At 26.6% G+C, this 72,089-nt stretch overlaps 15 protein-coding genes across 15 annotated transcripts; 7 read left to right on the top strand and 8 right to left on the bottom strand.

The window, feature by feature from the left end:
• Positions 1–10,383: 10,383 nt before the first annotated feature.
• OCT59_024642 (uncharacterized protein) lies at positions 10,384–10,707 on the bottom strand (the record flags this gene model as incomplete). The annotated part of the gene is made up of 1 exon (XM_025326300.2): positions 10,384–10,707. One exon carries the CDS (start codon positions 10,705–10,707, stop codon positions 10,384–10,386), a length of 324 nt encoding a protein of 107 aa, XP_025176795.2.
• A 2,733-nt stretch (positions 10,708–13,440) lies between these two features.
• OCT59_024641 (uncharacterized protein) lies at positions 13,441–15,246 on the top strand (the record flags this gene model as incomplete). Its single annotated transcript, XM_025318181.2, has 8 exons — positions 13,441–13,552; positions 13,629–13,777; positions 13,901–13,994; positions 14,100–14,188; positions 14,260–14,355; positions 14,457–14,587; positions 14,665–14,696; positions 14,772–15,246. The coding sequence occupies 8 exons, from the start codon at positions 13,441–13,443 to the stop codon at positions 15,056–15,058; spliced, it is 990 nt and encodes a 329-aa protein (XP_025176794.1). The 3' UTR covers positions 15,059–15,246.
• A 938-nt stretch (positions 15,247–16,184) lies between these two features.
• OCT59_024640 (uncharacterized protein) lies at positions 16,185–18,500 on the bottom strand. The gene is made up of 6 exons (XM_025323525.2): positions 18,225–18,500; positions 18,096–18,159; positions 17,858–18,033; positions 17,215–17,782; positions 16,477–17,147; positions 16,185–16,395 (listed from the first exon to the last, which is right to left on the bottom strand). The coding sequence occupies exons 1-6, from the start codon at positions 18,441–18,443 to the stop codon at positions 16,381–16,383; spliced, it is 1,713 nt and encodes a 570-aa protein (XP_025176793.1). The 5' UTR covers positions 18,444–18,500; the 3' UTR covers positions 16,185–16,380.
• A 3,373-nt stretch (positions 18,501–21,873) lies between these two features.
• Positions 21,874–23,264, bottom strand: OCT59_024639 (uncharacterized protein; the record flags this gene model as incomplete). Its single annotated transcript, XM_066132947.1, has 4 exons — positions 21,874–21,884; positions 21,970–22,837; positions 22,916–23,120; positions 23,197–23,264. 4 exons carry the CDS (start codon positions 23,262–23,264, stop codon positions 21,874–21,876), a joined length of 1,152 nt encoding a protein of 383 aa, XP_065991573.1.
• Positions 23,265–29,072: 5,808 nt separating this feature from the next.
• OCT59_024638 (uncharacterized protein) lies at positions 29,073–33,087 on the top strand (the record flags this gene model as incomplete). The annotated part of the gene is made up of 11 exons (XM_025318179.2): positions 29,073–29,340; positions 29,419–29,774; positions 29,852–29,972; positions 30,050–31,387; positions 31,465–31,573; positions 31,850–31,878; positions 31,953–31,979; positions 32,274–32,408; positions 32,480–32,655; positions 32,726–32,799; positions 32,880–33,087. 11 exons carry the CDS (start codon positions 29,073–29,075, stop codon positions 33,085–33,087), a joined length of 2,841 nt encoding a protein of 946 aa, XP_025176790.2.
• A 4,380-nt stretch (positions 33,088–37,467) lies between these two features.
• OCT59_024637 (uncharacterized protein) lies at positions 37,468–38,366 on the bottom strand. The gene has a single exon (XM_025318178.2). It carries the CDS (start codon positions 38,343–38,345, stop codon positions 37,665–37,667), a length of 681 nt encoding a protein of 226 aa, XP_025176788.1. The 5' UTR covers positions 38,346–38,366; the 3' UTR covers positions 37,468–37,664.
• A 281-nt stretch (positions 38,367–38,647) lies between these two features.
• OCT59_024636 (uncharacterized protein) lies at positions 38,648–39,341 on the top strand. The gene has a single exon (XM_025326299.2). It carries the CDS (start codon positions 38,774–38,776, stop codon positions 39,050–39,052), a length of 279 nt encoding a protein of 92 aa, XP_025176787.2. The 5' UTR covers positions 38,648–38,773; the 3' UTR covers positions 39,053–39,341.
• Positions 39,342–44,469: 5,128 nt separating this feature from the next.
• OCT59_024635 (uncharacterized protein) lies at positions 44,470–45,684 on the bottom strand (the record flags this gene model as incomplete). The annotated part of the gene is made up of 2 exons (XM_066132926.1): positions 44,470–45,528; positions 45,607–45,684. 2 exons carry the CDS (start codon positions 45,682–45,684, stop codon positions 44,470–44,472), a joined length of 1,137 nt encoding a protein of 378 aa, XP_065991572.1.
• Positions 45,685–48,059: 2,375 nt separating this feature from the next.
• OCT59_024634 (uncharacterized protein) lies at positions 48,060–50,129 on the top strand (the record flags this gene model as incomplete). The annotated part of the gene is made up of 6 exons (XM_066132920.1): positions 48,060–48,154; positions 48,262–48,349; positions 48,560–48,977; positions 49,807–49,848; positions 49,923–49,973; positions 50,068–50,129. 6 exons carry the CDS (start codon positions 48,060–48,062, stop codon positions 50,127–50,129), a joined length of 756 nt encoding a protein of 251 aa, XP_065991571.1.
• A 1,835-nt stretch (positions 50,130–51,964) lies between these two features.
• On the bottom strand, positions 51,965–52,252 carry OCT59_024633 (uncharacterized protein; the record flags this gene model as incomplete). Its single annotated transcript, XM_066132916.1, has 1 exon — positions 51,965–52,252. The coding sequence occupies one exon, from the start codon at positions 52,250–52,252 to the stop codon at positions 51,965–51,967; it is 288 nt and encodes a 95-aa protein (XP_065991570.1).
• Positions 52,253–55,566: 3,314 nt separating this feature from the next.
• On the bottom strand, positions 55,567–57,082 carry OCT59_024632 (uncharacterized protein; the record flags this gene model as incomplete). The annotated part of the gene is made up of 2 exons (XM_066132907.1): positions 55,567–56,449; positions 56,829–57,082. The coding sequence occupies 2 exons, from the start codon at positions 57,080–57,082 to the stop codon at positions 55,567–55,569; spliced, it is 1,137 nt and encodes a 378-aa protein (XP_065991569.1).
• A 4,150-nt stretch (positions 57,083–61,232) lies between these two features.
• Positions 61,233–62,636, bottom strand: OCT59_024631 (uncharacterized protein; the record flags this gene model as incomplete). The annotated part of the gene is made up of 3 exons (XM_066132902.1): positions 61,233–62,032; positions 62,411–62,424; positions 62,506–62,636. 3 exons carry the CDS (start codon positions 62,634–62,636, stop codon positions 61,233–61,235), a joined length of 945 nt encoding a protein of 314 aa, XP_065991568.1.
• Positions 62,637–63,988: 1,352 nt separating this feature from the next.
• OCT59_024630 (uncharacterized protein) lies at positions 63,989–64,623 on the top strand (the record flags this gene model as incomplete). The annotated part of the gene is made up of 2 exons (XM_066132896.1): positions 63,989–64,067; positions 64,154–64,623. 2 exons carry the CDS (start codon positions 63,989–63,991, stop codon positions 64,621–64,623), a joined length of 549 nt encoding a protein of 182 aa, XP_065991567.1.
• A 1,833-nt stretch (positions 64,624–66,456) lies between these two features.
• On the top strand, positions 66,457–66,738 carry OCT59_024629 (uncharacterized protein; the record flags this gene model as incomplete). The annotated part of the gene is made up of 1 exon (XM_066132891.1): positions 66,457–66,738. The coding sequence occupies one exon, from the start codon at positions 66,457–66,459 to the stop codon at positions 66,736–66,738; it is 282 nt and encodes a 93-aa protein (XP_065991566.1).
• Positions 66,739–69,206: 2,468 nt separating this feature from the next.
• Positions 69,207–69,779, top strand: OCT59_024628 (uncharacterized protein; the record flags this gene model as incomplete). Its single annotated transcript, XM_025329181.2, has 1 exon — positions 69,207–69,779. The coding sequence occupies one exon, from the start codon at positions 69,207–69,209 to the stop codon at positions 69,777–69,779; it is 573 nt and encodes a 190-aa protein (XP_025176777.2).
• Positions 69,780–72,089: the final 2,310 nt, after the last annotated feature.

Here is a 72,089-nt window from a genome sequence, read left to right as displayed (position 1 = left end):
TTTAAAAAAAGAAATGTAAATCCATATCCAGAATGTAGCATCGTATTTTTATACAAGGATATAGAAAAAAAATATTGGATCGCGTTTAACTAACCGATAATTACTTTACCGCAATCATTCAATCATTTCACAGACCAACGTTCACCGACATACATATAAAATTAAATATAAAAATTTTATAAATATTTTTATATATATCTTCATATAAAATAGGGAATTTTTTTGTTAGTAACACGTATTTCTTGAAAGTATTGCAGTGTTTTTATTAATAGTGGCCTCATAATTTTTTTTCGAATGAATTCAATAAAATATAAAATTTTGTTAATTATCCATTAATGAATTTTCTACATTTGATTTTTATTTATTAATTACTTGAAATACTTCATAATATTCTACTTTGAAATTATTTTCTGGAATTCCTATATTAGGATAACGATCTCCATCACCCCGATTAACATTAGACCAACCATTCAGGTTGCAGTGCAAATTGCCCATGGTTGGTCCATAAGTATCATGACAAAAAACAGCATACTCCCGATTATTAACATAGCTTACTTTTGAAGTAGATATATTTTTTCCATCAGTAAAATTAAAAATAAAGCTATCTCCTGTAGTTTTCCAATATGAAACTTCATCCCAATCAAGTGGATTATACCCTCCAATTATTTGTGTAGAATCTTTAATTTTTGCTACCCAAATAGTAGCTCCTTTATTGTCACAATTTATATGAAAAGTTTTAGTGTCAGTTCCATCCCGATCTGAACGATATAATAATTTCAAATCATATGGAATATTTTTCATATTATAATGTGAAGAATTTTTTCTCTCAACCCATGAAGCAAAAATAGGAATATGTTTTGATTCAATCAAGGTTGAATCAAGATGATACTTTAAATTTGGTTTTCTTGAAGGTGGTAAATTAGTTTTAGGTTTTATGTTAGGAACAATGTGGTATTCCAAAAGATCATGAATTAAATCTTGCGGTAAGACGTCTTTGTAGCAATAAACTTTGTAAAAGAAATCTGCAGGTTCAATATCATAAAATCGAATTAAAGGAATAAATCTGTATAATTCTCTTTCAACTCTAATAATATCTTCTTTACTCCATTTTGTTGAATCAACCTTAATATTTTGTTGAGCAAAACACCATTTTAATAAATTCTCCCAAATTTCAATTTCATCCATATATAAGTCATCTCTTTTTAGTAATAATTCTAATAAAGGAGCTTTTAAATTAATAAATTTATCAGAGCTGAATAAAATTTTAGGTTCTTCACAAATTTTTTCAAGACAAAAATTCCATAAATCCGTAAATGTTTCATGTTGATAAATTGTTTCAAGAATTCCAGTTGGATTTTGTTGTAAAAATTCAGTTTTATGTTCAATCAAAAATTCTTGAATGTGGGAAACTAACGAATTGATATTTAGCTCATCCACAGCTATCAACAACTCCAATACATCAGGACCTTGTAAATTCTTTAATTCAATATTTCCACAATAAATGAACCTAATAAATATAACAATTAGAAAGATTTGAATCATGAGAATAAAAAAAATTTATCATAAATTATTAAAATTATTATCATACCTAAGAATAATATTAAATAATTGAGGTGAAATATTTGGTTTTTTAAAAATAAATTTTCCATCTCTTTTCTCAGCCCATTCATTAGAAAATGCAGAACGGAAATATTGAGACCTAATACACAAAATATTTGAATGAGCATGAATTTCCTTCGAATTTTGTCCTTCTCCAGCATGAATAATAACATCATATCCAATTTCAGTTTCAAAAAGTTTTTCGTAGTCGCTAGATAATTCTGCCAAAAATTTTGAAGACATGTTATTTTTAATATAAAAATAAAAAAAAAGGAAAAAATTTTAAGTTTGAAAGGAATGAAACCCGTAGCTTTATTTAAATAATTTCATGTCGATTGTGTAGTTTGTGTACCATGAATTTCTAGAAACAGTTACTGTAGATTTGTCATTCATTTTTTTTAAAGTCATGTGACAAATTACGAATATCCTGCGGATTTTTAAATTTTATTATACAAAGTATTATAATAATTCAAGGACATAATTTATAATTGTCTTAAGAATACACATGAAAAAAAATGCGATTGAAATTTCAATTTTGGCCAGAATTAAACATAATTCCGGCCAAATTTATATATTTATAACAATTGGTGTATTAGAATAACGGCCAATCACAAAAGGTTTTACAATAAAAAATGTGATCCCCTGAACAACCTGACGTCCTGACGCGCGTCATTTGTCACATAACATTAAGTTATAACCAAACAATTAACACACGGGTATCCTTTTTAGAAGCTTCCGGTTCGACTCAGTCCGTTCTTCAGAAATTTGTTCAACATCAAAAGTCTTATGACCAGATTCGGGCATCAAATAATCTTTTTTTAATGTCAATTCCAACCCATTTCATGAGCCTTTGTGCTTATTGTAATAAATTAATTACCTAAATATTAGATTGATTAGACTCAAACTCATGAAAAACACTTCATTAAAATTATTTAGAAATTACAAGTATTTCAAGTAGATTTACAATATATAATTTTACAAATAAGTATAAAATTTTATAATATGTGTAATTCATTGTGATATATACAGTAAGTTTACTTATAGAATATTAAAGAAGTAATTTCATTAATAAAATAAGTGTTTACTATAGAAACTTTATTGTGCGATAAGGTGACGCGCGTCAGATATCAGACGTGACTCGAAAAATCGCAAATAAATGAATTAATCCAATAATTTGGAGATGTGTACTTGAAATTGAAATACGAAATACTTTTGCAACAAGTTTAGGGAATTATTAATATTATAATTGGAATCGGAATTAGAAATTAGAGAATTAACGTTAAGAGAATTATATAGATGCGTTGCAAAATAAACTAAAAATAATCTCTTGATTATTATTTAATAAGCTTGCTTATCAATATGTTGATTATTTTATTACTAATTAATTTTTTCTTGTTATTAAGTACTATACTACTAATATTTTTGAAAGACCAAATAGGATCGTGCTTTTTCATCATGCTGATATTTTTTTATTAAGCTATAAATAAACTATAATTGCATAATTATTATTGATATTTCTTCAGATACTAAAGATACTAAATAACATATAAAAGGTAAAAGGACACGTCACGTTAAACCGGAAATAATTATAAGTATAATCATCGGCAGCTGCAAGTTTTGACAAAGGTTTATTCAATTTGTAATTTATTAGGTTAGGTATGAAAATTCAGAAATAATTTTCAATCAAATTCTTTAATTTGTACGAATATACTATTCTCGCACAATGAGTGTACTGTATATACGAGAAATTTATTCCAGATGAACTAATGAAGTTATAAATAATTTATTATGAAAATATGAGTGAAAAGAAACTACCTGTTAGTCATATTGGTAGTTTCAGGTATATTCGACTAAGAATTTTGGTGTGTAGTGAATTCGTCTTTTATTTTTATTAAACGCGTAAATTTTACTTGAAATAATCTATCTAAAGTTTTTTTTGCCAATGTGAACTTAAATTTGATAGCAGTTTATTTTTTAATAAATTATTTAGCAATGAACGGTTAATTTTAGACATTAATTTTCTTTAATATTGGATTGTTGTCAAATATTTTGTCATCATATTTATATTATACAGTATATTTTTCATTTTTAAATATTTAATATACAAAAACTTTTAATAAACAATTAGAATTATTTATAACATCTTATTTGGAATTAAGGAATTCTTGTAAATACTATAACGATACATTTTATTTTATTGTATACTACTTTGTTATTTTTGAATTAAAAAAAAAGTCAAATTCGACGTTTACTAAAACATTAATTTCGACGTTTTTAATTAAATAAACATTCTTTTTTGTTATTTTTAAATTAAAAAATTTTTTTTCATCACCTGACCCCTATATATATATTTCTGATTGTTTAGTCGCAATTGAGAATTAATAAAGTCCGATGTGTGGCTTGCGCCATTGATCCGGTTGTCGAAAATATCAATAAAGATGATCAATATCAAGATCATGCATGTTTATCTCAGTATACATATAATAGTTTAATAGTTTAATTGAAACTCAATAATTAATTTATCTATCCATCCATCTTTTTCTTCATAATGACTCATCCAAAGCTTGCCATAAAGAGGTAGATTGCAATCACAATACTGGTTATTATTTTTTTTTTGCATAAACCTTTACTGATACTGGTTTTTTTTTACTTTTTTTTATAGTACTACGCTGATAAATCTCAAAAGATATAAATATACCTCAAAAGCTCTCTCAAACTTCAAACTTCTTTTTAAAAATACACTTACTTATTTACTTCTTTTCAATATTTACGAACACCCCTCTCAAAACCTTTGATATTTTCGCTAAAAAAAAAAAGTATCATGGTATAAAGTGCCTTTTGGTTTATTCTATTTACTTCCTTTTAATATTTACGATCACCTCTATCAAAACTTTTGATATTTTCGCTAAAAAAAAAAAGTATTATGATATAAGGTGTCTTTTAGTTTATTCTATTTACTTCCTTTTAATATTTACGATCACCTCTCCTAAAATTTTGATATTTTCGCTAAAAAACAAAAATATCATGGTATAAAGTGTCTTTTAGTTTATTCTTATTTACTTCTTATTTACTTCTTTTTAATATTTATGATCGGGAAGGGAAAGAGCAAGGAAATACAAAAACATACACCACCTACGCACAAACCCACACACAAACCTACACACAACAACCCACATACCTAAAGGAAGACGTAAAGAAAAGGGCTTAAGACCTTTCCTAAAATTTTTGATATTTCGCTAAAAAAAATAAGTATCATGGTATGAAGTGTTTTCTAGTTTATTTTTTATATATTGATAATAATGTCATATATTCTGATAATGAAATATAAATTTTTTTGGATATTTTCTGACGGTTTATTTAGACTTTACATTCAGCGTATAACGTATTTAAAAATTGAAAATAAATTTGAACGGATATTGATAATATTGAATTTCTTCGCTATAGTGGTAAGTTGACAACCAGCAACTTACTTTCTATGATAATTGTCGCCTTACTAGGGGTACCACAGATTATCCATTATATGAATATATGTTGTATTTTTGTTGTATTTTATTTTTGTTATTTGTCGTTATTTGTATTTTTTCTTTGTTTTTTATTTAGTTTAGTATAGGTTATTTGTCATTATTTGTATTTTTTTTTGTCTTTTATTTAGTTTAGTATAGTAATAATGGATAGTAACGGACTAGTAAGGAACATTAAGGAGAAACTGGCTTTCCTTGAGGAGGGTTAGCTTACCTTTCTCCTATCATAGGAATTATTAGTATGATTTTTAACCATACTAAGACCACTTTTTTTTTGCAGCTTCTCTCATGTTACCCTTGAAATTTTCCTAGAAATGGTTCGGTATTTGACTAAAGTAAGTATAGATTACATTCAGCATATAACGAACTGAGGAGTTTCTTTTTTTCAAACTTCTTAAACTTAAAATTCTTTTTTCATGTTAGATTATTATCATGCCATTATGGAATTTCATTATCTAAAGAAAAAAAAATCAGATTTTACGAATATAGACGTAATTTTATGGATCACTGTGAATTATATATGAAAAAAAACATATTATTTTGCATTTTATTATATAATTCCGGCCACGCAAACAAGATTCTCATATTGGGCGCTTAATTTTGTAAAAAAAAAAAAATATTCATGAAATATAAATTATTTGATTTTCAGATAATCATTTTTTTTTATTGTCATACTAGGTGTAACCCGTCGCGCTGCGCCGGGGATAAAACTTGTCAAGAAAAGTAACAATGGTATAGCTATATTTTAGAAATAGGCTTAGTATTTTAATAATATTATTTACAGTATGATAAAAATAATCTAATAAATTTATATAATTTACATATTTATACTAATAAAAGTGAATTGTGTATGAATGTTATATATAAAATATTACATATGAAATATTGTTATACATACAAAATGTTATTTTTAAATGTGAAATCTATTTATAGAATGAAATATTTCACAGTATTCAATGTTTCTTGTCTTGCAGTTCTCACCATTATCTATAAAAACCTTAACATATAATTGCTCATGTGTAAAGACAGGTTCAGGTAGGTAAACACCAACCCTGCTCAGAGTTTGCCCTTGTGATTTATTAATTGTTATTGAGAATGCAACACATACTGGAAATTGACATTGATTCAAAGTAAAGTCTCATTATTTTTCACCTCATATTACTTCTCATTATTCGTCTCCCATTATTTTCTATTACATCTTTTCATTTTCCATTATTTCTTTTTTCCTCCTGTTTACTTCCTATCATTTCTTTTTGTCTCTCATCGCTCCTTTTCATCTCTCACCACTCCTCTTCGTTTCCCATCACTCCTTTTTGTCTCCAATCACTCTCTTCGTCTCCTTTTCGTCTCTCATCACTCCTCTTTATCTTCCCATTACTTCTTTTCATCTCTCATCACTCTTTTTCATCATCCATCATGTCCTATTTTTCCTTTTTGTTTCCTATCATTTCTCATTACTCTTTTTTACTCCCTTTCTTCTTCTATTACTTTCCATTACTCCATTGTTACTTCATTTTTTATTAGCATCTTTCTTCTTGATCATTGTAATTTACTTAACTTTTTTATTTATTGTTATTGTTTTTTTATTTGTATCACTTCATTAAAAATAAATACAGTGATTTTTTCTTTAAAATCGAAAATGTGAGGCTTAAATTTTAATATTTGCTTCATTAAATAAGATTATTTTGAATAAATATATTTACAAAAATTTTTTCTATATGTTATAATGAAAAAAAGTATAAGAAAAATTTTAAATCAACTAAAAAAAAATATATAATCTCGCAAAAATCTGTAAACTTCAATTTAACCAAATAATAATAATTGTACTGAAAAAATAACAAATGAGATAAATATTAATTGATTAAAAAAGTGAGATTAATACTAATTAGTATTAGCAAAACGCCAGTAATAGGGAACTAAAATTATTTTTTTTATACTTTAGTAATTAGCATTTGCTGATCAAATCATCTTAAAATAAAAATAAAAATAATACCTTGAACGCACACTGCACCCTATCACGTGATTTATAATATTTTAAATTTGATTGGCTGATCAGTGTTATCGTTTATTTATTCATCAAATAATCTTATTCATTATTTAATTTTTTTAAATGAAAAGGCTTTTTTAAAGTTTTTTTTGAAACAGTTAATAAACTGATATAACTATATAAGTCTTATTGTTTTCTATTACCTTTTTCTGTTGTTAAAATTTATTAATTGTTTCCAGGAGTCCATTTCATCTCCAGGTGGTGTTCCTATAAAACCATCAAAAGAATGTTAGGAAACATTCTTAAACAAAATTAGCAAAAGAATACAAAAAATCTTTTGTCTCCAAGAGTCTCTGGGAGGCATTCCTATAAAAAAATTATTAAAAGAACATTAATAGAACATTCTTGAATGAAATTAACAAAAGAAATGAAAAGAAATTTACTTTTCGTCTCCAAGAGTTTCCAGGAGACATTTCTATAAAAAAAAAATATTGAAAGAATATTGGAAACATTCTTAAACGGAATTAACAAAAGAGACGAAAAAATAAAACTTATCTTTCATCTAGGGGATGTTCCTACAAAAAAAATTATTGAAAGAACGTTAGGAACGTCCTTGAATGAAATTAACAAAAGAAACAAAAGAAACTTACTTTTCGTCTCCAAGAGTCACCAGGGGCGTTCCTATAAAAAAAATTATTGAAAGAACATTAGAAACATTCTTAAATGGAATTAACAAAAGAGACGAAAAAAGAAAACTTATCTTTTATCTAGGGGACGTTCCTACAAAAAAAATTATTGAAAGAATGTTAGGAACATCCTTAGTTGAATGAAATTAACAAAAGAAACAAAAAGAAACTTACTTTTCGCCTCCAAGAGTCACCAGGGGCGTTCCTATAAAAAAAATTATTCAAAGAATGTTAGGAAATGTTCTTAAATGAAATTAATAAAAGAAACAAAAAAAGAAAACTTACCTTTCATCTCCAAGAGTCACCAGGAGGTGTTCCTATAAAAAAAATTATTGAAGAATGTTAGGAATGTTCTTAAACGAAATTAACAAATATAAATGAAAAAGAATTTTACCTTTTGTCTTTAAGAGTCTCCAGGGAGTGTTCCTATAAAAAAAAAATTACGAAAGAATGTTAGGGACGTTGTTCTTGAACGAAATGAATGGGAAAAAAAATTGAAAAAAACACACCTTTTATTTTTAGGGGTCCATTTCATCTTCAGGGTATTCCTACAAAAAAAGAGTAATTAAAAAACGTTCCTAAACAAAGTAAAAAATAAAAAATAGATTGATTATCACCAATAAAATTTTAAAATCATGTCACGTGAGTGGGTGCAGGTGCATTCAAATTTTAAACCCTTTTATCTATTATTTAAAAAAAATGGGTCATATTTAGATTAGTCATATAAAAAATTTTAAAATTGTATAATGATATAATGTTTATTTGTCTGTATTATTGATTTATTATCTGTTTAAATTTTTGGATCGGTAAACCAATATCATGAATACCGATCATTACCATTTATTTATATCATCATTTTATCATTAGTACTATGAATGCCGATCATTTTATTATATAATAAATCATTAAATCGTACTATGAATGTTAATCATTTGAAATTATCGTAACTTTATTATCAAATTACCAAAAAAAAATATTTTAAAAAAGCTATTATAAAATTAAAATTATCTATAATATTATAATTTCGTATGATTTTACAATTTTATTTGTAATCTGTAATAAAATTAGTAGACACACATAATAAAATATATTTTTGATCTCTGTTTCATATGATATATCATATAATTTTTTCATTATATAGCACATATTAAAGTAAGTTAAATTAATATCATAAATACATAAATACTGTTCATCTATATAATTAAAAAAATTCTGTAACATTTAGATTATCTTGTATAAATAATTTGAATTGTGTAATGGGTGGTCTGTCTGCTCCTGAAATATTTGATCTATATTATTATGGTTAAAATTCATTAATCAGTAAATTATAGCATTAATACAAATTGCTAATCATTGCTATTTTATTACTGAAATTAAAAAAATTAATTAGCCCATTTATTGATTACAAATACTTATTATAACTATGTACTCTTTTCATAAGTATTCATGTCAGATATTTACTAATTACTCTAATGCACTATAATTATATCATTCTAAATATAATTTATATCATTCTACTAATCAAAAAACTGTAACCATTTTTAATTTACTTAGTATTACATTATACAGTCTAACCTCGATATACCGATATTCGATATATCGATATACTATTAAAAACTTGATATACCGATAAAATTTTATTTTCCCACTATATGTGAGGACATATAAATATCGGTATACCATTGATATAACGATATTTTCTAAAAATTTCATATATGTCCCGACATATCATTATATAAAGGTTTGACTGTAATACCAAATTGTTCTTGGCCTATTTAAACAAACTCATTAGTCCCAGTGCGAAGCAACGGGTAACTGCTAGTATATAATTAGTAGTACTGTTAGGCGCAGATGAATCATGCATTACACAATTCAAAGATGATTTATACAGGCTAATCTAAACGTTAGAAGATCGACATGAATTTTTTTATTATATTATATAGATTCAGCATTGGAAAACTTTAGTATTGAACATAAATTTCTCCAAAATTATTAATTTTATAGGCAATATCATGATAATTTGCGAAGTTTGCTATTTTTAACATATTTACTATTTTTACTTTTCACAAGCTTGGGCATGAGCAACTTATTATGTATAAAATCTTGGTATACAGTACTTGCTTATACTGTTGTATCACAGCGAAGCGGATTTATATGAGATTATAAATGGCTTTAGTTATATTTAAGCGCGAGATCAAAAAAAAATTAGACAAAACATCAAAAATTTCTTTGTAAGCAAGGATATTGCAAATAGATATTGTAAACTACTCCATTCACGTATTAAAACAATAAAGTTAAATTATCAATCATACAATATTTATTAATCACACTATATAGCTGAAATTTGAATAATTTTATATTTTACATATTTTTTTTTTTTACAAAAGTATACAAGTATATATAATTATTAACAATGATACATTAGTTTTGATTTAGAAACACTAAAATCATAGAATTTTAAAAAATTTTCATTTAACAACTTCAGAAACATTGAAATATTAGGAGTTCGTTATAAAAGAATCACTTTCATCCCGCCATAAACAGAATAAAGCCGTAAACATTCTGGAATTTCTCTATCAACAAGTAATTATCAAAAATCAATAATTTCTGCTATACTCTTGTCGGTTGAAGTTTTCTTACGATAAGCAATTTTTGAAATCATTGATTCTTCGGCTATAACTGTATTTTTACTTTCGCAAATTTTACAAGTGAATTTACGTTTCAAAATTTTAAGAGACTTGGAGAAGACCTTTTTGACCTTATTAGGTGATTTATATTGTTTAGGCCAAAATTCGTTACCATCTAGTTTCTGGCCAATGTCAACAGTATGAGAATGTTCATTTTGTGTAATAAATTCAGGGATAAATTTTTTATCGAAGATCGAAAAGTTGATGTTGAAAATAGTAGTTTGCATATTAATTAGAATTATTAAAAAAAAAAAATTTTTTTTTTATTGTAAAAAACAGATTTTCTTTTATAACTCTTGAGCTTCTAATGATTAATTTTGTTCTCAGAATATTTGGTTCCGAGCTAATCAAGAAGCTATTATTATTTTTGAACAAAAGTACAAAGAAAAGTTCTTGTGAGAGCTGCAAGCTGTAGTATTACAAAAGTATACTATACATTATTAAAGATTTAAAGTTACTCATTATTAAATAATTGGGAGGTTCGCCAGAATTATCATGTAAATTTTCTTTTTTTTGAATAATTCTGACCAGAATTATGCATTGCTGGCCCTGAATGTTGCCGATCTGCTCGGGTCCCGATCAATACGCAAGCGTTTTGAGACAATTAATAAAATTACCAGATAAAGCGAATAAAGATGGATAAATTGATCAATTATATCAATTATATCGTTAATCGCATTTTCAACCTTATTCTTGTTATTATACTTTTGGTTTAATATTTCTCATTTTGTATCCAAAAATATGACTCTATTTTTTGCAAATATGACCCTAAAAAAATTTTATCCGTCATTTTTGTAAAAACTCCAGCCTTTCACGGATTCATTCACGGAGAATGAAAATAATTCGATAAATTCCGTGATGTAAGTTTAGAAATATGAGTATTTTACGGAAAAAAAGATGGAATATAAAAAACGGATCAACTTTTTTTACTGGGTGATAAATAGGAAGAGAATGAACATAGTTATGTTCTTTTATAAGTAAATTTTTTTCTTTATTTAGAATAAAATTGATGTCATTCCCTGTGCTTAATTTTTTTATTGGATAAGAAATTTTGATCGCACTCGATTAAAATATTATAATAACTCAACTAATTTCATGATTTAGTTAATTCTACGCTCAAAAATATCTTTATAAAAATTTATTCAAATTAGGTTATAGAAAGCTTGGAATTATATTTATTTTATTTGGTTTCTATATTTTAAATTTATATGAAAAATATATTAAAGTACTATTATTCTTTTTAAATATATTATAAGAGAAAAACTATTTTATTAGTGAAATCTTTAATAATTATAAGGAACAAGAGGTCATTTTCATGGGGGAGCTTAACATGCTTTTAAAGATTTTTTAAATGAAAGTTATTGAACACTGCCATTAGAACTTCAAATTGACATATCTCAGCCAATAAGGATTCAAATTTTATGATATCATATTAATTATTAATTCTAATTATTATTATAGGATAACTCTAGCAAAATTTTATGAAATATTGCAAACCATTTTTTATATTAAAACACATAAAAAAAATGGTTCGCTATGTTTATTTATCAACAATAATATAAGAAATGTTGCAAGACATTTTTTTATATAAAATCTTATAGAAAAACATTTTGAAACATTTTTTTTTAATAACGCCAATAGATATAATTAATATTTCAAAGAAAATCAAAATTTTTTTGTATAAATTACTTAATCAAAAAAAAAAAATTCCCCGCTTGCTACACAAACAACACATGGCCAATTACCTTCGCCATAAGCAACAACTATTATATAATCCAGCCAACAAAAATATTACGGAATGAAAATTACAAATTAGAAATTTTTTTTTTAAAATTTTTTTTTTTCTAATAATAGGTATAGTACATAAGACAGATATAGTATAAATAAAATTTTCTAATAATGCCAATAGATCTTTATAGATATAACAAAATCTTTCAGAAATTTTTTCTAAATTTTTTTTCTAATAATAACAATAGATCGTATAATAAAATACATAAGGCAGATATTGTATCGACAGATCATTTCGCCGTAACCTCAAATTTTTTAAATTTTTATTAATTATTATCACATACTATCAGTCATTTTAGCTTGTGATGAGCAAAAATAAATAATTTAAATCTTTTTAAAATAGTTTTACACTGCTGTCAAAATAAACTCAGGTGAAATGGCTGTCGGCGAAATGACTATCGGTGAATGTTTGTCGACAAAATAAACTTGTCGGTAAAACGTTTGTCGGTAGTAAATGTTGATTAAACGAATCAGACTCTTACATAGAAATGGGTTGATTACGAACCGATCAACTAGAAATGAGTAGATCTAATTTTTACGTATTAAGAACATTGCTTTCATTATACTAGAAAGCTCTTGACTCTTTTACATACGATTTTTTATAAACTTTCTATTATAATTCTCATTTAACATTTATTAATTTTATCACCACTATTTATTTCATCGAATTTAATCCAATTCATTACTTTACAACTGCCTCTCGCTTCATTATCATTACACATCATACATTCTGAAGGAATTCTTCCCAGACATTTAATGTTTAGACGAAAGTACGGATAAGTAATAAAGTATATTATTATTTTAACCTCAACAATAAAGCTATTATCTTACTGGCATTAATTGTTTTATTAGTTTATAGTTCAAAATTTAAAATATTATGATAAGCCTTTTAAAATTCGACGCCTTAATGGATCTCGTCAAAACGGCCTAATACATGTCAAATCAACTACCAGTATGGCTGGCATTACTTAATATGGGAACCAGTAGCGCCGATCATTTATAATTCTGCCTAAAATTGCGAAATTTTTATGAGATATATGCATTGGCGCAGTTTTTTTTGTCGGAATTGAAATTGACCCATTAGGATATATTAAATTAAAGTTGATCAGTCGATCCTTAATTTAAACATTTTTTTTTTAGTCTATCATTTTTTTTTCCTGTAAATAAAGAAAATGAACGTCCTTCGTTCTCATCGGTTTATTATAAAAAATACTTATTCTTTATCTAACCATTTTAATAAGTTGATTAATTCTCACAAACCATTAGTTTTTGGTTTTAGGAAAGGTAAAATCCTATTTTTTTATATTTTTTTTTTGTAAAATTAACTCTTATTTTTTCACATATATATATATATATATAGCGATGTCTTCTTTTTCTACTGTTCCGAATATCGTTTCAACCGAATGGGTTGCACAAAATCATGAATCAATCATACCTCTTGATGGTTCTTGGCATATGCCAAATGCTAATAGAGATCCTTACAAAGAATATTTGGAAAAAAGAATAAAGGTAACAAATAAAACAAAAGTTAAAATTATTATTATACATGCAAAAATATATATATATATATATACAGTATATATTTTTATGATTAGGAATTTCGGATATTATTAATAAATGATTTTTATTTAGAATGCAAGATTTTTTGGAATCGATGAAATTAAGGATAAAAATACAGATTTACCTCATATGTTACCAAGTTCTGAAAATTTCGCCAAGGCAATAGGTTTGTAATCATTTTTTTTTTTGTTGGCGAATTTTAATTTTTATTACTTAATAATTTATAATTTTTTAAAACCAAATATTTTGTATATATATATAAATATTGTAGGTGAGTTGGGAATTTCTGAAAAAGATCATATTGTTGTCTATGATTCTATCGGATTATTTTCTTCTACAAGGGTATATTGGACTTTCAGGGTATGTTTTACAATTTCTTTTTACCGTTAAAATATAATTAGAGGTTAAAAAAAATTTTTTTTGTCTTGAAGGTCTTTGGCCACGAAAAAATATCCGTTATTGACGGGGGATTACCTAAATGGATAGCTGAAAAAAGGGAAATAGAAAGTGGTCCAGTTTCATTTACGGTAAATATAAAACAAATTTTATTTCGATTAATATATTATATATATATATGTATATATATTTTTATATTAATAAATTTTTTTTCTATTTTATTTTACTTTAGCCAAAAGTATATAAAACTCCAACATTAAATGAAGAACTTGTTAGAAATTATGAAGATATTAGGAACAATATAAATAAAGGACCTGATTCACCAGATTTTGAACAAGTTCTCGATGCAAGGCCTGAAGCAAGGTAAAATGTATAAAACATTCTATTTAAGTGGAGTAATTTTTTTTTTTTTTAAAAAAAAAATTGTTTTACATTATTAGATTTGAAGGAACAGCTCCGGAACCAAGAGCAGGTACGTAAATTTATTTTTATTAAGAATAATATTTATTTATATGATCATTTACTTAATTTTTAATATTACTTATAGGATTATCAAGTGGTCACATGCCACATTCATTTTCAGTACCATTTAATTCAATAATTGATCCAAATACAAAAACAACATTATTAAAAGATGATGAATTAAAAAAATTATTTGAATCAAAACATATTGATTTAAATAAACCTATTGTATTAAGTTGTGGTAGTGGTGTTACAGCTACGATGTTATATTTAGCCTTAGAAAAAATTGGAGCAGAAAAATTGGCAGTTTATGATGGTAGTTGGACTGAATATGCTAGTAAAGAAGATTCTCCTATTGTTGGGAAAAAGTAATTATACATGCAGTATAATAAATTTGGAAAGGATTTGAATATGTATATATTTTTCAATAAAATTACGGTATTCTTTAAATCAACGTTAGCATCAGTAATTATAATAACGGCAATTGTGATTGTAAAGTAAGACATTTTTGTTAATAACAATTTTTAAATAAAAGATAAAATAATCACATCATTAAATTTATATTAAAGGATCATTAATACATATTAAATGAAAATTAAAGTTTTGATGACTATATATCAGGTACATACTAATAGTAGAAGAATATTAAGAATATTAAAATGATTTCTTATTTATTTAAAATTTATTTTCGAAGGTTGTATAAAGCCACTTGAATTGGTTGTAAATGATCAAAGTTTCGTCATACACTAATGACATGTATCAATTATAGCGTTATTCCATACGTTGTTTAGATAGAGCTTTTGAAAGACAAAAATATACTAAAGCATTAGTTATATATGACTTTATAATTCAGTATGATTATATGAGAATCAAATAAGTATGATTATGTGGAAATTAAACAAATAAAGGGTTTTTTAAACACCTAGTAAAGGTCATCCTGGTCCATAAGTAGGGCTAACGACCAATGGCCTCTATAAGATTCGTAAATTTGGAACTAAATTGCGAGTAATAATTTTACCCGTACATAACCTACCATAATTTAGTACATGATTGATGGAAATATCTGAACGGTGAATAGACGTTGTTATAAATATTGTCTTTAATCGCTTCGTCCGGATAATTACTTCTTAGACAACACTTCGGCTTCTTTTATGTGAGTTTCCGGAGAAAATTTAGGTGTATAAATCAATTATTACCACAAAGCCTCATTTTCGTTCCCCCACACTTGGACGAAGACAGTCAACCACACGACATGATATTCAATACCATCAAATTGTTATCGCTAAATTATTCAATTTTAGGTTTACGTTAGTGATACGGTATATATGTCGATAAATATTCAACTTTAGCGATTTAATCGTTTTAATTTCAAAGATATTCTCTTACTATAAAAGTAATATACATATTTACTTATAATCAATTTCTTTAAAAAATTAAAAATTAAAAAGAATTTATAAACAAATACTGAATATTTATTTTTATGAGACTTTTTTTTTTTAATTAAAAGACTTGTAGATATACAAATTTTACAAAAAATAATGATATAATTTTTGATTAACTAATTATAAAATATCTCTTAATTTATAAACAATCAAGATTTCTTTTAATTACTACAATAACAATATTTAACTTCATATAATATATTAACGATTAGACAATAAATATGTTGAGTAAATTAAATTACATATTCAAATTTATTTATTTTGTTCCTATAAAATTAAATTAAGTTAATATAGATTTTTTTCTATTATAAATCTCAAAATAAAAGAAAAATGTAAAATTATATTTACCAGTTCATTTTCAATATCCACGATTGTGGACGTTACATCACATTCTCCATCATTTTTTTGATATAATTTATACCATTTTAAAGCCTCATTTTTATCTTCTTGAGTACCAATACTATTATTATAACATTTAGCTAATTCGTATTGAGAAGGTATAAATCCTTTCTCAGATAATGTTTTATATAATTCAAATGCTTTAATATAATCAGTTTCCAATCCCGCATAACCAAATTTATAACAATATGCGAGAAAACGTAAAGCTATATTTAATCCATTATTAATAGCAAGATTAATATATTCAAATGTTTTTACATAATTACCCTCACTGAAATAGAAATGACCGACTTCATAATGACCATTTATGTCATTTTGCTGACTTGCTTCAATGTACCATTCAAGAGCTTTGTTATAATCATCTTTACTACATCCAAATCCTTCATTGTAAAATTTACCAACCATCACTTTATGATGCTGTATATTCGGATTACTCAAAAGATAATTAAAAATTTCTTTTGATTTTGACTCATATTTTCTTAATACCTTATCAAAATTAAAATTTCTTGTCTCTCCCTTGTTATTATAATTTATATAAGCAATTATAATTTCGTTTAAAGTATTATTTAATCCAATTTCATCTTCATTAATGCTAGGTAAAACGGATGATAATGGTGTACCTAATAATATAAACGTCAAATAAGTTTCTAAAATAAAATTGTGATAATAGTTATAATTTTTACTTACTTATTTGTTGTGATAAATCGATATTAGTTGATACTATTAATTGTGATGATTGTGAATCATCTTGATTAGTCAAATCCGAATTATTAGAATTTAAAATTAATTTATTTAAATCTTTTATAATATTAGGATTAATTTCATTATTAGTAATAGTGTTATCCTGTAAATCCTGTAGAGAAATCCTTTCCAATATATCAAAGACTTCATCAACAGTTGGTCTTAAATCTGGGTTATCATCCCAACATTTTTTATAAAGATTCACATAGGCTAAAGGAGTATTAATTATCGGTTGTTCCCTAATACCACTAGCAACCTTAATGTTTACAATGTGAACTGGGCTTTTTGAAAAAGGTGGACATCCACTTGTTATTTCCCATAAAAGAACTCCTAAACTGTAAATATCTGATTTTTTATCTCTTATATAATTTTCATTTTTATAGCATTGTGGATCAATATATGCTGGCATTCCATAAACTGTTGAACTTGATGTAGTATCAGCACTCAACTGTTTAGATAATCCAAGGTCCGCAATCATTGGTTTATCTTTGTGAACTAATATGTTTTTTGCATGCTATATACGTAAATTATTAAAATGTATTAATATTTAATCAAAAATTGAATTTAAACAGAATTAATATAAATTTACCAGATCTCTATGAATTATTTTTCTTGAATGTAAGCATTTTAACCCACGTGTAATATCTAAAGATAATTGAATTTTATCATTCCACTCTAATGAATTAAATTTATTCTTTAAATACTCTCTTAAATTCCCCTGATTAGCATATTGTAATACCATCATATAATTATTTGATATCGGTTCTAAGAAAATAAAGATAATTAATTAAAAATGTTATTATTTTATAAATTAATGAAATACTGACCTTTTGTAATTCCAAAAAATTGATTTATGTTTGGATGAAAACAAACTTTTCTTAAATTATTTAACTAAAGCAAGATCATTAAATTAGTACTTATCCCATATAATAGTTAAATTTAAAAACTTCCGTTACCTCTTTAAGAAACTTTTTCATATTATTTTCACCAACTGTAGAATGTCTTGTAAGAACTTTTAATGCTACCTTGATCTCACCACTTTTCCAATCAGCTCTATTCACAATTCCAAATGCTCCTTCACCAACTTTTTCTATATTAGTAAATTCATCATACTCAAAATAATTTATGTCACCATCCTTTATTTTCAGGTCAATCCATTCATTTAATGAGGCCATATTTATCACCAGAACAAAATTTTTTTTTATTTGTTCATATATATAAATATTTTTTTTTTTTCGAAAAAGTTGTGCGCTCTACAAAAGTCTCATTATATAATTTATTCAAGGATCAACATCGCACAAGTTGCACAATTTTCATTATTGTTGTTTAGTATCACGTTACAATCGTTACAAACCTATACAAGGAAACAACTAACAATTGTGGTACGATCATAGTGCCGCAGTATGTACAGGTAAATTTGTTTAAATTTTTGTTATCTATTGCTAAAGTGTATAATATTCTCTCTTTTTTACATTAATTCACCTCAAGTACTTATTGTACTTATCCAGGAATTTCTTTTCCAGAATTATAAATAATAATTTTGTACAGTTGTTTTTTCAATATTATCATATAAACTATAAATCACAATACTGGAGAGAATTTCATATCCAACATTTAAAAAATGTGATTCGATATATCTCCTGATTCTACTCTATATTTTTCCGTAAAGGCAACAATAGAGATTTTAGTCCCCGCTTTCTCCTTCAGAATTGAGTTAGTAGCGAATAATGACGTCCATTGTATGTACATCATTCACGACAGATAGCTTCTCCAAACTTTTGTTCCATTAACCAAAAATTCAAAAATTAAAGCGATGAAATAACTATTGTTGCAGATCATTTATTCCAAATCACGCAACCGTATCACGGGCTCGAACATTATTTTTTAAAAGTTTAATAATGTATATGATCAAAGATTATAATTAATACTTTTATAAAATCTTAAATCAACGTAAAAGGTTTCCTAAAATAGGTTTCCTAGCAAAACTTGGCGACAGACTATAAATATTTCAAATAAGTAAAAAACAAAAGTAACTTTTTGTAAAAGAGTCATTTTACTTGGCATTATGATAGATAATAGTGGTACAATGAAAAAAAAAATTCGTAAAAACGTGATAAATATCTACAATCCTAACGTCTTAATACAATTGTTAGCAAAAGTTAATACCATTACTTAATGAAGCGCATTACTTACTAAATTATTGTCAAATGCAGTAAATTATAAAAGATTTTATCTAAATCATAAAACCATCAATATTATTTTATCCACAAAATATACATACTACAACATATGTAAACGCAAATCCGCAGTAAATAATAGAAAGTTACAGTAATGCGATCTTCATAAAATAATATAAGGCTTTTGCTTCCAGCTGCGTTAGATACTGGTAGTTTTGAAGTTTTCGAAACTTATTTTAAATTTTCAAAGTTTCAGACTTGTGATATGGATTCGGTAAGTTTCATAATTTACAAAAATGTGTTAATTTTCATCTCTTTTTGTAGTTTTTAGATACTGAGTTAGGGATAATGGATACAATCAGTTTTGAACGTAATTAGATTAGTATAGATTTTAGATTTTTAGTATAGTAGACTTTAGTGTAAATTTTAGTATATATCGAATCATACAGTATATTTTATTAATAGTGTAATTATTTATTAATAGTGTAATTATTTATTATTAATGAATAAAGCAATCTGTAAATAATAAAATAATTTGACGTTATTTAACCATAAAAAATACTCTATTTAAATTATAAGAACTGTATAAAGTTAATTATCGTTATTTAACAATATTGATAATTATTGTTAATTTAACCATATCGATTCTAATCGAAGAATCCGTTGATCGGCGATATATCTCCTAAAAAAATTTCCCGATGAGTATGACGTTAAAGAATTTCATATTCGATCAAATATTTTATGTGCTAAGCCTCACTATTTTCATCTCCATTTTTTTAATATATTGAGAAAATAGATAGATGGTTAAAAACTAAAATTTTCAAAAAATAAAATTGATCACATGTCGGAGTTTTCTTGGAATACAAATTAGAAAAATGATCGTTTATCGGAGTTTTTCCCAGTAAATTTTTTATAGGGAACATGAATTATATATGAATTTATGGACATTTTGTCATAAAAAGCCTAAAATTCTATTCAACTTATTCAACTCTAAAATTTATTAATATAAAATCTCCTTTATTAAAATCATCATTAAATAGTATTTTATTCGGAAATATAATGAGTGATGCAACAAAGATGAAATAAAGAAAATATTACAAGAATCAAGATAGAATTACACAGGTTTATTCCTTTAATTCAATTCTATTTAGCTAAAGGTCTTTATTGTTATAAAGAAATCTTGCCGCAAATAAACGGGCGCAAAATTCAATTTATAATATTTTCAAAAAATTGATTTAATTTTCATATTAGGTAAATTAATAGTAATTATATTTATATCTTTTTTTTGTTAAAATTGTGGGATAGGAACTAATGCTAAAGACTGCAGATAGAGGTGCATACTTTACCGACGTAACTGCCGTAACAAAGCTACGTCAATAACGTCACTGCAGATGCTCACAGAAATTTATAAATAATAGTTATTGCGTCAGTCACGCAAGATCATGCCATTATTATGGTAAGAGTATTAAAAAGTATAACTAAACTGTAAAACTTACTAAAGGATTAATTTATAGTCATATTTAACCGTTAAAAAAAAAATATCAATTATTATAATTTATATAATCTTAATAAGTGATGTAGCTAAAAAAAGAAAAAGTCTGTTCTAATTTTTTTTTTCATTTTAGATTTTTTCTTCTTTTCTTTAGTATTGTTTTATTTAATGCTTTATAAAGTTCAAAGTATGATATTAAAAAAAGTACTATTGATAATACTGCACTAATTTATAATCCTATGCCCTTTAAGTTTATACGAAAAACTCTTAAAATTTAGAAATAAAATTGGATAGTTTATACCTATATTCTTGTAAAAATTAAAGCTTCTACTATAATATATATTTAATGATTATGTATAATTTTTTTTCAATAATTTATGTTTTATTTTTACAACTGAAAGCAGAATATGATTGTGTCATGATTCTTGAAAACTCTATCTTTGTTTTTACCACACTAGAAATTATTGAAATTACCATGAGATGATTTTTGTTAAAGGAATGTTAAAATAATGGCTTTATATGTTACATTATTTTGTTAAATTCATAATATTAAAAAATTTTGGTTCTAATACATACTTTGTATCTTTTAACATTAATAATATTATAAATAAAATCAAATTTCCATTTCAAATAAAGGTTCAAATTTGATAATATATTTAATAATTGAGATTATTTAAATTACAAACTAAGAAATTTGTAAAATATTTAGTACTCTAGCTATAGTGTTTAAATAATTCCGAGTAAAAAAAGGGATACATAATTAATAATCGATAAGTTATAGAAAAGAAACTATTTAAATTACAAACTAAGAAACTCGTAAAATATTTTACTACTCTAGCCTTAGTGTTTAAATAATTCAAAAGAATAAAATAAAATGCATGTTCTGTTTAATGCATGATATAACTAAACCATTTTAAACAAAACGCAAATGATAAGTTAATCCTCATCTGTTTTAATAATTAAATGATTTATAAAAGAATAAAATTAATTTCACATAAATAATTTGCTTTTTTTGAACACTATACTACCTACCTAGTGACTTCGTATCTTTAATTGTATAATCATCCAAATCATCCAAATCTAGCATTTCATTCAGATCTATACTTACACTTGGTTCTAAATATTTATTTTCAAGAATTTCTTCCAATTCTTTTTTACTAAGAAATTGTGGAAGAGATTCAGTTGCATATCCAACTGGTGCATTTATAAATTCCATAATATCATTGCTTATTAACTCATCATTAGTATTATCAGAATAATGGAAAATCCAGCTTCCAATAATACCCCTAACTTCTGATGCAGATGGCCTTTTTAATGGATCAGTATTCCAACATCTTTTCATTAAATCTACATAACATTGTGGAGTATTTTCAATAATTTCAGGAAGTTTACCTCCACAAATACTTAAAATAAAATCAAGTTCAAATTCTCTATCAAATGGTGGTACTCCAGATGTAAATTCCCACATAATCATAGAAAAACTATATATATCACTAGCTTGAGAATAAGGTTTACCTTTAAATAATTCAGGTGCCACAAATGGCATAACACCAAAAATATCCCCTTTTTTAAAAGATACTGGTTGACATAATCCAAACCCACCAATAAAAAAAGTATTCTCTTTATCCTCTTCACCTTTATGAACTAAAATATTAGCATCACTTAAAACACAATGAATAAGATTTTGATTATGGATTTCATGAAGCCCAGAAATAATTTTATATAATATACATAATCTTTGTTTCCAATTCATTTCAATTACTTTTGCTAAATTCCTTCTTAATTTACCTTTATTTGCATATTTCATTACTGCCATATAATTCAAAGTATCTGGATTTTTTGTGTATCCGTATAAATTAATAATTTCCGTTGATTCCAAACAATTTGCAAGATATATCAACTAAAAAATACAAATTAAATATATTAGTTAGAAATAAATTATAATTAAATTTAAAAAATAAATATTGTATTATCATACTTCATTTATTAAAGATTTGTCCAAATTTGATTTTGAACTTTTAAGAATCACTTCTTTATCTCCGCTTTTTAATGACCAAATAGCTTTGTATATAATTCCAAATCCTCCATCACCAATACGTTCAACATTTTTAAATTTATCATAAGGAATCCATTTTAAATTGCTTTCAAGAATAAATGTATCTGCATTTCTACTTCCTTCAAATCTTATAATTAAATAATTAAGTTGTATTTTAAAAAGTTATATTAAAATTAAAAACAAAAAATAATATTCACACTTACTCTAAATTTAAATAGAAATATAATTGAATGTAAAACTTAGTTTTTATATTATAATATATAATAATCATTATTTATAACTTACTGCCATCATCACGATCATCTAATGATTTTACTGCGGGTTTAAATAATCCACTACTTTTGTCACCATTAATAAAAATAACTAAATTACCAAATATTTATTTAAATAAAGAATTCAGTTAATTAAAATTAAACTAAGTATCTAAATAAATAATTGAAATATTTATAACTCACGAGCTTAAATAAATTATTAGGTAATTTTTAAATAAAAAAATCTTAGCTAAATTATCATAAATATTGCACAAAACAAAAATAATAAAATTAAATAAACAACGTACCCTCTATATTATTAAATAAATTTAAATAAAGAATTTGATTAGTTTGTATTATAATATCTAAGTATGTAGTAATTGAATTAAATAATAACTTACTTCCTGTATTAAATAATTTTTAAATAAAGAATTTAATTTAGTATAAAATATATAAAATGCATGCAAATATCATATAAGTATATAATAATAAAGTTAAATAAATCACTTACGAACTATATGATTATCATCATTATTAAATAAAAGTTTAGTTTAAACATAAGTAAACATTATATAAATAAATTAAATAAATCACTTACAAACTATATTATTAAATAAAGAATTTAATTAGTAGTATAAATTATATGTAAATATTACATAAATTTAGAATAATTAAATTAAATAACCCACCCCCTATATTATTAATAAATTATTTTAAATAAAAAGTTTAGTTAGTTTAAATTATATGATGTAAATGTTATAAATAATAGTAGAATTAAATAAATGACTAATAACTTACAATCTACCAAATATTTTTAAGTATTTGGTTAATTTATATTATATATAAATAACAGAACATATATGATATGATATATAGTAACTTACACCCTGTAAATATTATTATTAATTATTAGATGTATAAATCTGAAATATGAACAATTTAAACTGTTTAAATATATCATATCACTTACACTCTAATTATTTAAATAAATAATATAATAATTTTGAATTATATGTTAATTTTAATAACTATAATAGTTTTGGCTAAATGATTTATAACTTACTCCCTAGATTATTAAATAGTTGTTAATAAAATTTAATTATTTGGATACTACAATGTAATTTTACATTAAAAAATATATAAACAATAACTTACTAACTATAGCATTTATTAATCATTAAATGAATTATTTAGTTATATAGACATTAAGAAAAAATAAATAATTTATCAAGTAATTCAATAAATATTTAAATTATAAGATAACCTATTGACTTACAAGCTAAATTATTAAAATAATTTTTAAGTAAACAAGAATATAGTTAGATTAAATAATATGTGAATATCACTGTAAAATAAAATTAAGAAACTATCAATTTGTTTAACATATTATATTTACCTCCAGATTCCTTGGTACTACTTGAAACTATTTTCATTATATTGCAAATTTGTTTAGGATTGAATTCTAAGTTGCATTAAATATTCTTGATATATATTTTTACCTTTATCATTACTATGAGCCATTACACTATGTAATTATATCGAAATTCCTTATATATTTTCTCTGTTAAACGCCTTATTAATGTGGGTATATATAGTTATTTAAAAATTATACAAAACGCAGGTAGGATGCATTATATGCATTATGTGCAATTATGTTTGATCACAAGCACTTAATATTTTATGTGTGACAAACAAAATCTTTAATTCGCGAGAGTCGTTTTTTAGTCATAATGGTGTAATTAGCCGAAAGATTCAGCCGAAGGCGCAGTAAATTTTCGGCTAACAACACCAGCCATCGATCTTGAATAATTTGTTCTATTTACGGCTAGATATTTACGGCTAACTACATTTTTATTTTAAAAAAGTGTAGTTAGCCGTAAATAATAAACAGTAATTTAAGCGGTAACAGGAGTATAATTAAATTAAATAATAGTATATTTTGTTTGAACATTTATTATAGCTTAATAAAGTATAAATGATTATAAAATTTTTTATATATTTTACTAGCAGTCACCCGTTGCTTCGCACCGGGACCAGAGTTTGTTTAAATAAAAAAATTAGTATTATAATGTAATACTAAGTAAATTAAAGATGGTTACAGTAGTTTTTTATTATTAAATTATATTTATAATATTAGAATGATATAAATTATATTTACTATTATATAGCTTATATTAATAATGATTTGACGTTTGCAATTTAATAATTTTTCACCTAGGGTGATTGAACCTGTATAATTTACCCGGTGATATCACTTCATTATTAAATTTGTACATTAAATTTTATTGGCTAATTAATGAGCTGATCATTTTATATTTTGAATTCATTCTTTTTAGGTCTTTCGGTTCTTCACTAAGGTATGTTTTTTATTTTTTTGTTTTTGTTTATTTATTACATGTAATTTCCGTTTCCTACTAACTTTACTTCTTCTTTTAGTTTTATGAGTTTTGTTTTTACTTGGTCCCCTGTTTATCTCATTTCGTCCCTTCTCCATTTTTTTGTTTTCTTTTTGCCTCTTCATCTCTTTTGCTCTTTTTATTCTTCCCTTCCTTCATTTTTTCCATTGTTTTTCATTTCCTCTTCGTTCCTTCGTCTTTTTCATTCCTTTACAATACCCTTCGTATCTTTCATTTTTATTCCATTCCCACTTCATCTTTTTCGTTCCTTTACACTATCCTTTGTCATTTTCATTTTTTTTCCATTCCCACTTCTCTTTACACTACCCTTCGTTCCTTTCATTTTTTTATTCCCTTTGCGCCATTTCGTCCCCCTCCATTCTTTTCATTTTTTTCATTCACCCTCATTTTTTTGATTAATTTTTTAATAATCATAAACTTTATAATTATTTCTTATTTTATATTACGTCAATCTTAAACTTATAACCAACTTAAAAAGAATATTTGAATAATTAAATGTATTTATAGAATCCATTCATTTCATTTATTATTATTCTTTTGGTACTAAACCAGAATTAAAATCTTTATTCAAAAAATCTGGTAGTTATTTAGAGAATTTCGGATATGGATTTGGTTATAACAATCTATTATTAAATCAACAATTTCTTCAAAAAAAAATCGATATTTTACATATTTTATAATTAATTAAATTAATTGATTGATTTTTATGAATTTGAAAAATCAAACTATTTATCCAGTGTTCAATTTAATTGAAAAAACCTTACTCATCTTTCTATCAACGTTGGTCAATTTTAGTGCTCCTACCGGGTCAAGTCGGGTCGGGTTTTGAGGAAATATTCGACCCGATCTGAATAAAAAAATATAAGACTCGTATTTATTCGGGTCTCATATTTTCGTAACCCGACCCTTGACTCGACCGAGTATAATTTAACTCGTGTAACCCGGGTTAGACCCGAACATTTAAGTAAAATGGGTACTAACTTATATTATGTGAGATTTTCTTATAATAATAACAAAATTAATTTTTTTTATTTGAAAAAAAGGCAACTTAGTGATTAACCACTAGTAGCCACCTGAAATTTGTATCATGAATGGTTATACAAAACATGTAACACTAGCTCTTATTTTCTCCTAGACTAATTAAATAAAATAAAATTAAAAATACGAATTTTGAACCTGGTTTAATATAATAAAAGTCAAAGAATTAGGCAAAATAATTAGCAGATATTCAAATCAAAGATAAATTGGAATTCTAAAGCTATCAGAAAAATATTATTCTCAAAAGACAAAGGTTAATTTTTTTATTTTTCTGATTAAGCTATGTTAATATTTGTTAAAACTAATTCTTGGCTTAATTTTGGCCAAAATTATAATTTTCCCAGAATTAAAAACATCCGGGTCGATCCGGGTCAAACCCGGGTCAAGGAAATTTATAACCCGACCCGGCGGGTCGGGTCATGCGGGTCATGCGGGTCACGGGTCATTAAAAATCGTTAGTACCGATCTGATTTAAAAGTCGAGTCGGGTCAAATTAACCCGGGTTGACTCGTATCATTCGGAACACTAGTCAATTTTCCTATATCTGATATGTTATGGTGATTTTTTAAAAAAAACAATAATTTTGTAAATATATTTAATATAATATTTTATTTTTTATTTAATAATAATAAAAAATTGAAAGAAAAAGAAAAAAATTTTAAAAAAAATTTGGGGGAAGAAAAAGGGTAAAGAAAGAAATCAGTTTAAAAAAGGGAAACTTCCGAAAAAAATAAGTACGAAAAAAATTCTGAAAAAAAGGACAATAATCCGATCCAAAAGAGTGAAAAAAAAATTTGGTCTTAAAAGACCAAAAGAATGGGGATTATTTAATAAAAAAAAATATAATTTTTTCAGTTTGGGAAAAAAAATCAAACCTAAACGGGAAAAGAATGAGAAAAAAAAATTTCTCAGGTTGAAAAAAAACTAAACTGAAAGAAAGGGAGAAAAAATTTTTTCGGTTTGAAAAATTTTTTTTAAAAAAAAGGAGTTAAAAATATTTGAAAAAAAAAATCGGACAAAAAAAATTAATAATCAAAAAAAAAATTGGATTATTTTATTGGAATCGAATAGTTTTTGATCATAAATAGATCAGGCGGAGGCATGTCACGCCTGTCACGGGTTTTAATTATATGGCATGGGATTTCAAGTTACACAATTCAAATTATTTATACGGAGACTAATCCAAACGTCAACCAAATTTTTTAGATAAGTAGATCTGTAGATGTGTTATATATGGAAATTTATTATTACACGTTGTAGTATTGTAGAATTTATTATTTATTTATGTGTTTACAAATACATTATTAATTTTAAATAGAATTTTACTAGTTATCACTGGGGTGATGATCACCGGTGACTGAAATTATGACGATCGACCAGGATTAAAAAAATATAGTGCCGGTAAAAATTGATAATTCTGGCCAACGGTGATGATTACCCCCGGTGATTTGAAGTAAAAACTTTTTAAATAATTTATTGATATAAAAGATATAAAAAAAAAATACCATCATAATTTTCTATTGTTAAAAAAATCTATATTAATCTATATAATTGAAAAATACATCTCAAAAAAAAACATCCGTTATAGGTATCTATCATTATTGCTAAAGATAGTTAATTACTTATTGAAAAATGTCAGTTACCGATCCACTATTATAAAAAATTTATTTTTCTATATTAAAATTTATTTATTTATTATATAGATATAGATTATACTGATCTATTGTTATTCCTATAAAGTTAATTACCTATCATTTATAAGTATTAGTGAAAGGGTGATCAAAATTAATTCTCCCATACGTTAGTAATTAGAATGAATTTGCCGATCAAGTGGTCTTAACTATTAAGCGTAGATCAGGCGCGAACACATTAAAAATAATATTTTTTAAAAAATACATGAACTATTGAATTATGCATATTTCATATTTGGTTAACAAAGAGAGAACCAATTATTTTATTCAATGTAAACAAATTAAGATAATAAATTCCTTAAATTTACATCACTACATTAAACCTTGTCATATAAGGCTAACTTTTTTTTTTAACGCCAACGCTTGGACTTATGATGTCAGATTATGCTTATAAATCGATGATCATTTCTCTTATTATTTTTTTATAATGGTGTAATTAGAGCCGAATTCCTGATTGCCGATCATCCGGACCCGGTTTAATCGCAGAAAATCTCCTGGAATTCCACGACGATTTACGCCTGAGCCGGGTCCGGATCACGTTGCGGCTAATTATTTTTCCATTATAATAGGTATTTATACTGTACATACGTATTTCATATTTTGCCGTAACTAATGATAGCCAGTTTGTAAAACACTACTTTCTTTTATAATAAAGTTTGCTATTTTATTTTTTTAAAAAAAAATGAGTAACATTGCGGTAGAAATTGATATTGGTAACGATATTGATAAGCCACATAACAGTGAACCTATTACTAAAATAGAAATATCGCCAAATGAAGAATACCTCGTTACATATAGTAATTATGATCATTCAATTGCCGGTTGGAATATTAATGAGTGTCCATTTAAACCGGAATTGTTTATCAAATTAGATTCCGATAAAATTTTATACCAAATATTTGTTTCCAATGATAAGAAACTTGCGTATATCGACTATAATGAATATTTGGGTAAATCATAATTATTTTATCAATTCAAACGATTAATATTTGCATATATTTAATTACGGTTTAATTTTATTTTATTAGAAATATGCGACATGAATAGTAAACAGAAAATTATTTTGGATTGTGGCGTTAACTATAATTATAATTATTATACCTTTACCTTAAAAGGTGAATTTATTTTACGTGAAGTAAAAGATAATTTTATTTTTATTTATTCCACGCAAACTAAAAATAACAAATTAAATTGTAAAAGAATTTACAAAATACCGGAGGGTTTTGACTTTATTAGCATATCAAAATATGATAAGCTTTATTTATTTTCAAATAATTCTATTTATGAATATAATCTTATTACTCGAAAAAGTATAAGAATATTTAAAAAAGACAAGATAGAACTTATAAGTTACGAGTTGAAAAATTATATTTCATACGACAAGGTAATAAAATATGATAGTTAATTACAAAATATTTTCAAATAGGATCGTACAATTAATTTATCATTTGTCTTTTACAGAATATCATCATTGGAAATGATGAGAACTTTATTTATATAAGAATAAATAATAAAATTATTGTTTATTCGATTGACTTTAAAATTCCTTTTGTTTCTTTGGATATTAATAATATTAATGATGGTAAGTACAGTATTTAGAGTTAAAAATTATAAAAATTTATGCAATACCATTATTCATATTAAATTAATTTCAATTAGTTATTCAACTACATAATTTTATGAATCGTACTTGTTTAATCCCTTCATTGATTCCTTTATTGAGTGGCAGTATCATTAAAGAACTTTATTGGGATAAATGTTTAGACCGGTTAAAAGAGAAAGGACAATTATCGAAAAAATGTCAGGCCAGAAGTTTACTAAATAAAATTCGAACTACGACCAAATATGTATTTGGAATTCGAGATGGACATATTATAAAGATCAAACATGAAGAAATTTTAGCAAAAAACAGTTCAAAATTCGAAATTCCTAATGAAATTATTGAAAACTGGTATGTTGATGATGATTTTAAGAACAAGAAAGAAACATATAAAACAGTTGATCTCTTAAATATTATCTTCAATAATAGATATATGGATACTATACATGCTTTATTCCAAGAAATAGATCATATTAAGTATAACGAAGTGACATTGACTCAAAATTTAATTGAATGGAAGCTTAAATTAGATAAGGGAATAATTAGACTAGAAGTTTTTGGAAATAATACAGTTAATAGTCAGGATCCAATTTGTACAAGAGAAGAAAATATTAATGCAGGTCAATATGTACTTGGATTTAAGTTATTTAATGACAGTGATATCATTATATTGACAACAATAGGTCTTTTTATTTATAATTTTAATGAAAATAACAAATCTATTTCTTTAAACTATTATTATTATATGAAGATCAACAAAGAATTCATTTCTACAGACAAATATTATTATTTAAAAATCGAAAACAAAGATAATATTATAGAACAATTGAAAAATTATAAAGAAATATTTTCAAAACCTACTTTACCTTTATCAAATTATGATAGTTTAAAACATTATGATAAATGGGAAACATATATAAAAGATAATAAGGAGAGACTTTTGAAGTATGGTGTTGAATTATTAACATTTGCAATTGAAGAACATAAATTAGATTTAATAGAAGATATTTATAAAAAGTGTATTAATTATTTTATAGAAGATTTAGGAAATAATAGGATGTATTTAAGTATTATTACTTCTACAATGGCATTATTGAATAAAAGCTATCCAGATTATATTTCAAGATATTCATCAGAAACAACAATGATCACAGATTCTTCTTTTTACAGTATAGAATATAAGAATATCAATTTACATCTCTATTCCTCTTCTGAATATCCTCAAATAATTAATTTAACTAAATCTATTCGGTGGTGTAAATATAACCTATTAATGAGTGAAATTGGTGATAAACATATAATTATGTACTTGATGCTAATTTCTATTCAAATCTTAATAATTTTGCCCCTTTTACCTATATTTTATATATACCATTTTTTTGTTAAAGCTAAAGAAGGTAATATGTTTTCTATTTATTTTTTGTTATTGAATGTTAATGACATCTTAATGACATTTTTTATCACATTTCTTCAGAACTTTTTAAACATACAACAACACCAACAATTATATTTATGAATCCATATATTAAATTTGTTAACTATCCACAAAAATATAATTGGTTTAAAGAGTTAATTAAACCTCAGTATAGTCCATTTGTCGAAACAATAAATAAAGATATATATAAGACTTGGAATGGAGAGACATTAATTGATTTTAAATGGAATAACTATGGAAAATACTACTATGCATTAATTTGGATTGTATATATGGCTTTTCTTGGATGCTTTACTGCTGCTGCAACAATTCCTCAACAATATATTGATGAAGATACTCAAAACCAACTTTTAATTGCCTCTATTATACTTGGATTTATTCATCTTAGTTTTGAAATACGTCAGTTTATTTATAATCCTATTAGATGGTTCCGTAATTTTTGGAATATATTTGGTAATATGAATGTATTGTAATTAGTACCTAACATTATTATTATAAAAATTATTAATTATTATCTAATATTATAGATATAATTGCATTCTTTTTTCCAATTGGTACTTCTATTTATTGGATTCAAACAAATAATAGAAATATTCACTTAATTTCTTTTTCATGCTTATTTTTAGATATAAAGTTTTTGTTATTTTTTAGAGTATTTGAATCTTTTGGTGTATATTTTGCAATTATGATTAGTGTTGGAAAACAAATTGCTTCTTTTTTAGTAGTTTTATTTATTATTATAATTAGTTTTGCGCATACATTTTACATTTTATTATCACCCACATCTAATTTTTCTTTTGAAAAAAAAAATACAAATAATGATGATCCAAATAACCCTTGGAATATAGCCCCCGCTTATTATCAATTATTTGCTGATGGAACTGTTAATCAAAATCAATATTTCATTCAACCACCCGATGGAAATACAAACATGTTTGTAGATTTTGGGACTGCTATTTTTGCAATGTATTTATTCTTAATAGGTAAATAGGAATTCTTTCTAATTATTATATTTGTTAATTAGTAATTTAATAAAATATATATTTTATTATAGGAGATTCAAGTGCATTATCAAATTGGACATATAAAGACAACCCATCACTTGTAATACTAATTGTTCTATTTTCATTATTGGTTGTTGTATATCTTATGAATTTGCTTATTGGATTACTTAATAATGCAATTGAAAAAGATAATAATAAAGCCTCATATTTAGTACAGAAAGCAGAGGTACTGTATATTATCATCATTATTTAGTTAAATCATTGTAAATTACTAAAATTTTTTGACTTTTTCAAAGATTCTAGCTGAAATAGAATTACTTTATTTATTACCACATCAAAGGCGTTGGCATGAATGGTTTCCTGAAGTAATGTATGTAAATTTGATTATTTTATTATGTTTTTATGCAAAATTAATTTTTTATTAATTTTTTATATAAATTTATTTTTAAGATACTATTATGCTGATGTTGATAAAGTTCGGCGAAAAATCAAAGAAATGATTAATGAAGGAGAATGGAATACAGGTGAATTTTTGGAATTAAAGCAGGATTTATTAAACCGACTCAATATTCAACATAATCCTGTTGATGAAACTACTTTAAAAAATATATTAGAAGAAATACGTGATTTGCGTAGTAAATTATCACAGCAGCAGTAGAAAGTTGAATTAGTCATATTATGGCTAGTATTTTGTTATATATATATATATATTTTATTGAGTTTACCAATTATTTTTATTTTATATTCATATTTTATAGGTTTTATTTTATGAGTTATATTTGCTATTATTTTATTTTTATTTGTTTATTAAATAAAAAACAAAAAATTATTTTTGTAAAAATTTTACCAATATTATTGTCAAGGAAATTTCTGAACCCAAACAAAAACTAATAATGCTATTATTTAATTACTAAAAAAAATCAGTAAAAAAGGGTATAGAAAAAAATTAATGCTTATCCAGCTAATTAAATAATGATTTTTTCGTTCTTTAAATGCTAAAAATCTTTAATAGATAGATTTACTCGGGAAAAGTTCGTGGTTGAACAATTCGAGTTAGTGTTCCTGTTCGGTTTGGTACTTTTGGTTCTGATCAGTTCTGATAAATTTTTGTCGAGCTGATCAAATCGGATTATGGAACGTTCATCCAATTTGAGCCAGATCAACTCAATAGTATCGGTTCAAAACCAGAGCAGACCGAGCGAGCTGGTTCTCATCCCCATAAGTAATACATCAAATTAACTATCCAATCTATTTTTTTATAACTTTACAAATTAAATCAATTCGTCAAACGTTCAGTTGTACATTTATTTACTATTTTTACTATTAACTTTTTTTATAAAGAATGATAATTAGTATCATATTTAACAAAGAAATATTATAATAAGTACACATAAATATAGTCAGTAACTTTTTTTTTGTTTTCTATAACGTGCAAATGCACTTTTTAATGTAATAACTGATTTTAATATTTTTTTTAAAAAAAAAATTAGCAACGCATTTCTTTATTAATACCTGTAAACCATAATATAGATTACATATATTAATTTATCAAAATACATAGATGCACTCAAAATCCAAAAATAAAAAATCAACATATTAAATAAAAACTAATTCTCGTCACTAGAAAAACTCTGCTAAAAGGATAACCAAAATGAAAATTAACAAAATAATAAAAAGACTTTGTCCAAGCTTCCACTTTCAATTTCATGTTACTTATCCGTATAGTTTGAGAGCCATTGTAATTATGTATTCGTTAACCAAATTCTATCAGAAACCCAGCTCTTAAAGATTTCCATTTAGGCTTAATTCACCATCCTAAAAAACAAAAATTAGTAATAACGTCCATGAAGTCTTGGTCCAATCCACTACGCGATAATACGTTGCACCAATAGCATTCTTCTAAAAAAGAAAGAATGTCGATTCCGAGTGAAAACTTGGATTTTGATATCATGAACGTATCCCTAAAATTTCCAATGTAGTACTTTCTTGATCCAACAAAATCATTATAGAAACAACTAAAATAACAATATGACTCCTTCTTTTCGTTGGAAAATTTTTTACGTTAAATCACGTGACCTCAACATAAGTTAATTAACTTTTCTTTAAATTGTTTGTCTGCTTCACGTTTTGGGTACTTATCTCCTGGTGGCCTGTTTTCGAGACGTTTCTCATTCATATTCTTTTCATTTACTTCTCTATTTTTGTCGTTCATTTGATTTATGAAATTATCATTGAGCGTTGTGAATTCCATAATCACTTTACTTTTTTCTGCTAAACGAACAATTTCATTCCGATCGCGAAATATTCTGTCCTTTTTCCTACTAATAACTGATTTTGATGTATCTTTCAATTAAACAGCATATTTCTTATACTGAAATGATGTATTTTTTTTATTAAAAGAGACGCATTTTTTATATTAAAAAGTGATGAAATTTACATCAAACCTACATGGTAAAGTTGGCATAAGTTTATACCCTGCCTATCCTTAAAATATTATATTTTTTTCAAATAACAAAATAGTTAGCATAATGATATTATTAAAGATAAAATTTATTTACTTTATTAACAAATTTAAATATGTTTATGCATCTTGAACTTAATTTAATAAAGTTGTTTACTTATTAGGTTCGCAGAAAACTGTGATTATTGGTAGTGAAATATTTTTTCAGAAGATATAATTAAAAAAATAATTTCAATTTCATCTTAAATTTACTTTTTAATTACTTGAAATACTTCATAATCTTCTACTTCAAAATTTTTTGGAATTCCTATGTTTGGATAGATATTATCGCCATAGCCATGATCTTCATTAGACCAATTATTATTATGACAGTATATATTACCCATAGATGGACCGTAATTAGACTGACATAAAACAGCATGATCTTGTTTCTTAACATAACTTACTTTTGAAGTAGAAATATTTCCTCCATTGATAAAATTAAAAATAAAACTGTCTGCTGTAGCATACCAAGAACGACTTTCATTCCAATTAAGTGGATTATACCCTCCAATTAATTGTTTTAAATTTTTAATTTTTGCTATCCAAATAGTAGCTCCTTTATTGTCACAATTTTTGTGAAATGATTTAGTATCAAATCCATCTTGACTTGAGCGATATAATAACTTGAAATCATAGGGATTATTTTTTCTATTATAATGTGAAGTATCTTTTTTATCAATCCACGAAGCAAAAAGAGGAAGATGGTTCGATTTAATTAAAGTTGAATCAAGTGGATATTTTAAATTTGGCTTTCTTGAAGGTGGTAAATTAACTTTTGATTTTATGTCAGGAACTATATGATATTCCAAAAGATCATGAATTAAATCTTGTGGTAAGATGTCTTTGTAACAATAAACTTTGTAAAAAAAATCAGTAGGTTCAATATCATAGAATCGAATTAAAGGAATAAATCTATATAATTCTCTTTCAACTCTTATAATATCATCTTTATTCCATTTTGTTGGATCATTCTGCATATTTTGTTGAGCAAAACACCATTTTAATAAATACTCCCAAATTTCAATTTCATCCATAATTAAGTCATCCTTTTTTAATAATAATTCCAATAAAGGAGCTTTTAAATTAATAAAATTTTCAGAACTGAATAAAATTTTAGGTTCTTCACAAATTTTTTCAAGGCAAAAATTCCATAAATCCGTAAATGCTTCATGTTGATAAATAATTTCAAGAATTCCGGTTGGATTTTGTTGTAAAAATTCGGTTTGATGTTCAATCAAAAATTCTTGGATATGAGAAATTAACGAATTGATATTCAGTTCATCCACAGCTATCAATAATTTTAATACTTCAGAGCCTTGTAAATTCTTCAATTCAATATTTCCACAATAAATGAACCTAATAACATGATTAATTATTTAAATATTTTTACAAATTTATATGATAAAATACAATAATATCTTACCTAAGAATGATATTAAATAATTGCGGAGAAATATTTTGTTTTCTAAAAATAAATTTTCCGTCTCTTTTCTCAGCCAATTCGTTAGAAAATTCAGTACGAAAATATTGAGACCTAGCACATAAAATATTTGAATGAGCATGAATTTCTTTGACATTTTGATCATCTCCTGCATAAATAATAACGTCATATCCTATTTCTGTTTCAAAAAATTTCTCATAATCGTTGGATAATTCTGCCCAAAATTTTGAAATCATTTTTTTTGTTGTAAATGAGAAAAAGGAAAAAAAAACGGCAAAAATTTTTGAGTTGCAGTCAAACCTTATTTATATTGTTTTACGTTGATCGTATTTCCATAAATTTCTATAATTGGAAGCAATGATATTTTCTTTACGTCTACCAAACCTCAAAGAAACTAACCAAAGTCATGGAAGTACTGTCAAAAAATTAAGTCAAAATTACGCATGTACGGTGTACGCTTGGGTCAAGAGAGAATAAATTTTTATTTGTCGATTAAATTCGTATTAACGGTTTCTTCGACCTTCTAGTCCTAGATGTTTGTCATTTTCTTTCCAAATAAAATATGTATATATCGTATTAACATCAACATAATTTTTTTAAGCTACAATAATTGTCTGGAGCGAAGCGAAGGACAATATATGTCTACGCACTATGAAAAAAAAATCGATCACGTGAATTCTCTGTCCACCACGTGATCGCCACCTAATGAAATCGCATTTTACTGGACTTACGTTTCCTAGTTAAATTATTTTATTAAGTTTGAATTTGTTTCCTTTATTACCACACAAACTTATGTTGTAAACAATTTAACTTTATTAATGTTAAAAAAAACCAGCAATCAGGCAGGTAGGAAAGAATTTTGTAAAAAAAAAAAAATTTAATAATCTGATTTTAAACATTTTCGGATTTTCCTTTACAGCATAACTTTTTCATACGAGATTGTATAACAAATCAACATGATGACGTAAGAATACTTCATAGTAATATATTTAAAATTTTACAAGATCCCGTTCATATACTGGCGAAAAGTCAATCTCTCAAATATGGTAATAATTGCATCAGCGTATTATTCGCAATATATAAAATATTGAATTTTTTTTTTAAAAAAAAATTATCCTTTATTTTTTTTTAATAAAAAATAATACTAAAGGGAACTTTAAATCAATATAATAAATATAATTTGATATTTTACATAAAATATAAAATTTGAAATTCTCATTTAATATACATCAAATATTTTCTACTAACACAATTTACGTTTATAAAATAATCCCCACTAATTAACAATACATTATATAATATTTGTACCGTAAGCAATTTCGTATTTATTATTTTCTTTTTCCTTTCTAGAATGTTGAGCGATAGGATTATTACAAAATCCAGTGTATGTAAATGCATTTTGTAAACTACTTTGATGAGTGGCCATAGTAACATGAGAACAACCAAGTAAACAAGTAGAAACTTTCTTTTGCCAGATAGTTTTTCCATCATAAATATTAATTTTATAAACCAACTTTCCACATCCAACAAGAACTTTATCAGGTGAATCTATTATTAAAGAAGGCAATTCATAACCACCATTTTTCAATTTATTTTTCCAAAGTATATCTCCTGATTCTGAATTTATTCCATATACTTTTCCGTGAGAAGCAACTATAACGATAGAAGATTGAGCTTCATGAGATGTTACTTCTCCTTCAGAGTTTATGTTAACAACAAGTAATGATATTTCATTATATCCCATCCCTGACAGTGAGTTTCTCCAAATTTCCGTTCCTTTAATCAAGTTTAAAGCGATTAAACAACCATTCATTCCAACATAAACTTTATCACCGGATACAAATAATGAACCAACACCGTCATGTACTCCACTAAGTTCGGTCTTCCATATTTGAGAGCCATCTATCTTACTGATAGCATATATTTTTCCCGCTGTAGAACAAACAAGTAAATTTTCAGGTTGTATAGTCATGATTATATAGTCATTTAAGTCGAACAAAAAAAAAATAAATAAAAAAAAATTTTTTTTTATTTTATAATTAACGTAAAGTTTGTTTACGTAACGTCGTAACGATAGCGTCAATGAATTAACTTTTAAAGTATAGTTATACCTTTTTTGTTTAACTTGATTTATTCAACAAAGTGGCGCAATGAATAATGATCTTCTGTATGACGTTCAATAGAAAGTTTATGTAGTACGAAGGGTAAATTTTAGCATAGTACTATGTATGTAAATCATACTTAATTGCAAATCAGTTTTTAAATGGGAAAGTCAATAAGAATTATTTGGCAAGAACAAAAAATATAAGTTCAAAAAAAGTGCATTTTGCATCAAGAAATAATTCATCTACACAACAGTCGGACGACTTTCAAGTGAATAAAGAGTTATATTTCGATGCGATGGACCAATTAGAAATTGAATCAACATCAACGCCAGTGCCTACATCGTCGAGTAAACCGGCATCACATATTGGAAGTAATAAGGAGGTGGTTAAAGAATTTACAAATTTAAATGAAGATTTTAGTAAAAGACTACCTTTAAGGCCACTAATTTCAATAAAACCAAAAGATGATAATTTAAGTTCGGATGATTCAGATGAGACGAAAGATAGTAATAAGAAAAAACGTAAAAAGAAGAAAGCGATTACAAGGGGTGATATAGTATCGGATTCAGAATAATATCAATATTATGCATAGAGTATATACATAAAACGTTAGTAAAATTTTTATAAGTAGGCAAAACTTTGTTAACTTTTACAAATAATTTTTATATATTTTATTGTATTTATTACAGGTTGCGTTTAGTAAGTAGATTATTTATTTAGCATAGTATTCGTTTTTTAGAATAGACTTGTTAGTTATAGGGTTATTCAATTTTTATAATTGTTTACCTCTAAGTATTTCTAAATTAATGTAATCTATGTTTTATAATAAGATGATTAATAAAGAAATGCGATACTTATTATTTAATAATAGCTCACAGTAATGTAAAGGTAAAAAAGTATATAGTATGAATATTTAATAGATTAAAATTATTCTAAAAAATTTGTAATGAGTTTCAAGTAGCTCCAAGGAATATGAAAGTAAATATATTAAACGAGATAATTTGTTAAATAAAATCATTTGTAAATAACTTATGTAATATTCACTTACAATTTAAGGGTAGAGAAATCACTATAATAAATTTTATTATAGCGAATGTCTAAATATTTTTGGTGAATGTGAAATAAAGAAAATTATTGGGTTCCTTAGTTTATTACCATTAATGACGTTTCATATTTGGAAAGTTATTGTTGATATTTGTTATAAGAAAGGTAAGTCCTAAATACTATATAATGTTGGTGCTCGTTCATAATTATGATTTCTATATTTCTATAAATTTTAAACATTTTAATCAATTTTATGTATTTGAATGACCAAGAGTGTAAATTATATTTAACAAACTTTAAACATACTAAATTTTCTAATTACTATAATCCAAAAAATTCATGCAATTAATTATGAGATGTGGGAAATCTTGTATTATGTTCAATGAATCTTTTTAAATATAAACTCTCACGTTCTTTTTCACTTTATCTATTTAATTCTATTATTCATATTTATACAGTATAATATTTATATATAATTTAAACTAACTAAATTATTTAAGAAAATTATTTTTATAGTATGGGTTGTTTAATTCTATTATTACATATTTACATAATATTTACATACAATTAAACTAGCTAAATTCTTTATTAAAAAATTATTTAATAATATAGGAAGTAAGTTATTCATTTAATTCTATTATTAAATATTTGCAAGTTATTTATTTAATAAAAATTTTATTATTACATATTTATACAATATTTACATAACTTTATTTAAAAAATAATAAAATATTTTGTAATCTTTTTTAGCCGAGTGGGTTATAAGCTATTTAATTAGTAATTAAATAGTTACATACTCAATATAATTTCTACATATAATTTAAACTTTAATATTACATGCATATATGTTATATAATATTAATATATTTTTAAACTATCTAACTTTTAAAAATTATTTGGTGATATTTTATTTTTAATAGTTAAAAATTATTTATTAAATTTTATTATTGCATATTTATGTAGTATTAATATAATTCTAAATTTTTTATTTAAAAAAAATGATTAATATCATATATAGCATCATTATTTCCTATTGTTATATATTTTATATAATATTTTTTGTTAACTGAATTCTTTTATAATTATCCAGTATATTATCCTATTTAATTTTAGGTAAGTGTTAGTAATAATATTTGTTTTTAATATAAATTTAAAATAAATTTAATTATTGTGGCTTAAAAAAATTATGTCGACGTTAATACCGATATACACATATTTTATTTAGAGAAAATTTCAAGCATCTAGAGTTAGAAGGTCAAGGAAACCGTTAATACGTCTAATTTTTAATATGACGATCAGCAAATAAAAATTTATTCGCTTTTGACCCAAATGTACACCGTACATGTGTAGTTTTGACTTAATTAATTGGCAGTACTCACAATGACTTTGGTTAGTTTCTTGAGGTTTGGGGTAGAATTAGATAATCTGGATCATTTAAATCTTAATTGGCCGTGAAGAAAATATCATTGCTTCCAATTATAGAAATTTATGGAAACACGATCAACGTAAAACAATATAAATAAGGTTTCGGTTGCAACTCAAATTTTTGCCATTTTTTTTTTTCCTTTTTTTCATTTACAACAAAAAAAATGATTTCAAAATTTTGGGCAGAATTATCCAACGATTATGAAAAACTTTTTGAAACAGAAATAGGATATGACGTTATTATTTATGCTGGAGATGATCAAAATGTTAAAGAAATTCATGCTCATTCAAATATTTTATGTGCTAGGTCTCAATATTTTCGTACTGCATTTTCTAACGAATGGGCTGAGAAAAGAGATGGAAAATTTATTTTTAGAAAATCAAATATTTCACTTCAATTATTTAATATCATTCTTAGGTAAGATATTATTGTTTAATAAATTTTATCATATAAATTTGTAAAAAATATTTAACTATTAATCATATTGTTAGGTTCATTTATTGTGGAAATATTGAATTGAAGAATTTACAAGGCTCTGAAGTATTAAAATTATTGATAGCTGTGGATGAACTAAATATCAATCCGTTAATTTCTCATGTTCAAGAATTTTTGATTGAACATCAAACCGAATTTTTACAACAAAATCCAACCGGAATTCTTGAAATTATTTATCAACATGAAACATTTACGGATTTATGGAATTTTTGCCTTGAAAAAATTTGTGAAGAACCTAAAATTTTATTCAGTTCTGAAAATTTTATTAATTTAAAAGCTCCTTTATTGGAATTATTATTAAAAAGGGATGACCTAATTATGGATGAAATTGAAATTTGGGAGTATTTATTAAAATGGTGTTTTGCCCAACAAAATATGCAGAATGATCCAACAAAATGGAATAAAGATGATATTACAAGAATTGAAAGAGAATTATACAGATTTATTCCATTAATTCGATTCTATGATATTGAACCTACTGATTTCTTTTACAAAGTTTATTGTTACAAAGACATCTTACCACAAGATTTAATTCATGATCTTTTGGAATATCATATAGTTCCTGACATAAAATCAAAAGTTAATTTACCACCTTCAAGAAAGCCAAATTTAAAATATCCACTCGATTCAACTTTAATTAAATCGAATCATCTTCCTCTTTTTGCTTCGTGGATTGATAAAAAAGATACTTCACATTATAATAGAAAAAATAATCCCTATGATTTTAAGTTATTATATCGCTCAAGTCAAGATGGAGTTGATACTAATTCTTTTCATAAAAATTGTGATGATAAAGGAGCTACTATTTGGATAGCAAAAATTAAAAATTCAACACAATTAATAGGAGGGTATAATCCACTTAATTGGGATACTAGACAACCTCGTTGGGTGGCTACAGCAGATAGCTTTATTTTTAATTTTATCAATGGAGGAAATATTTCTACTTCAAAAGTAAGTTATGTTAAGAAACAAGATCGTGCTGTTTTATGTCAGTATAATTTCGGTCCAACTATGGGTAATATATACTGTCTTAATAATATTAATTGGTCTAATGAAGATCGTGGTTATGGAGAAGTCTATCCAAGCATAGGAATTCCAAAAAATTTTGAAGTAGAAGATTATGAAGTATTTCAAGTAATTAAAAAGTAAATTTAAGATGAAATTGAAATTGTTTTTTTTTCATTATATGTCTTCTGAAAAAAATATTTCACTATCAATAATAAGTTTTCTGCGAACCTAATAAGTAAAACAACTTCAGTTTATTAAATTTTAAGAAACTGTATATAAACATATTTAATTTGTTAATAAAGTAAATAAATATCTTAAAATATTTATTTTTCAAGTAATAAAATAGTTAGCATGATGATATTATTAAAGGATAGGTATAAACTTATGTCAATTGTGCCATGTAAGTTTGGTGTAAATTTCATCGTTCTTTAATAAAAAAATGCGTTTCTTTTAATAGAAAAATACATCATTTCAGTATAAGAAATATGCTGTTTAATTGAAAGAAACAGCAAAATCAGTTATTAGTAGGAAAGAGACAGAATATTTCGCGATCGGAAAATGAAATTGTTCGTTTAGCGGAAAAAAGTAAAGTGATTATGAAATTCACAACGCTTCAACGATTATTTCACAAATCGAATAAATGACGAAAATAGAGAAGTGAATGAAAAGAATGTGAATGAGAAACGTCTTAAAAACAGCCAACCAGGAGGTAAGTATCAAAAACGCTGGAATTATGGGAATTTCGAACTCAATAAAATTATTGCAGCTTGACAAACATCTAGAGTTAGAAGGTTGATGAAACCATTAATATGACAAATTTTATCAACAAATGAAAATTTATTCGCTTTTGACCTAAACGTGCACCGTACATGCGTAGTTTTGACTTAATTTATTGAAGTTACTTCCAATGACTTTGGTTAGTTTCTTTGAGGTTTTAGGTAGAATTAGATAATCTGGATCATTTAAATTTTAATTGGCGTGAAGAAAATATCATTATAGAAATTTATGGAAACACGATCAACGTAAAACAATATAAATAAGGTTTCGGCTGCAACTAAAATTTTTGCTCTTTTTTTTTCCTATTCTCATTTACAACAAAAAATGATTTCAAAATATAATTATCCAACGATTATGAAAATGTAAATAAAACCTTCATTCTCCAACAGTTTCCTAATTTGTTGCGCCCGTCATACAATGCTATATTTTCATGCCTCCATATCGATTCAAGAATTGCATCATTTCCCTCTGTTTCAACATAATATAGTTAAAAAAAATTTGTAATTCAAAAATGTGAGAAAAAAAAAATAAAGAATTTATGACGTATCAGAAAAAAAAAGAAATTAAATCCGAAAAAAGGTAATTGATAACAGTTTCTATATTAACTTGCTTAAGAATTACACTATTCCAAAGAAAAAAAAGAAATAGAAGCAACAGATAAGTGGATCCATTAGGATAATGTTTTATCGTTATAGAAATTAACAATAGTAACTGTTTTAAAAATTCAACCATTTTTTACAATAATAAAACTACAATGTAAAAAAGATTCAGTACAAATAATGGTCTATTTATACAAAAATGTCCAAAGAATTAACCATTTCCTTTCCTTTATCTTTAATTAAAACTTTGGCGGAGTTGACCAGCTAGCTTAAAAGAGAATCAGGACTTACTATAGGATATGACGATTATGACGTTTTATTTATGCAGATACTAATGATCAAAATGTCAAAGAAATTCGTGCTCATTCAAATATTTATGTGCTAGGTCTCAATTTTTTCGTACTGCATTTCCTAATGAGAAAAGAGATGGAAAATGAAATCAAATATTTTACCAAAATCATTTAATATCATTCTTAGGTAAAATATTAATGTTTAATAAATTTTATCATATAATTTGTAAAAAATATTTAACTATTAATCATATTGTTAGAACTAAATATTAATTCGTTAATTTCTCACGTTCAAGAATTCAGTAAAGCCCAAAGTCATACATGCTATCAATAGTAAAGAATATAAAATAATTTATGGCCACAGTGTCTCATCATCTACCCAACGATTAAGCTCGCAAGTATCCTCCGTAACCCTATATATCTTATCTGGGTTGAAAAAATTGTTCGTGAGACCTTCAATCAAACTAGATCCCATGTAATCCATATTATGTCCCATCTCGTCCCAACAAAACATGTGACCATGATTATCCAATATCCAGATGGAAAGTCCAGAATGGTCAATACATACAGCACGAGGATCAATAATACCAAATGTTTTAGCGAAATACTTAATATTGTCTTCGTACAATAAGTCTGACAAATCTGACAGATCTTTTTTACTCGTAATTATATGAAATCCAAAGCGGTCATTCTTCAAGAGGGAAAGTAGAGCTGGCAATTTTGACAGGGAAGTGCTACTTTTCTCGATTTCACATAAATTGAGTGGGCTCTCAATCGGATATCGGGCCTCACCAGAATTAGGTGCGTCCACGGGTTCACTTCCGCGCAATTCCCAATGTCCCATGTTTCCAGCTTCTTCTCCGTACATAAATCTCGGGAGAAAAGAGATCGATTGTTTCTCCATCGATTCTTGATCATCTCTTTTCTGTCCCGATCCTTGGGAGCCGTGATTGATGCTCCAAACGATGCTTTGATGATCTTGTAATAACTTTGTTTCCAGGACACGTTTATCACCGATGGACATCGTTTCCCCGCACTCAAGATCGTCATCCATAATGCAATTTGGTTCTGATGCTTGAGGAGAAAGGTCCGGTCTTTTTTCAAAAAGAACAACACTAAAAATGAGGAAATACCCAAAAGGAAAGAACTTAATTTTGCTGATATATTTGAAAAAATTGAAAATTGGTTGTTTGATGCTCGGAATTTTAAAGTTTTTTTGAGAAAAGTCAATCCCATAAAAAGGAACACACAAAGTGAGAATCGCGATAAGAATAAATATTTTGGCTGGAAGTTTGCTGTATATAAATAGTCCCATATTGTGCCTATCACTATTGTGGTCCCATCGATTTTTACTATTATTGGTAGTGGCTTGTTGTTCTTGGATTTTCTTGGAAAAAGTGTTTGATTGTTTCTAATGTAGAAGAACATCAAGGATCAATATCTATGCGTGACCTGGCTAAAAAAGAAAATAAACTTTGTTGAGACATACTTGTACGGTAAGAGAACCTTGTTGTAAATTTGTAGCGTCGTGTTGTCGAGATTCGCTAGTTTCTCGATACATTTCCATATCTAAAGAGAAAAATTAAATTATTAATGAACTTTCTTCCTTTACGAACAAAACTAAGGTTACCGAGTCTTCAGTCCACGATTTTCTTATTGGGGGGAAAGACATACTACTTTTCTTATTGGGGGAAAAGACATACCTGAAAGTTTTTAGTTAGTTCGCTGTCTGATATATGAATCTTGACTCAACCAATGTAATACTCATAAAGAGAAAAGATGAGTCAAGATTATTGCACCAAGGGGCTTGGCGATTGGCTGCTTAATTGATTATATCATTGTCACCAAATGGTAAAGAACTTATAAAGTATATTCTAGGACTAAGATATGACGTGAAAAAGTGCTCGCTATGATTTGCGTCTTTGCCGATCGGTAGATTTTATTCTTTGCTAATTCTAAATATCTTTGCTAATTCCAAATATTCGAGAACAATAATAACCTGAATTATAAATATTCTACCTCTTTATATCCGTGATATCCCTTCCTATCCTTGTTCCTATCCGTTGACAAAAGTAATATATTTAAAATTATAAAATTGATTTCATGCGCACCCAGGTCACCATTTTATATACACTTCCCAGTAATAATTTTTATTATTAGTGGTTCACACACATACAATTAAATAATTATTGGTAAAAGACATTTTAACATATAAATTTACTTATAGAAATTGAGTCACTACTTACTAATAATAATTCCAATAAAAGAGCTTTAATTTAGTTAAACTTTCAAAATTAAAACATTAGGTTTTTCAAGTTAATGACCATAATTATGATATTTTCTTTTAACATAATGATATTGAAATTTAACAAATTTTCATAAGAAAATACTATTTTCGGGTAAAGTATACATATAAACATTGAATTCATTTATTTTTTTTCGCAGTATCATCTTCGCTTCTTTTAATATTTTACTTATTGTAATTATTGTAATCATTTTGTTTATATAAAAAGCTATATTTCTAAAAAAAAAATTGAAATATCCGAAAATTAAAAAATTCTATAATGCTATAGTGATTTTGCAAAATTTATCATTTATCGTAATTCATTTATTAAAATAAAAATTCTTTTGTAATAAAAATACATTCATTTACTATCATAAATAAATATTCTTTATGATTTGAAATAATTACTTCATAGTCTTTTAAAAATTTATCTTCTTATACCTTTCTCTTTTACATATCATTGTTGTCGTCCGTATAAAACTGATACAAATTTAGCATGTGACAAGTGATTAACACAAATTTAGTACATAATTATCGTAGGATAAATAATAGGAGGTAATTAGTGTTCTACACATTTGTTTAAGGTATTGATTTATTATAAGTTCTGTTTAGATTATATATTATTTCGCCCTACCCTCCCTCCATAGGGCAAATGACTTGAAATGACCAAATGATTCAAATGACAAATGACAAATGACCTTGGTCATTTGAATGTAATTTTGGCCAGCATTATGATTTTTGCCTACACTACATTCATTATTTGTCACATGATTATTTATGTGATAAATATTAGCCAATCAAAATCAAATGATTGGAAATGACCAAATGATAAATGATTACTGATCGTTCGGGATTTTGATCGGGTTTGAATTGATAATTATTGGCTGATGAAATTGTGTGACCTGGTCAACGATCCGAACTTTCAAATTGTTTGATCACTTTTTTTTAACGTGTCTGGACTGTCTGGTGCCTAATGAATCATTATATACTACTTTTTTTCCATTTTTTTTGTAATAATAGATAAAATATGTTACATAGTAGATTTAATTTGTTTTGCCCTTGTGAATGTGAAATTAAGTGGCTTATATATGATTTATTGAATGAATTATTATATTAACCTATTGTCCCATACGATTATGGCTTTTTTTTTCAAAAACTAGCTTTTATCTTGTAAATTTTTATCATTTCGTTTCCATATTAAGAAATATTAAGAATTTTTTTTGCATAATCAAACACTTGAGATCTGAAACAATATTACGTGTCAAAAAAAATTTTTTTTAGACCGGCTTTTTAACTTGCGAAATATATGAGCTATAGCAAAGAATGATAGTTAATTGATGATTCTTGCGAAAAAAAATTGTATTTTATGTCCGGATAAAGAAGTATAAATTATGGCGAAGTGAAAAAAAAAAATTGTTGAAGCCTCGTGAAATTTTTTTTTTTTGATAATATTGATTGAAGCCTCACGAAAATTTTTTTTGAGAATGTGGATTGAAAGAATTTTTTTAATTAGAATTAATTTGAAAAAAAATAATATAGTTAACATTGTAAAATAGGTATAAAAAACTCCCTTCTTCCATTTAATTTTTTTTTTATTTTCAGTGTTTATTAACGAAAATATTATACAAAAAAAAAAATTTTTTCTTTTACAAAAAGAAATGCCATCTAAGATTTCTACCATTTGCTACATACATGATTCCAACGAAAAACTTACGCAAGAATATACGGTTAAAGAGATTACGGCTGTGTCGAGGTTGGACACGAATGATGCGACGAAAATAATTTATTTGAAGATAAAAGCATTTATTCCTTCTGACAAGAATATCGAGCCTCAGATTGACATACATTGAATGAGTCTAGTTCTACGAACACGGCAGAATCCTTTCAATATGGATATTTAGCAGGAGCTATCAATCCTGCTACGCGCTTTCCAATGATATTTCTATTGGTATTTGTAGTTCCTCAAGAATTTTATTTCTACCAATGACTTTATTTTATTTCCTGAAGATTTTGAAAAGAGGGATGTGATATGTTTAAGGGGGGAAATTTGTAGCCTGTGCAGGATGGTATACGGTAAGTTTTTATAATAATTAATGTTATTTTTCTTTTACTGAATTGCTAAACATTATCTTTATTATTTGATTGATAAAATAATAAGATCAATGCGACCTCTATTAAGGTGATCGATGGGATAGACTTTGATACGATGCCTCCATTGGGTTTGAGTGTTATCTTGGCAGGCATCACTACCAAAACTGTCAGAAATGTTAATGGAAGCTATGCATTGGAGTTTTATGTCGAGGAAAACCTTGGAGACCGAGAACCCCAGCAGGAGTTTTGGGTTGAAGTTAATCACGATCCAAATATTAGAAATCTTTCTAATAAAACCAATTCCATCAATCAAAGCATGAGATCCACGACGGCCATTATCGTGAGTCTGATTAAATATGAACCTCCGGTAATTGATGAAATGATTGCGAATGATGTCATACGATCAACTATGCTCGATTCTCTTTATGAACTGGAACTTTACGCTGCTGTTTTGGCGAATCAAATACACACCTGCAGCTCAAAATGTCAGGGACCCGCACCTCCAGGGCAAACATGCAAGAAAGGCTTTCCACGTCCCTATAGCGAAAAAACCCATTATGTTACAGGTGAATCCCGATACGTATATAAGTGTTTGACCGAAGCTGATTCTTGGGTCGTACCTTACCACCCTGCGATACATTTTGCTTTGGGATGCGCATATCAACGTCCAATACATAACCGATAAGGGATTCGCCAGATACATGACAAACCCTATAAGAAATATGTAAACGGAAAGGATACGTTTTATATACATTCTATGTACGTTTCTATAGATTCCGTATCCAATATTATTAGAAGATAATTTTACAAAAATCCCGTATCATAACACGAGATCACGTGATTGTTTATTGATTTGTTATGATACGTTTTTTGTTTTTTTATATAAACCCTTACTTTGATGAGTTTGATCTTCCTCTCTTTTCTCGTCTTATTTTTGTTATTTTTTCTAAAATTTTCTTCTTTCTATTTCTATTTCCTCTTTATAAATTCTAACTTTGACGTCCTCCCTTTAAAAAAAAATTTTTTTTAACTTTCCTAACTTCGTTACCCCTCTTTTTAAAAAAATATTTTTTTTTGATTTATTCTTTATTCCCTTTTCTTTTTTTATTTATATTTATATTTATCCCTTTTTTTATTTCATAGGCCAGCAGATTTTTTTTGTGAGAAGATTCAGTTTTCTTTTTTCTTTTTTGTAGATCAGTTTGGGAGTCCTTTCCTTTTTGTAGGATGGTTCAGGATTTTTTTCTTTTTTTAGGTCAGTTCAAATTTTCTTTTTTTTTTTGTAAGTTGGGTTCAGATTCTTTTCTTTTATAGGTTATTACAGTTTTGTTGCTTCGGAGTCTTCTTTTTTTGTAGGTCAGTTTTGGATTTATTTTGTTGTTTTGGTTTCTTTTTCATCAGACACTTCATAATTCTTTTCTTTTATGTAGGTCAGACATTCTGGAGTTCTCTTTCTTTTTTTGTAGGAATGCTAACCTTTGGTGACTTGGATGATTGCAGATACTATATGAGGGGGGGTTTTGTTTCCAATTAAGTTAGACGTTCTTATGTTTCTTTTTTTTTTTGTTTTTTTAGGTTATTTGACTCCAAATGAACCTGAACTTATAGATAATTTTGGTTGCAATAGGTGGTTTTAATAAGGAGGGAATTTTCATAATATATTTGTATTTTGTTTATTTTTTATTTTTTATTTAATTTAATAAAGTAAAATTAGATTTATGAAAATACAATTATAGTAAACTGTAATACAAATAGTAAATTCAGTGACCAAATCGTATAAATTTCGTGATAAAATCAGTGATCAAATCATGTAAATTCCATATGAATCCCGTGCAAATTCCGTATTCAAACCATATTTTTAGTGATACGGAATTTTGCATTTTTCCGTATCTTATTATGATACGTTATTTCTAAGGAAAAAAATCGTATGAAAACTTTATAAAAAACGTATCCAATTTTTTTATAGGGAAAGTACATTACGAAAAGAGAACCATCACATGTATTCAATATCTATGAGAATGATCTCTTGAGGGAGCATGTCATAGCGCGTCGCCTTGGATCAATAGAACTCATGTGTTTGCTCCTAGGTCACGATATTTGCAGCTCTTCTGTTACCGTAAAGTTTCTCATGACTGATCCTCCTGCCACAAGGACTCGTACGATACTTCCTGTCTACATGATAGATGATGATGATGACAACCCTTATACAATCATGAAGTACATGGCTCGTCCTCACCTCCAGGAGTTTGAGAACCTCACGTACTTTCAATACTTTCAGAGGTATTTAATCACACCTTCGCCACCTGCTACCACTCGTCAAGCATTCCGTGATGATCTGAATAATTATGTTTTTAAACGATCAAAAGAAATAATAACCAGGCATCGTTTTCTTAGGGTTGAAGATGGTGAATTGTACTTCTACCAGCAGCTCCTGTTGAATGTTCCAGCAAGGAGTGATCGGATTTCAAGTCAACACCTGATGCATCATGTCATGAAAATTTTTACATCTCTTTCCGGATTTCTTGCTCACCTTGCAAAATGAGACTCTGTACACTCATAAATCACGATTATCACGTTCATGGTTTCTGCTGAGTTGTTGGACTTCATCTCAACATTGACATTTATAAGCAAACCCATTATTTTAAGATAAATGGAAACAATTGCAATCGTATGCAAAAATTGTTTCGCCCTTACCGTTCACAAAGCCCAGGGTTTGACCTTAGCAAGGGTATGCTTAGCATTGGATGGGAACATCTTTTCACCCGGTCAAGCTTATGTTGCTCTTAGTAGATATTCTTCCTGGGATAATTTAGAAATATCTCACCTTGATAAATCAGCTTTCATGGTTGATCAGGATGTTATCTTGGAGTATCAAAGGTTGACGGACATTTCTAATACAAATCCTCACCTCTTTTCGTGATTATTATAAGATGTTATCCCGACTTTAAAAATAAAATGTTCTTTTATTTTAACTGATCACTTCATCTATTTATTTATTACCAACAAAATTTACTTTATTTCTTATAAATTAATTTTTTTAAAAAAACAATTAGTAACGCATTTTATTAATTATTTAGAATCCTAATATTACATAATTTTATAAAATACTTAGAGTTACCGATAATAAATTAAGAATAACCCTATAATTAACTGATCTATCTAAATAATGAAAATTTAATTTTAAAGATAAAAATAATACAAAAACAGATGAAAATATTAGTAAAATTCAACAAATTTATAAAATAGTTTTTAGATCAGTGATCAATAATAATTTAGATTCACAAGTAGACAATTAAAGTATTTTTTTTTTTTTAAATAGTAACGCGTTTTATTAATTGATACAAATTACATAATTAAATTATTAAAACACTTAAAGCTTTTCGAAAAAAAATTCTCAAAACCCTATAACTAAGTAATTTTCGAAACAAAATACTATAACTAGAACTATACTAAAATGTATTGTGTCCCATCATCACTCCCATGCATTTGCTATACTATTACCATCCACTATAGATCCCGTTAACTTTCCTAACGTTACTAAACTAATTTTTTTATTGAATCTTTTTTTGTTTAATTTTTCTAAATTTTCTTCTGTTTTTGTTTTTTTATCTCGTTTAATTTGATCTTCCGTTTTATCTTCCTGTCTTTCTCTCTTTTTTCTAAGGTCTAATTTTTGTATATTTGCTTTTTCTTCTAATCTTTTAATTTCTTCGCACAGTGGTATCCATAACCGATTTTTAATTTCGTCATACGTAAACATCCAAAGTCTTTTTATCAATGATTTCTCCTCTTTTTTGTTCGATAAACTATTGAAATTTTCGTTGTAGACTCCTCTAATTAATTCCACTTCTTATTTTTACCTCTCAAAATTATCGATGGGCTTTCTAAAATTCTAATAAAGTCAAAATTATAATTCCTCAAAATATCTACTTCTTCATTTTGATTACATTTCTTTAAATTTTGTTCAAAACGATATATTGATTCTTGTACAATTTCATCAATCGAGAATTCGTTATCTTCGCAGATCCAAATATGTTCCAATCTTCTTCTTCATTTTTCCCACATCTTATACATATTTCATTTTCTATTTTGTTAGTATTTCTTTTATATAATATTTTGTAAGTCGGTTGTTCTTTCAACAAATTCTTAATCCTATAAGATCTTTCTTTCGTATCTTTGTTACTGCATTGTCTTTGTGTAAAATTAATTCTATTACTAACAAATTCTAAAGTTGTCTTCCAATCGAATTCTTTTTTGTAATTGTACATAAATAGATCATTTAAATTTTCGCTATTAAGTATTTCATTTTTCCAAATAGCGTTCGTGACTTTTTCCTCCAGCCCCTAAAGCCTCCTGTTATTATTCTATTGTTCCAGAATAAATTATATTCGTTCGTTAAAAGCCCTTCATCCACTATTTTGAAATTATATTTAATCGTATGTACCACAGTTTTATCCTTTAAAATTTCCCTCGTTTCTTTTCTTAAAGTATTTAATATTCTATATTCTTTTTCATCACTATCTATTATCCTAATCTCGTTGTAGTCTAAAAAATTTTCTATAAATAATAATTCTAAGTAAAAATCGCTATCTATCTTTTTTCTATTACTAAAATTATTGCTAAAATCAAATAATAATTTTTTAATATTTTCGTTTATACCTAGAATTATTTCACTATTTTCACAAAAAATTAGTAAACCAATTATAATACTTCTCAATAAAATTTTGAATTCATTTTCGTTAGTACATTCGTGTTTCGCTAGAAGCATTATCTTCTTTTTTGTCTACTTCGTTAGTTAATTTTTTAATTCTCCATATAATATTATAACTATATATTTTTTTACCTTTTTTGCTAACTAAAATTTTAGTTTTAACTGTCAATCATTAAGAAAAATCTTCTTTTTCCTGCTAGAGACAATTAAAGTATTTAAAAAATTGTAAAATCGAGAAATTAAGCTGTTACATATTTATCTAATTATTCTGCTGTGTCACCTCCTCCGTGTCCTATGTACTGGGAAAAGTACTGATAAAATGGCGCAGCCGTTTATTGTTTAATAAACAATTATTACCAAATAATTACGTCAATTATTTCATATACATATAAGAAGGTCACTTATATGTTTCAGAAGAATAAATGTAATCACTGTATATATATTGTGTATATATGAAACTCATAGTAAAAAACTAGTACAAATTTAGGTGACAAGTGAATAAATACAATATAAATTACGATACCATACTCCTCTCTCATTCCTCCTTAAAAAATTTTTTCCTCCTTAAAAATTTTTTCATGATTAAATAATATTTTTTCTCCTTAAAAATTTTTTCATGAATAAAATATTTTTCTCTCGTAAAATAAATATTATTTCAATTTTTTTTCATCAATTTTTGCTCTCAAATATTTATGAAATCAATTTTTCCTCCTTAATAAATTTTTCATGACTAAATAATCACGCAAATAAATATTATTTCAATATTTTTCATCAATTTTTATTATTGCTCCCAAATATTTATAGTACATACTGTATTTATCACATTATATCAAAAAAGTTCTAAAATTCTGAGCATCAAACCATTTTTCAGTTTTTCCAAATCTATCAGCAAAATTAAGTTCTTTCTTTTTGGGTATTTCCCCATTTTTGGCATTCTTCTGGAAATAGACCAGACCTTTCTCTTCAAGCATCTAGTCCAGATTTTTTATAACAAGATTTATTTATAATATTTTTGAAAATCTTTATACAAATATTTAATTACATTATGGACGACCATCTTGAGTGCAGAGAATCTCCATCAGTGATAAACTTGTCTGGAACCAAAGTTATTACAGGATCATTAAAGCATTGTTTGAAGCATCAATCATGGTTCCCAAGGATCAAGACAGAAAAAAGATGATTGAGAATTGGTGGAAAACCAATCGATCTCTTTTCTCTCAAGATTTACGTATGTAGGAGAAGCTGGAAAAATGGGACATTGGGAATTGTGTGGAAGTGAACCCGTGGATGTACAGTATCTAATTCTGGTGAGGTCCGATATCCGAATGAGAGTTCACTTAATTCATGTGAGAACGAGAGATGTAGTACCTCCTTGTTGAAATTGCCAGCGCTACTTTCCCTCTTGAAGAATGATCACTTTGGATTTCATTTCATACGAGTAAAAAAGATCTGTCAGGTCTGACAAACTTATTGAATGAAGATAATATTAAGTATTTTGCTAAAACATTCGGTATTATTGATCCTCATGCTGTATGTATTGATCATTCTGCTGGATTTTCAATCTGGATATTGGATAATCATAGTCACATGTTTTGTTGGGACGATATGGGACATAATATGAAGTACATGGGATCTAGTTTGATTGAAGGTCTCACGAACTATTTTTTTCAACCCAGATAAGATATATGAGGTTATGGAGGACACTTGCGAGCTTATAACCAAGAAGGATCTTAAACGTTGGGAAGATGATGAAACACTGCAGTCGTAAATTATTTTGTATTCTTCACTATTGATATTTTTGAGCTTTAGTAGCTCAGTTTCACTTAATAACCTGTTCAAAAATAAAAAAAATATGTAGAGTAAACTACTCCTTCAATTCTAAACATTCATCTGTATTCCATTCTTCTTTGTTAATCATTTCTTTAATTTTTTGTCTAACTTTATCAACATCAGTATATTTATAAATTAGACAAATTACAATCATTCATTTCTCATTATCGGGCTAATAAATTTGGTTATTTTATATTTGTATTTTACATTTATGGCGAATTATAACCTACAGAATAATTGATGAATCAGAAAATTTTTTATTTACCTGCCAGTTATCTTTTAGTAATCAGCTACTTTTTCTTTAAAAAATAAGACCAAATAAATCTATTTTTACGAGAATTATTCAATCAAAGAATTAATTTTGGCCAGTATACCTCATAAAATTACATACAGTAACGCCTATGCTTTAATTTTTAAATTGAAAACTGAGTTATTATAAAACTCCATAAGAATTTATTTTATACGTACCATCAAAATTCATGTACGTTTACAATTAATCTCATAACAACTTTAAGAACAAGATTAAATACAGCTTAACTTTTTACAATTTGAAATACTTCATAGTCTTCTATTGAGAATACATCTTCTGTATTCCTTATCTCTTTTTCATACCTATATTTTCCACAATAATTACGATGATATTCATCTGAATCAACTCCTTTTACGCCTATATAAAGATCACGACCAAATGTAGGACCACATTGAGTATGATAAAATATAGCTCTATTTATATTCTCATGATTTACATGACTCAAAATTGGATCTTTAAAATTATTCTTACTTTTAAAAGAAAATATAAAACTATCCTTTGTTTCACCATATTCATCATTCAAACATTTCCAAATCAAAGGATTATATCCTCCAATAATTTCATCCGTTCCTTTTACTTTGATAAATATAACAGTACAAGGTAAATTATCACATAATTCATGAAATTTTTTAGGAGTGAAACCATCTTGACTTCCTCTTAATAATAATTTAAATTTATATGGTAAGTATAATTCTCTCACATAAGCAAATTTACTTTTAATATCCAATTTATCTATCCACCTTGAAATTAGAGAAACAATATTTAAATTAACAATTTTTGAATCAATAATTCCATCAACATTCCTGTATCTAGGAAGTAGTATATCTTTGCTTGGTTCAATATTAGGGTTCAAATAAGATTTAAATAATTCATCATAAAGTTGAGGTTTCAAAAGTTTTTTATATGGATGAACTTTTTGTAAAAATTCTTCAGATGATAAACTAAAAAATCTAATTAAAGGTAAACAAAGTTGTAAAGTATTTTTCATCATTTCATAATCATCATCCGTCCAAGTATCAGGATCTGAAATAAGAGAAGAATTTTGCGTAAGTCCCCATTTTAAAACATGATCCCAAATTTCAACTTCTTTCATTTGTAAATCATCCCTTTTAATAAGTGAAACCAAAGATTTTTCAGAAAGTGAAGTAAAATCAAGTGACTTGAACATTTTTTGAGGATGTTTAGTCATACAATCTATACAAAATTGTTGAAGATCTAATAAAGAATCAGATTGAAAACTTGTTTGATAAACAAGTCCAAAATTTTGTTTCATTAATTCAACTTTATTTTCAATTAAATATTTCTGTAAATAATCAACTAGTTCTTGAAGTTGAAGTTGGTCAGCAGCAACCAATACATTTAAAATTTTTAAAGTTTCTTGCTCATTAAAAGAAATTATACCACCGTAAATATATCTACGTTATAAAAAAATTGTATTAAATATAAAATATTAAATTATTAATAAAAGTTATAAATTTGACTTACTCTAAAATAATTTGAAAGATTTCAGGTGAAATATCTGATAAATTAATATGAGTCAAAATACTATCGTTATTCTTTTTATTTGAAATTAAAGTTCGTCGTAAAAATGGAGAGCGGTAACACAGGATAATCATGTGCGCACGGAATATTTTTACATTTGGATCCTTACCAACTTCAATTGTTATATCATAATATTCATCATCATTTAAAATTTCAATATAATTTTCACTTAATCTAGTAAAAAACTGCGTTAACATTTTTTTTTTTACTATATTTTGGAAGAGAAGGTAAAAAATAATTAAGTAAGCTGTAAATCAATTTAATGTTACGATAGTACAGATATAAATGGAAATTGTGTATTGTTTATCCGGTTTGGCTGAAATAATTTTAAGCCGACTATTATTGCAATTTGTACAAATTCTTTTATGGTTAATCATCGTTTGATTCAGCCAGTAAGCGATCGATCATAGCTTTTAATGATATTGCAAGCAAAATCAAAATTTGATAATTTATATTTAATAATTAGATTTAAATTACCAACTAAGGAATGTGTAAAATATTTTGCTACTCGTTTAAATAATTGGAATTATTTAAATATAAATCAAGAAATGTATAAAATATTTTTTTTTTACCATTCTAGTCTTAATATCAATCAAAAAATTGAATTGTAAAATACAATTTCAGAATAGTACAAATTTTATGAACAATATATTTTTTTATCATAAAATTATTATTATATAACGCAAAAAGAGAACGGTAAATTAAAATTGTAGTTTACATTTCACAATCACATTTTAATTTTATTTAAGAAATTATCAGAGGTATGTTAATGGATATTATAGAATTTTTAACTTTATTCCTTAAGTAGAAATAACTGTGTATATACTAAAAAACATGCGGAAAAAATTCACCCATTTCTTTTGTTAATTAAATTGTGTATTAAATCACTAGTACGTACATAAAATATTCATTTATCATTCTGGCTATACTGTATTTGCCTGAAATTTATTAATAATTTTAGAAAAATTACAGTTAGAGGGATAAAATTTTTAATTAATAATAAGGTTAAAAATTGACAAATTGTTTTGCTTAGGTACAACAGAAAATGGTTTTTATGAAATTTATGTTTTTCCATATGCTTGTTATTTCAGTTTTAATCTTTTAAAAAATTGATTAAATATGATAATCATGATCTTTGATCAATGTTATAAAGTTGACAAATACGCAGGAAATTATTTTTATTAGGAATTTAGGTTACACGATCGTCATAATATAATATAATTAAGGCTTCGACTATAAACTTTAAATTTACTGCTTTTCTTACTATTTACAATAAACAATGTCTTCGAAATTTTGGGCAGAGTTATCTAGCGATTATGAAAAACTTTTTGAAACAGAAACTGGATATGACGTTATTATTTATGTTGGAGAAGAACAAAATATTAAAGAAATTCATGCTCATTCAAATGTTTTATGTGCTAGGTCTCAATATTTTCGTACTGCATTTTCTAATGAATGGGCTGAGAAAAGAGATGGAAAATTTATTTTTAAAAAATCAAATATTTCACCAAAATTATTTAATATCATTCTTAGGTAAGATATGTTATTTAATAAATTTATTAATCATCTAAATTTATAAAATATTTAACTATTAATCATATTGTTAGGTTCATTTATTGTGGAAATATTGAATTGAAGACTTTACAAGGTCCTGATGTATTGGAGTTATTGGTAGCTGTGGATGAGCTAAATATCAATTCATTAGTTTCCCACATTCAAGAATTTTTGATTGAACATAAAACTGAATTTTTACAACAAAATCCAACCGGAATTCTTGAAATTATTTATCAACATGAAACATTTACGGATTTATGGAATTTTTGCCTTGAAAAAATTTGTGAAGAACCTAAAATTTTATTCAGTTCTGAAAATTTTATCAATTTAAAAGCTCCTTTATTGGAATTATTATTAAAAAGGGACGACTTAATTATGAATGACATTGAAATTTGGGAGTATTTATTAAAATGGTGTTTTGCCCAACAAAATATGCAGAATGATCCAACAAAATGGAATAAAGATGATATTATAAGAATTGAAAGAGAATTATACAGATTTATTCCTTTAATTCGATTCTATGATATTGAACCTACTGATTTCTTTTACAAAGTTTATTGTTACAAAGACATCTTACCACAAGATTTAATTCATGATCTTTTGGAATATTATATAGTTCCTAATGTGAAACCTAAAACTAATTTACCACCTTCAAGAAAACAAAGATTAGATTCAACATTGATTGAGTCAAATCATATTCCTCTATTTGCTTCGTGGATTGATAAAAAAGATTCATCACATTATAGAAAAAATGTTCCTTACGATTTTAAGCTATTATATCGCTCAAGTCAAGATGGAGTTGATACTAAATCTTTTCATAAAAATTGTGATAATAAAGGAGCTACTATTTGGATAGCAAAAATTAAAAATTCAACACAATTAATTGGAGGTTATAATCCACTTGATTGGAATGGAAGTCGTTATCAATGGGAGACTACAGCAGATAGCTTTATTTTTAATTCTACGAATGGAAAAAATATTTCTACTTCAAAAGTCAGTTATGTTAAGAAACAAAATCGTGCTGTTTTTTGTAATTATAATTACGGTCCAACTATGGGTAATATATACTGTGATAATAATAATTGGTCTAATAAAGATCGTGGTTATGGTGATGACTATCCAAAGATAGGAATTCCAGAAAATTTTGAAGTAGAAGATTATGAAGTATTTCAAGTAATTAAAAAATAAATTCTATTAAAAAAAATTTTTCCATAAATAAAGAATTTATTATTATTATATAGATATTGAATGCATATATTTTTTTAAAAACAATTTTTTTTAATATATATGTTGTACCTCCAGGTGTCGATTAATTTGTGTCAGATGATAACTGAACGTGAGTCAAATACATGACGCATATCGCACTTCCATAACAAACACGTTTTTTATTAATGACATTGCTTTTATTCTATAAATAAATTCGTATAGTACAATAAATTATATATATTGTGAAATTTTATACTTAATTGATTTATGAAATCATATATTAAAAAAACTCGTAATTTATAAGTAATTTTGAATGAAGTAGTTTCGTGAGTTATTCTAATCAATCTGTTATTCTAAGGTCACAAATTTTCACGCACGGACGGCTCACTCGGTTCGGTACTGATACTATTGAAAAACCAAGTTGGGCCAAAAAACCAGTTCGGTTCCATAATCGGTTTTTGTCACTTTGGTTAAGAACCAAGTCAGTACATATCAAACCCGGTTTGGAACTGACGTATGGAACGAACCGACTCAATTTGAACTTCTCTATTCCTAGACGCACGTCAGTTATCACCTGGCGTGAATCGACACTTGAGGTACAACATTCTAAGACTTTGTCATCCACCAAATAATAAAATCCAAACCCAATTTTTGATCAATATTCATGACACTTCAAAATTTTGGCAGTAATTGTAGAAATTTAAAGTTAAACAATCAACATAAAACTTTGCTTTTCTTAAAAGTAAACAATGACTTAGAAATTTTGGGCAGAGTTAGTATATAGAGACTATGAAAATTTTTTTGAACAGAAATTGGATATGACGTTATTATTTATGCTGGACTGCTGGAGAAGAACAAAGTATTAAAGATTTTCGTACTGCATCTTATAACGAATGGGCTGAGAAAAGAGATGGAAATTTATTTTTAGAAGAATCAAATCTTTAATTATTTAATATCATTCTTATGTAATTATAATGACAATGTAATAGAAATATTTTTCGAAATTGAAATATCAAATTTATTGTGTAAATTATATTATTAGGTTTATTTACTGTGAAAATATTGAATTGAATATTTTACAAGGTCCTGACTTATTAAAATTATTGATAGTGGTAGATGAACTTACATATTCACCCATTTTACCGACAACTGTTTGATGTAATTTTGCCGACTTGCCATTTCGCCGACATCACATTTTTCTGAAACCATTTCAACGAATCCCTATTTTGCTGACAAGCCATTTTGTTGACATCTACTAGTATTAACAATCATGAAATTTTACTTTTGAAGTTTTTTCAACTATTATATTTTTTTTTACTATTGATAATTAATATATATATATATACAGTATATATGTATTTATCACTTTCTAAATCAATTAATCAATAAAAAACAAAAAAAAAATATTTACCAAATAAGTAATAATTAATTATTTATAAGTTTAAGTTGATTAAATTGGAACTTGAGTCATTATACCCAGGCCCAGAATTTATTATAATGTACGTTTACAAAAATCTTATATAATTCTATCTGTAATTACAAAGTACAACTAGCTTTAAGAACAAAATTAAATACAAATTATATAGCTTAACTTTTTACAATTTGAAATACTTCATAGTCTTCTATTGAGAATAGATCTTCTGTATTCCTTATCTCTTTTTCATACCTATATTTTCTACAATAATTACGATGATATTCATCTGAATCAACTCCTTTTACGCCTATATAAAGATCACGACCAAACGTAGGACCACTTCTAGTATGATAAAATAACGCTCCATTTATATCCTTTGGATTTACATGGCTCAAAATTGGAACTTTGAAGTTATCCTTACTTTTAAAAGAAAATATAAAACTATCTTTTGTTTCACCATATTCATTATTCAAACTTTTCCAAATCAAAGGATTATATCCTCCAATAATTTCTTCTGTTCCTCTTACTTTAATGAATGTAATAGTATGAGATATATTATCACATAATTCATGAAACCTCTTAGGAGTAAATCCATCTTGACTTCCTCTTAATAATAAATTAAATTTATATGATAAATATAATTCTCTCGTATAAGCAAATTTACTTTTAATATCTATTTTATCTACCCATCTTGAAACCAAAGAAACAATATTTAAATTAACAATTTTTGAATCAATAACTCCATCAACATTCTTGTATCTGGGAAGTAAAATATTATCACTTGGTTCAATGTTAGGATCCAAATATGAATTTAACAAATTCTCATAAAGTTGGCGTCCTAAGAGTTTTTTGTATGGACGAACTTTTTGTGCAAATTCTTCAGATGATAAACTAAAAAATCTAATTAACGGTAAACAGGGTTGTAAAGTATTTTTCATCATTTCATAATCATCATCTGTCCAAGTATCAGGATCTGAAATAAGAGAAGAATTTTGCGTAAGTCCTCATTTTAAAACATGATCCCAAATTTCAACTTCTTTCATTTGTAAATCATCCCTTTTAATAAGTGAAACCAAAGATTTTTCAGAAAGTGAAGTAAAATCAAGTGACTTGAACATTTTTTGAGGATGTTTAGTCATACAATCTATACAAAATTGTTGAAGATCTAATAAAGAATCAGATTAAAAACTTGTTTGATAAACAAGTCCAAAATTTTGTTTCATTAATTCAACTTTATTTTCAATTAAATATTTCTGTAAATAGTCAACTAATTCTTGAAGGTGAAGTTTGTCAGCAGCAATCAATACTTTCAAAATTTCTAAAGTTTCTTGTTCATTAAAAAAAATTATACCACCATAAATATATCTAATAATATAAAAAATTTTATTAAATATAAAATATTTAATTGCTAATAAAAGTTAGTATAAATTTGACTTACTTACTTACTTTAGAATAATTTGAAAGATTTCTGGTGAGATATCTGATAACTTAATATGAGCCAAAATACCATCGTTATTCTTTTTATTTGAAATTAAAGTTCGTCGTAAAAATGGAGAGCGGTAACACAGGATAATCATGTGTGCACGGAATATTTTTACATTTGGATCCTTACCAACTTCAATTGTTATATCATAATATTCATCATCATTTAAAATTTCAATATAATTTTCACTTAATCTAGTAAAAACTGCGATAACATTTTTTTTTACTATATTTTGGAAGAGAAGGTAAAAAATAATTAAGCAAGCTGTAAATCAATTTAATGTTGATCAAAGTTTACGATAGTACAGAAATTGTGTATTGTTTATCCGGAATAATTTTAAGCCGATCGATCAAAATCAAAATTTTTTAAAATTACAAACTAAGGAATGTGTAAAATATTTTGCTACTCGTTTAAATAATTGGATAATTATAAAAAAAAAAAGAATTATTTAAGAAATGTATAAAATATTTTTTTACCATTCTTGTCTTAATATCAATCAAAAAATTGAATTATTAAATACAATTTCAAAATAGTAACAGTTATTATTATATAACAGATAATGCAAAAAGACATTATTCCTTAATTAGAAATAACTGTGTATAATTAAAAAACACTTTTTTATTGTGTATTAAATTACTAGTACGTACATATTATCATTCTGGCTATATTTACCTGAAATTTATTAATAATTTGTACAACAGAAATATGGTTTTATGAAATTTATTGTTTTTCCATATGCTTGTTATTTCAGTCTAATCTACAATCTATACGAGTTTTATTAGAATGAATTATAAGAATTACATAGATCATAAACTAACGCTATTCAAGGTATAAAACCTACAAACAAACCGCTTCTTCATAAAACTTCCCTTGAGTATTCTATGGAAAAAAAATCTATATACACTCCTGCTAACAAAATCACTAAAATAACAAAAAAAGAAAATCCAACCCAAAATATAGAAACATCAAAAAATCTATTGTGAATGATAAGGCTTAAAATAATTAAAACTTAAAATAAAAACCCACAATTAATTACAAATTACATAATTTCATTAGAGGTAAAAAACAAGTCACGTGAATTAAATCCAAGGAAATTAAGTCAAATTGGAAAGGAAATGAACGTCAAAAAAATCAAAATGACGCCTAAACGCAACAACTTGCCATTGAATATAAGACAAAATATAATCACATTTATCATTTAAATTCTTTATTATCTATCTTGAAAGAAGGCATAACGTTAATCTCACTAGAATCTTCTAAATTTGAAGCGAAATACCATATTGATACTATTGTCTTAGCGATCAAAACATTACTTCTTCATATTAATAATTTGCTTAAAAAAGAAAAAGTCAATGGGACTTAAAACAGATCGAACATTTTGTCAATAGACGAAACGTTGACATAGTTACAAATCAAAAACGAGCTCTTGATTCAATCCTTGAACAAATGTATACCATTGATCCGACTCGCATTAATCAATTAGCTAACGACCATTACCAAAATATTGGTTCATCATATACTTCCAGTCTTCCACTAACAAATACAATGAATTTCATCATTACGAGAACCATGGTTCACTATTTATCAACCAAAAACTAATATTTCTCATAGTGCTATCAATTTATTTAACAGCTCAAATTACAATAGAAGAACTAAACGCTACTCTAAAAACCCTTCCTAACAACAAAGCCCCGGAACCTTCTGGCATAGTATACGAATTAATCCGAAAACTACCATCATCCTTTCACAAGAAGTTGACAGTCTTTTACAATTATATTTTAGATAATGGTATCATCCCATCATCATGGCAAGATGCGCTTCTCTATCCAATTCCTAAACCAGCTTGGTGGGACAATAATATACAACATACTCGTCCTATCGTCCTTTTAGACACCTTTCAAAAGGTTTTTGTCAAAATCATTAATGCCCGCTTAAATAAATATTTAAGCGAAAATAGCATATTACAATCAAATAATCTAGCAGGCACTCAAGCAAGGCTCATCCTGTATGGAGATTATCTTCACTCTACAAACTGCCATTACCGTGGCTACCCATTTAAAAAAAGACCTTTACATATATAATGATACAAGATCTCTCGAAAGCTTACACCAAAGCCCTCAAAAGAATTTGCCTCTCCTCCAAAATTATTACATTTATTATTAATCTTTTCACAGTTGGAAAAACCAAATTATCTTCTAAGATTGATTAGGAGATCCTTACGACATCATTAATGGTATCGACCAAGGTGAATCTATTTGTCTCCACTTTGGGTAATTTACTACGACCCTATGTTCGAAGCGATCAACAATTCTAAATTCCCAGGAATTGAATATACAGCACACCTTCCTACTAAAATTCCTCATGAACACGAGGACGATACTTTCCAACAAAAACTATCTATGAAAATTCAAGGTTACCTAGACGATACAACCTGGTTAACAGACAACCTTAACAATTTGGAACAAAACTTGAAATAGCGGATGACTTCTACCAAGCCAATATTAAGATAAACAAAGACAAAACGGTATTACTAACAAATAACAAGACATTTGCTGCTTCCACACAACATACTTTCAATTTTGGAGAGAATACCATTAACGTTGAAGTGCTCCCGTTAGGAAAAGGCACTAGAATATTAGGAGTCTATCTGAGCGCCAACAATAGCAACAACACTACGTTATCTAAAATTCATAATATGGTTAACTATTTCTCTTATTTAATTCGTATTAAGAAACTTACACACGATCATGTATTTTTGTCACTAGCGCAATGTTTGAAAATCAACACAATTTTGAGGAATATTTTTAAAGGATCACTACAATTACCGAAAATATTTATAACTCGGTCATTCATAGTACTATATATCCTCACATTATTAACGTTTTCGATGATCAGATAAAAGCGCAAGCTTCTCTTTTTATAGCCCAAAGTAATTCTCCCACACTTCGAACTACATCAAATTTTTAATGTTATTATCTCAACAACGTTTTTGGTACCGAACAATTTTTTTCTTTATTTGATAATTCCTTAAACTATTACTAGATTAGAAAATTTATTTGTTTTTTTTCGTTTTACTATAATATATCATTATCCACTAACTTTCAATTTAACACCAAAGGAGGAAATTTTCCTATTTCACATTTTATTATCGATCCCAAATACTTATTCAGTCACATTATGAGCATTCGAACTAAAGGAATTATGTTCTTGAGTCAGAACATCACGATAGATTCAGCTTACCTCCTTGAATACTCCGATATCAAGCAAAGCCTAATGAACAACAAGGCCGAATACCTAGATGGTACACTTTCTTGAAGGACAAAATTACCCGACAATCGAATACCGGTCGACTTAATATTGACTTAGGAACCAATTTGATCCAAAATCCGAAAGTGCAACGCCTCCGTCCTCCACCTGTCACCAATGAACCTATTTCGTATAAAGGACGATTTACTGTTTGGGTGAACTCAGTATTAGATACCGTTTATGGAAGATTATTAACTTCAACACATTATATTAATATATATTAATAGCGTTCTACCATGTATATAGAACATTGGATCCCAGTACCCGGCACCAATAATAGTAATGGCCGTCAACATACGCCTAGATCAACTCCTGCACTTCCCATATTACATTGGACATTTTACTCCTAAATGTATATTGAAAGTTACGTATCAAGCTGCCATCACCATATTAAACACAATCACTTCCACTGTCGGCTCTTGTCTTATAATGATTACTTAATCCAACGTAACCTTACGCCTATTCCGATCTCTCCTCATCGAATAACCAACAAATCACACATAATTATAGAATTATCAATGCGTTAATTAATGAACAAGTGATTAGAAATCAATTATGGTTCGCAGCCAGACACCTTAACAACTTTGCACATCTAGAATACTTCACAGATGGTTCATTTAATGCAGAGCCTTCTTCACCAGAATTTCAAATGGGTTATGGATGGACCACTTCTAATTTACAAGAATTTAATTGGACCCATAAAGGAGCCGTTGAATATATGCCGTCGTCTACTAAAGGCCATTTTGACTGCTTTAATCGTGTCTCCTTATAAGGCTACAGTAATCATTAATACCGATTCACAATCAGCAATTGATAGTTTTAACAAATCTTCGAGGTTACAATATATTTCTCCTCGACGCTTCAACAAAATTAATTACACTTCTCTATGAGCAGCTATACATTTTATTATTAAGACTCTTAATTTAACGATAGCATTTAACAAAGTAAGGCTCACTCCGGAGACACCTTTAACGATATAGCGGATGCTTTAGCTAAAACTGGTCGCTTCTATCCAATTTCAACATCAATAACACACAATCATATACTTACGCAAACGGACAATAAAATCCCGCCCGATAAAGATGCGCGGAAGTGCTTAGGCAAAATCATCAACTACAAGAGGATCGATAACCACCTTAACCACAGAGAAGTGGCTGACATCAAAACTTTCACTAAATATCACATGATTCATTGGACTTAACCGCCAAATGGCTTAATTATAATACACACGGGTCTCCTACAAGCTCTGCTCACTCAAAAGATATTGCTTGGAAAATTAAAACATCAACTAACACGTTATCCACTTTAGATATACTAAACCGCAATTTCCCTGATATTATCAAAAATAGGACCGAATGCCTTTTATGTAACTCTGAAACGGAAACTAATCTTCATATCAGTCTGGCGTTGCCCGACACTTTTACCGCATTTACAAACGACCTTTTTACAACTTGCAATTGAAGCAGACAACATTATTCGACGAGGCGCTGATAAAATTTCACTTGTATCACGGATTCCATCAAATATTCTGAAACTTTCAGCTGGGCCTACAAAGATCTTCCTCCTTCTGATGAGGCAATACTTCTTATTCGATCTTATATAACACACAACTTATTCCGAATGTTTATAATTCATTTTAACACCAATATTGTGCGCAGAAGACTCTAATGGCATTTATGCAAGTGTCGCAGTCACTCATCAAGACCAACGTTTGGAAGCAACGTTCCACAGAATGGAAAGTTTGGAAACTTAGTCACTGCATTACAAAGAATCAATTTAAAAACACGTCCTCCACCATCTTTACGTAATAGAAGAAACCCCCTACTTTCGATTACTCGAACCCGTTCCGCTGATTTAATGTTCATTATCTTTTCATCATCCAATTTTCTTCATAGTGGTACATTTTTCCAACATATGGATTTTAGTTTATCTCAAGATGTTCACACCTCTCATATTAATACTCGTCATGTTGCATTTTATGTATAGTCACCTACTACTGGTTTATATGTCCTTCACCGATCGTTTATATTTTACTTTCCTATGTAGGCTTGGTCGGAGTCCTAGATAGTTCTTTTTTTCTTTACCAGTAAGGGTCCGTTCCAGTGCTTAGGTTCGCTGAAGTTCTATAATGTTTTCCAGTTATATTCTTTAGAATAGTTTTGTGATTTTCATTGTAATTCTTTCTTTTTTTTTTAATAGTTTTCATTGTAATTCTTTCTTTTTTTTTAATAGTTTTCATTGTAATTCTTTCTTTTTTTTTTAATAGTTTTCATTGTAATTCTTTCTTTTTTTTTTAATAGTTTTCATTGTAATTCTTTCTTTTTTTTTAATAGTTTTCATTGTAATTCTTTCTTTTTTTTTAATAGTTTTCATTGTAATTCTTTCTTTTTTTTAAAAAATAGTTTTCATTGTAATTCTTTCTTTTTTTTTTAATAGTTTTCATTGTAATTCTCCTTACTATCCATAAAATAAAATAAATAATAAATTAATTAAATTAAGTCAAATTGGAAACAGAGGGAAAAGCAGACTATCCAGTCTTTTTGTGTTCTTTTTCTACTTTTTCTTCGGTTCATCATCCGAGGAGTCACAAATTTTATTCATATTCATTCTTAATTGCAGAATATAATGATCAACCGTACAGATTTACAAATTCGTACTAGTACTGAATCCCTATAAAAAAATTTAATCCGTTATTTCTGTAAAAACTCTGTAAAAATGAGCCTTTCACGGATCCATTCACGGAAAATGTAAACGATTCGATAAATTCCTTATTAATTCCGGAATTATGAGCCTTTTACGAAAAAAAAAAGAAAGAAAGACGGAATATACCTATATTTTTCGGGGATCGATAAATTATTTCGGGATTATCTTACCCACAAATATTAATATGTTGTTACACTGCATAAAGGGAGTGACATTTTATGCAAGTGACAAATAGAGATCGGACCACAAAAAAATTCTAAGTCGCAGAGATAAATATAAACAACGCGACCGCCGCCATCATGGTAAGATTTACAGTTTCACAGATGATTTGCGAACCATCGTATGTCGCGACAATCAGAGAATAAATAGAATAAATGCAGGTTTTTTTTTACATGTAGCACCTTTTTTATCATTATCAATCAACTATGTAAGACAAAATAAACTAAATTAAAATTATTTGGGAGTGATTAGGACGTGAAAATAAATAAATACAGAGAATGACTATGTTATAAAATTCAAGATAAATTCTCATAAACGTTATCCTTCTACAAGAACAACTTAAAACTTTCCATTTCCTTTTCTTATTCTTTTGCATTCTAATAAAAAGAATATGTTTGCTAAATTGTGTATTTTCTTTTTGATTGCGATCACAACTATGGTCGTAGGAGTACCTCTAGAGGAATCAACAAAGAATGGGACTTTAATTTCCAAAAGAACAACAACTCCCGTCTGTAAAGACCATAACTACAGTGAGCTTGTAAACTCCTGGTGCGCTACGAAGTCATCAATGACGGTTATATGCGCAAATAAAGATTTGCCAGGCACTTTTACATCAGATACTATTCAATGTAATGGCGCCGAAGTTTGTGTTGATTATTTTTTAACAGAGAACAACGCACAAGCACAGTGTGCTAGCTCGTACATAAAATGGGACAATAAAAATAATTTAATTTCCTGTTCAGGTACTGCTTCATACGGAAGAGGAGAAGCATTAGATATATCAGTCGGAGCGACAACATATGATGTGGATGGCAATCCGATACAAGTAGATCAATTTGCTATATATCTGAATAATCAAGAAATTGCAGCTACCTCGAATCTACACAATGTAAGCACAATACTCCGGAGTTATAAAAGTAATGAAGATGGAGATTTTGGATCATGTTTCTCATTTAGCGGTACTGCGAGAGTAACTAGTTATTTCGCTGCTTTTGGAGCTGCGGCTTAAAAAAAATAGTATTTTTTTTAGAGATAATATACTTAATCAATTTCTCTTGATATACTGAGGCTCGTACATATATACATGCTACCCATATTAATGGGATGGCAAACCAAATCCCATTCCCTATCTCATTTCATTTTTCTATTAATATAATTTACATTGAAAAATACAAATATATTAAATAATAAAGAATTTCATGGTATTTTTTCACAAAATTTCATCATGTTTTTAATTTAAAGAATATTTTTATTAGTAAAAATAATATTTATTGGCTAAACTTTTTCAAACGAACAACTGTTATAAAAGAAAGCATGTAACCATTTCATCAACTAACCCATCAAAAAAATCACGATCATATGATATTTTGTGGCGTATGTAGTATGTAAACCCGTAAACCCTACTAACGTTTTTAATTTAAATTTATTTTTTAAATTTCTTGTTTTAAATTTTTAAAATTTCCGGGACCACGTGGTCTTGGAAAAATATGTAGATTATTTCATCAACCTGTCAACTTGTTAACGGGTTTTTGCCAAGAAATTTTTTTTATTATTACATGCGAAAATAAATACAAAAGTTCAGGACGTAGCCCAGGATACATATTATTTATTGATAAATTTTTGATTCTAGCCCTCTTACTAGCCGGAGAACTATCTACATTAACACGATCCTTCAACAACCTAACAATAATGCCTATTACCCTTTTCACGTTGCTTTGAAGCAATTCTAGGTTTTCTTTAACGGCAGTCTTCGTGAGATTAATTTGGTATTTGCTTCCACTCGTAGAGTATATATCATCAGGAGTATATGATAAAATGCCACTCTGCACCTGTGGTCACAATACCATAGATATAGTCAAAATAGTCATTCCCGAATGCTTGTTCCGCAGTTCATTTTTTCTTATTTGTTTGGAATGCACTTTCAAGTTTCGCCAGATCTAAGAAATAAACCATCATCAATGTTTCTAATATGTTAAAAAGTGAAAATGTGGCTCGTTAGCGTTGGTTATTGTCTCTACATTCGAAAGTTTTAAGATAATGTCCTCCATAAAGTGTTCGAACACCTTACCATCATCATCAATATCCTCGAAGACTGCAGGTTAATATACCTAACTAGTCAGTTTCGAAAATTAATTAATTACCTACCAGGAGTAAACTGTTTGATGTTTGTTATATCTTCCCATTGACCTTATTTTTACGCAACATTTCCTTCAAGTCATCGAGAGTTTTATATGAGGAATAATGACGTAATTTTTGACCAAGACCTTCAATAAACTTTGTAAGTGTTTTTGCTGGCCCTAATGCTAAACCTAGTATACTGTGAAACTCTTCTTATGTTGACTCAAGAAAGGCAAGACCAGCAATTTTCTCTTTACAAAGAATTTTAATATCATCCTCATCTAGTTTTAAGTCTTTCCTCCCAAATATTCGATAAGCTCCTCTGTATTAAAACCCTTAGCAACGTCCAACATCGTTTAAGAAGAAACTTCTTCTGTTATTGAGCTTGGAGAAGAAGGTGTAAAAGCTTGTAAAGACATAGTTTATATATGTATGTTTGTGCTTGTGAAAAATTTATGCACTCGACTGCAGTTGGTTTATGGATATAAAAATATTTTGGTTTCCAAAGTAAAGCGCTCGGAAGAGATTTTTTTGTATTAGCTAATGTATTATATTTATTGTACAGCCAAATAGGATCATCTTATAATAGTTATTGGTTAGGGGGGGGGGTAAAATATCGGTCACCCTGAAGGGGTGACACGATATTTTATCCACCATAACCAATAACTAGATTATTGCGTCAGTCACGCAAGATCATGCTATTATTATAGTAAGAGTATATAAAAAGTATAAGTAAACTGCAAATATATTTGATATTTAGCCATTAAAAGAAAAATATCAATTATCAAAAAATATCAGTCCGTCAAAATCTGCATGATCCTATTAGACTGACCAATAAACTATTAATTAAACAACGTCAAAAATATCAATTATAATTATGAATGGTAGATTAATAAAAAAAATATCAGCATGATGAAAAAAGCATGATCCTATTTGGCTGTAGAATAACAGATATTTATGCAATTAGGCGATGCAGTATTACATCATTACACGTGACATTTTTCAAGATTTATGACAAGAGCGTAATACTGTATATGCTTTATTTATGAAATAAAAAAACATTGCCGAAGCAACTGATACAAAAATTAATTTGTGAATATATCACCGTTACATTGGTATGAATTTAAAAATACTAATTATTTGTGTGGCACTGTTTCAGTAGGAGGATATACGATAACATTGATTCCCTTTTCACCAGAAT

Source organism: Rhizophagus irregularis, chromosome 5 (genome assembly GCF_026210795.1).
Source record: "Rhizophagus irregularis chromosome 5, complete sequence".
Classification (NCBI taxonomy): Eukaryota; Fungi; Glomeromycota; class Glomeromycetes; order Glomerales; family Glomeraceae; genus Rhizophagus; species Rhizophagus irregularis.
Note: the sequence above shows the minus strand (reverse complement) of the source record. Positions and strands in the feature narration are given on the sequence as shown.

What these genes read in the sequence shown, in the direction of transcription:
- OCT59_024640 (XM_025323525.2), bottom strand. Translation starts at nt 18,443, where the DNA reads ATGGCCTCATTAAATGAATGGATTGACCTGAAAATAAAGGATGGTGAC. An exon ending in ATTTTTTGGAATTACAAAAG is followed by an intron (nt 18,034 to 18,095) that starts GTCAGTATTTCA and finishes TTATTTTCTTAG; the next exon opens with AACCGATATCAAATAATTAT. An exon ending in CGATTTATCACAACAAATAA is followed by an intron (nt 17,148 to 17,214) that starts GTAAGTAAAAAT and finishes TTATATTATTAG; the next exon opens with GTACACCATTATCATCCGTT.
- OCT59_024637 (XM_025318178.2), bottom strand. Translation starts at nt 38,345, where the DNA reads ATGACTATACAACCTGAAAATTTACTTGTTTGTTCTACAGCGGGAAAA.
- OCT59_024636 (XM_025326299.2), top strand. Translation starts at nt 38,774, where the DNA reads ATGGACCAATTAGAAATTGAATCAACATCAACGCCAGTGCCTACATCG.